Source organism: Tachypleus tridentatus, chromosome 10 (genome assembly GCF_004210375.1).
Source record: "Tachypleus tridentatus isolate NWPU-2018 chromosome 10, ASM421037v1, whole genome shotgun sequence".
Classification (NCBI taxonomy): Eukaryota; Metazoa; Arthropoda; class Merostomata; order Xiphosura; family Limulidae; genus Tachypleus; species Tachypleus tridentatus.
Genome location: NC_134834.1, coordinates 148479996 through 148534730, shown reverse-complemented (window position 1 = coordinate 148534730; position 54735 = coordinate 148479996). Strand labels below are relative to the sequence as shown.

At 36.1% G+C, this 54735-nt stretch overlaps 1 protein-coding gene across 1 annotated transcript; it reads right to left on the bottom strand.

Moving 5' to 3' along the window:
• Nucleotides 1-1900: 1900 nt before the first annotated feature.
• LOC143228537 (paired box protein Pax-7-like) lies at nt 1901-32577 on the bottom strand. Its single transcript, XM_076459779.1, has 9 exons — nt 32383-32577; nt 29636-29776; nt 29159-29309; nt 10538-10737; nt 9228-9417; nt 8650-8822; nt 7234-7430; nt 6575-6693; nt 1901-5218 (listed from the first exon to the last, which is right to left on the bottom strand). The coding sequence occupies exons 1-9, from the start codon at nt 32575-32577 to the stop codon at nt 5115-5117; spliced, it is 1470 nt and encodes a 489-aa protein (XP_076315894.1). The 3' UTR covers nt 1901-5114.
• Between the last annotated feature and the right edge of the window lie 22158 nt (nt 32578-54735).

Sequence of the window (54735 nt, the reverse complement as noted above, 5' to 3'; positions counted from 1 at the left end):
ATATTCAGCAAAGCTAGTCAGTATGATTTCTGTAAAAGCAAATTAGAAAGTGAACAAAGAAGTAGACCATATGTTATACTGAAAACAATGTAATATAATATGTAATTTATTAAATTAAAACTCTGGCTTTCTATTGGTCATAAATAATATACTACAAAATATATGAGAAAACTGCTGGCAATTTGTAAAAGAGAGAATATTACAGGGGGTGTGGTAAGTGAGTCTGATTTTCTCGTTCGTGGTTCATTAAACAAATAAAATTTAATGGTTTGTTTCTGTTTCCTTATAGCAAAGCCACATTGTGCTATCTGCTGAGCCCACAAAGGGGAATCAAACCCCTGATTGTAGTGTTGTAAATCCGTAAACTTACCGCTGTACTAGTGGGAGCAGTCATTATTTTGAAATTATGTTAACTGTGTATTAATTTGAACGTTGTATATTTATTTTAACTTATTTTGGATTTCCTGTTGTAAATGTGCGGTGTGTGTATGTATATATATACTTTTTTCAAGTATTTATATAGATTTTTGCCACAGATTCTCAAATAAATTCGAAAAAAATTTATTATATTTATATTGTAAATTTCCTAATTATTTCCATCTATTTTAGTTAAGACTTTAAAAGGAGATGTAGATACATAAATAATATTTTTCTTCACACCCAGAAAAGAACATAGCGCGCCACCTCTTGTCCATTAGCAACAATATTTGAGATATATATTTTTGTGTAACACAATAAACTCTGAGTGGGAGGGAAACGTACCTTAATCTTAAAAGAGTTCCGTCTGGACTAAAATCCAATGCATCTTCATATTTCAGATTACACGTGTTTATTTTGTGAACGCTTTTTTTGCAGTAATTTATAAGTTAAAATCCGGATTATATCTTCTTGGCTGAACAAACTTATTAAAATCAAAAACTTATCCAAACGTCTAGTTTACATGAAAAAAAAAGGCCTTAAGTTGTGAGGTGAGATCGCTTTGCTGCTGTTAGTTCGGCTGGTGGAATTTAATAAAAGCTCAACATATAACAATGGCGGCCGCTTGCGCAAGCCAAAATTCACGTGGCTTCCACTCTAGTGTTATTCATATGTATGGGTAGAACTTTCTTCAAACAGGAGAGGCGTATGTTTCAGAACCCTCAAATATTGGGTATTTTAATATGTATACTTTTATCCGACATTTTCTTTATAACATTATAAACTTGGTTGTTTTGAAAATATGGTATTAATACAATATCAGTTTGTCGTAACTCGAGTGTAAAATGAAAGTCATTATTTTTTATTCAATAATATGCTTTAGGTAAAATTCACAAATTTGTTTCGAGACTTATTTTAAAGTAACATTTACTCTTTCTATATGAATGCTATTTTTAATATTAAGAGTTCAGCGATATTTTTAATGCTCAGAAACTTATAATTAAAAAAAATTCCAACTCATTTTCTGACTTACGTTAAGTCATATCTTTAGATGTAAAATATTATCTACGCTACCTCTGTTTTGATGGTTTTTATTTATAGCCGTTAAATTTTACTAACGATACTAGCCATGCAACACATAAATAGGGAGCGCTGTAATTAGTGACAGAGTACCGGTAGTAGTAGTTTTATGGCATGGCTAGCTACACAGTGGACTAAATATCTATCTATCTATCGCCGAGAATCAAACCCTGCATTTTAGCATTAAAAGTCTGGAAACTTAGTGATCTTAATATAATTGTGAAAGGTAGGTAATTCAGTAAGTAACTGATAGGTTCAAATATTCCAAAAATCCCATAAATGTTCATTTTAGGGCAGTGTGATTTTAAAGTATTTAACGATTATTTTCGTGTTTTCATCATGTGCATGGCATAATATTTTGATAATAATAACAACAAAATCATTTTCTGTTTATTACGACTTTTATTCATAAAATGTAAGAACTTACTACAAACTACTTGCATACATAAAAAACATCTCAGAATTCTAAAAACAAAGCAGTATAAAAATACGAAAGAATACTACAAAATCGTTTAATTTTGCCACAAAAGTTTACAGAAGTATTAGACGCTTATGATAAAAATTGTTTAAACTTGTAAAGCGTCTAAAATATCAAATCGTTTTAGAACTACTATCCCCGAATAAACCTAAATGGGCTGCATTGTTTATTTTGTTGTTAAACACAAAGTAACACAATGGGGTAGTTATGTTGTTCCCGCTACTGGTATCGAAACCCAAATTTTACCATTATAAGCCTTATAGCCTCAAACATCACCGCTGAGCCAACTGTGGGCTGTTAAAATGTATATGACGTCGTTTCTTCTTGTATTCATAGATTAAATGGCATTAAAAGATCTCTCACTATATACATCCAATTCATTAAACTTCTGAGGAAGGGGTCATTGTCTACGTAGAAACAGTGACACGTCAAAATACATATATACACTACAATTTAGTTGTTGAACGCATTTAGATATGTTTATGTATTAAAATAAACGGCATGGTATATTCAGTAAAAGTGCACAAAGATGTGAAAATATCATAGATAACTGGAATAAACAAAATATTTTATTATATATTGTTGTACAAGATAATTATAATCACCTGTTGGCACTGAAAAACAAATCTGACATATAAAAAGTCAATTTTCGTGATATATTTTGTGTCTTTAAAAAAAACTCGAAAATGTCTTGCAAAAATTAAAAACTAAATTGAAAATTATTAAAGTTTTTCAATCGAAAGTCGGAGGTGTATGAACAGTAGTTGAGTTTACCGTGCAAGGTTTAAAAACATAGATTAATACACATACTAACCATAAATGTAAAACAAACACAATCATAAAAAAAAAAAATTTCACGTTCGGAGTTTGAAGTATTAAAGCGAAAGTTAGTGATGTCGAGAAAACCCACTTGTAGAGAAATATATATGTAAAAACGGCTCGTTTGGGTTGATAAAATATTTGTTCGCTCCTCTACGTTAAATATTTTCTCAACCCAAACGAGCCGTTTCCACATATATATTACAACGAAATTATTTAGAGCTACCTAGTTCAACTTTTATACAACAGATGGCAGGTAGCTCAGATTTTAGTTAATATGAATGAACAAGTTCCTCTTTGAACAGGTATATTACATACTAGTTGATTTATAATAATTAATCATCGTTCTTCTTTATGTATGGTGTTTTGAAATGTCTTTTACTCACACTTTGATTCTGTATTTACATAAGAATCTCTAGAATATGATATGTTGATGCTACTAGTTTATTGTTGTACATTATTTAGCCGACAGGTAATTTAAAATAGTCAAAAATAAACATGAATCCCAATTTATCATTCGATGGGTTTACTGCTAATAAAATACTTTTAATATCAAATGCATATCATACACTCCACTACCATATATAGCCTCATCCCATTCTTTCGATTAAGGATGAGAGATGGAATCCCCTGAAATAGTTATAATTCACTGAAAAGTTGTGAATCTAATGACAGGCTGAGTTTCACGAATAGTCTTTAATGCTTCAGTTAAACTCAAAAGAAAATGAGTTATGAAAATCAAAAAACGTTTACTGTAAAAATATGTAATATCTACTCTATAATAACAATGAACAACATTGTAAGAACATCAGTACGAGGTTTTTTATTTCCATAGCTGCTACTGTGGTAATGTGTGTTTGTGTGTGTTTTTCTTATAGCAAAGCCACATCGGGCTATCTGCTCAGCCCACCGAGGGGAATCGAACCCCTGATTTTAGCGTTGAAAGTGCGGAGACATACCGCTGTACTAGCGGGGGGTACTGTGGTAATTAAGTATCACGTCAAGGTCAACAGTGCAAAGGTTATCTCCAAAGTTCAAAACTACCATTGTGGTAATTACGTGTCACTTGACTGAACGACTATATTCAGCTCCTAATACCACTTCTGTTCGTTATTTTACTGGTTGCTTTAAATAACACTTGGCAGCAACCATTTTTTTATTGTTTGTTATCAAGCGCAAAGCTACACAATACGGTTTCCATACAGCATGTATCGAAACCCGAATTTTAGCTTTATGAACCTTCAGACTTACCGCTGAGCCATCGGAGAGAGGGGCTTTTTTTTTTCCTCAAAATATTGCTCTAGTTTTTCATAATGTTTCGAATAAGAAATCAAAAAAATACTGTTGTTGCATGGATACAAAAATAAGGCTTATCTTCTGTTCAGCTGTACGAACCTTTCACGCAGTTACTGTGCAAGATTCCACACCAATAAGTAAACCTTTACAACAATAGCAATGTTAGCCTGTACGAGATAACACGTTTTAATATTTACAACAAATTTTTTGATGGTTTTGCAAACCTTTTTTTTTTTAATGTGTGTTTGTTTATTTTTGTTTTCCATTTCATGTTAGATTGGATTGAAGCACGTAGAGGATGCTTATAGGTGTAAATATAAATATTTATTTAAAAGTATATATTTTGATTAATAAAAATAGCTCATGTCATACTTTCTCTCCGTGTTAGGCCACAACGTCAACATTTGGATTTAAAAAACGTAAATATATTAACAATACTCTTAAACCTTCTGTTTTTTATCATTAAACATTTTTATAATTTTTTTCTGATGTATTTCCAAAATATTTCAAGATGGAAACAAATCGAAAAGCGATATATTCGATATTTTGGCACAATCAAAATATTACTTGGCCTAAAAGTTTGATAAATCGAATAATACCGAAGCAGGTTGTTTGGGTGTATATCACGTGACTATCGTTAGGGCTTTAGTATACGTGTACAAAATAAAATAGTTTATTATAAGAGCACAATCGAATTTCTTATAAACGTTGAGTAATATACCTAACATGAGAAAAATAGTTACATTTAATTTTACGTTTTTATATTTGCCCTAACTTAAAAAACAAAAACAAAACATCTCGAAAGCAGACAACCACTGGAAAAATAACTTATTCAGTAGTTGGTTTAACTTATTTCTTCTCACAGTTAATATCATTCCAAAGAAGAAAAATAAAACATTTCACTTATTTGACCATGGCATTGGAGAGTCGCAGGCCAGATACACAAAATAAAATATTTTTCAGTCACTATGTTTTTGAGGGTACTAATCCTTTCCCAATTGAAAGGGGCGGCAAGTTTCTGAATTTAGAAAAATCCAAGGGACGCAGCATGTTCTCTTGATTTCTGTCTGAGGTTCACCAGAGCGTTGCAGGACACTTCAAAATCTTTGCACATCTGAGGAGTATTTGCTGCAACAGAGACGGCGGAAATTAAGACTACAAAAAACAAACTTATAATTAAACGTGTAAGTTAATAAGTAATGTTTTCTGCACGTTATTCAAAAATTAAATAATTTTCAGACAAATTAGTAAAAGTAAAATAATGATAAATTTTTAACGTAAACATTTAATTGTAATTTGGTCTTTTGCGGGAAGAAAAAAAAACTCATGCACATGTTTTTCCTTACTTTCAACGCTAAAATACGGGGTTAACTTCCTCGCAGTGGACACAACAAATAACCCAATATGGCTTTGCTCTAAAACAAATACTCGACAATCGTACACGTTTTATCATAATACATCGAATTACTGGATAATTATACGTTAAAAATTAATTTAAACGATACATTTTCATAACATCGTTAATCAGTACATAACAAAATTAATATTAGGCCTAAAACCGCTGATAAAAGCTACATTATTTGCACTCCCCCCGCATACCTCTTTTTCATCACACATTCAGAGGCATCTAAAAGTAGATTATAAATCTACAAATTGTCCCCCAAAAACTTTTCGTTCAATTTTCGAACTCTCTATTACGTTGTATGATCACGAGTGCAAAAGTGTAACTGTTGAATCTTAGTGAAGCATTTAAAATAAATAGGCCTAAAATATTTGATAAAAATCTCGTTAATTCCAATTGTTCCCACCCTTTTTTCACATTCCTCTTAGTTTGTTGATTGCGGATTCAAAATCATTGATGTGTAAAATTAGAATTTCAGATATTTCTTTTGTCATGGCAGAGCTTGTCGTTTGGCTTCGACGATAACAGACAGACAATTTCTTGAAATTGAATAGACAAATTAAGGGAATTATGGGAAAGAAACGTGCAGCTAACGTAATTTCGTCCTAGATTTTAGGTCTTTTGGTACCTTTTGCACTACCAGTTTTTAGTATACAAATAATAAAGTTAATAACAATTAACACGAGCCTGTCTATTCTCCCATATTTCACGGAGAACTCCCTCTATCCGTGGTCTCTATTAAACTACAGAATGTGTTTATAAATTAACCAACAGCCTACAGCTGTTTACTGTTAATCTGAGTTATAATTTTATTTACCAGAAAGAAAAAAACGTTATAATTTACTTTCAAATTTAAAAAAGAATGTGACAGATATGTGTTACCTGATAATCAGTCCCTGAAAGTTATATATTTTTTAAGTTTCCTTAAAGAATAGAGAAACAAAGATAAAAGACAACTTTAAATTCTAGAAGCCTAGATTTTAAGTTGTTGATGCGCATAATATATTTATAATGGTAACTAGGCCTCAAACAATTAAGGCGAAAATAAAATCAGATAAATTTAGCTTTAAGGTTATAATTACCTGGTGGAAACTGTCCAGTGTACGGAAATGATCCTTTCACATCCATGGCCATTGAAGAATGAGTGGTAGTCAGGTTGTTAAATGGGTTGGCGATGAAGGATTCAGTTCCGGGCAACATCCTAATATTAAATGAAGGTTATCCCTTAAATATTAAAGAAAAGCCAAACATCTGTAATTTGAAAAAGGTTATTGGAATTTGAAAGTACTATGAAGTAGTGCCGTCTTCTGGGTGATATACAATTTAAGTACATTTCTTCGTTAACTATGTCTACTCTTTTACGATTGTGCTTGCCATTTCAGCTGTAGGGACGTTATAACATGATTGTTAATCCCACTACTCGTTGATAAAAAAATAGCCCAAGAGTTGACAGTGGATGTATTGACTAGCTGTCTTCCCTTTTGTCTATCACTGCTAAATTAGAGACGGTTGGCGCAGGTATATAAACATCTACGTTTAAAGTTAGTTTTGGATAAACTAGGAAATCTGATAATAACAATTTTTTTAAGTCATTATAAGATTTAAAATCATATTGATCTGGTATGATTCATCTGTAAAATATAAAATGACATTCAAAATTTAAAACCTACAATTTGTAAATGTTTTAAATTTATGTAACGTCATGTGGAGCCTCATTTACAACCAAAGTAAACATAATTACCCGTAGTTATCGCACGAAGTTGTGGGAAATGATGGCCATGGTGCGACAGAAGAGGACGCGTCGTTTCTTCCAGCAATAGGGGGCGCTGCCCAAACGTCGTTCCCGGTACTGATAGGTGGAATGTGAGGATGGAACTCTGGAACCGTTGATGCAATGTTTGAAACAGAATTTCCTGGGCCCCCAAGAAAGTTTAACATCTGTAGAAAAATAACAAATGCTTTCACTTTTGAAGCAAATTATACTCTGATGTTATTTGCATTACATACTTGTATCATTACATTAAAAACTAGTACACATGAAGAAACAAGAAAATGCGCAAAAATTGAGAGAGAAAAAAATAAAAATAAAAGAATATGGCGGAAGAAAAAGAATTTTGCGTTTTAAAGATTTAAAAGCAAACAACCAAGAAACAAATAAAAATACGAAAAGTAGAAGCTTGAAAAGTTTGAAAATGAGCCTCCTTTAGTTATCATTACCATTCCTGTACCACTGGACGAGATATTAAAGTATTTATTGGTTTGGTCCGGCATGGCCAAGCGCGTAAGGCGTGCGACTCGTAATCCGAGGGTCGCGGGTTTGCGCCCGCGTCGCGCCAAACATGCTCGCCCTCCAAGCCGTGGGGGCGTTATAATGTGGCGATCAATCCCACTATTCGTTGGTAAAAGAGTAGCCCAAGAGTTGGCGGTAGGTGGTGATGACTAGCTGCCTTCCCTTTAGTCTTACACTGCAAAATTAGGGACGGCGAGCACAGATGGCCCTCGAGTAGCTTTGTGCGAAATTCAAAAACAAACAAACAAACATTTATTGGTTTATTAAGAATGAAGTTGGTGTTGTCCTCCCGACTGATTCACTTTTATGGACAACAAAAATAACTCAACAGACAAGGCAAACTGACCAGTGAACTTATTAAAAGTACCCGATATAAGTGTTTGTCAGGTAACTAAAACTTAAGTAGTGGAGTTTATTTCTTTGAGAATAAAGAACCTTCTCACTGTAGTTCTGTCTGAGGTAATACTTCCATAATCAATGGGGAAGTTCCAACCATAAATTATTCAAAACTGGTACAGGTGATTCGCTTTTATATATAATTAATCAATGAGACCCAGTGGCACAACAGTGTGTCTGCGGGCTAACAACACTGAAAGCTCGGTCTCTGTACTCGAGGTAGGCAGAGCACAAGTGCCCTCTAGTGGCATAACGGGATGTTTGCGGACTAAAAACACTAGAAGCTGGGTTTCGATACCCATAGCACAGATGCCCCTTAGTGGCACAACGGTATGTCTTTGGACTAACAGTACTAGAAGCTAGGTCTCGATACCGGTAGTGGACAGAGCACAAGATGCCCTTCGTGTAGCTTTATGCTGAATTTCAAGCAAACAAACTGTTGTGGTATTAATTTACTTTAGAGACACTTACTTGCTGTGACAATGGAGCTCCGTTGATACAGGTTTCTGCGTTAAAAGACGGATAAGAAGAATGTGACGCTAGGGGATTCTGGGCCAGGTTAGTTTGTGGATGGAGTCCTGATGACGCTGCAGAAACTCCTGAATTGGTCAAGGTTTGAGAGGGGCGTATCCAGTTAGTATTATCTGGAAAAATAGTGCAATTTATTCCCTTATTTGAATTAAAGCAATTATAACTATTACGATGCTAAACCTTTTAGCGTGAAGACTAAGACATAAAAAAATCAGTCAGTAATATATCTCGGAAGTAAATATTACAGTCGATCAAGTATTCTAAGCTATGAATTGCAAAATGAGTCAAAATATTTGTCATGAAGACTATGAAATGCAAAATCACTCAAATATATATCTCGAAATAAATACTACAGTCGGTCAGGTATTCAAATCTCGAACATCTTTTTAACCGACATGAAGCAGAACACCTAAGGTTGTTTTTAATTAATGTGGATTATTCTATAAATTTTAAGAAACGACGCTTTATTATTATTATAAACAATAATGTATGTTTTTCTGTTCCATATACTGGCTTACCGTGATGTTGCAGACTATTTCCAGCACCACTGGAGTCTCCGATTGGTTGGTAATGCGTAGTTGCAGTTGCTGTTGGCTGGGGATAACCCATGGGCAAAGACAAGACCGCAGCGCTCGGACTGAAGGTCGCCATCTGGTGGTGGCTTCCCATCTGCTTTCTCCAGCGTGCTCTTCTATTACTGAACCAAACCTGAAAAACATAGCTCTTTACGATCAACGATTTTAGGCCTATACTGAATTACATAACAATAGCTTATAAAACAAAGTAATATTTCAGAAGAATTATAATCTAAGCCCAATCCTCAGCATACTTGGAGAGAAGGAAATAAATATGTTGTAACGAAAACTCGCAATTTCGTTCAAACAACAAAGTACCTATAGTTGTAAAAAGAAAATTAGGACGTATTCGTTTGAAGCGATTAGAAGCATTTTACTAAAGTACACTTTATTTATAAGAACCTAAAACAGAAATCAATACCAACTGATGACTATGCTGTACGTCTATTGGCTTATACCTCTTAATCTCGGGTTTTGTACCCTCTATGAGAAAGCACAGATAGCCCATTGTGTAGATTTGAGTTAACAACAAACAAGCGTGACTCAATCCAAAGTAACCTAACACTGAATGGAAAACAAAAATACTCAAGCACACACACTAAAACTATTAAAAATTTATTGTAAAGTCTCAAACAGAAAGGACTACAAAGTTATTGTGGTAAAGGTTTACCTACTTATTGAGCGAAAGGTTTACATTGTTATTGATATAAATGTATATCTACTTACTGGTAACTGAGTGAAAGGTTCACATTGTTATTGATGTAAAGATTTACCTACTTACTGGCTTAGAGCCTTTGCAAGAAAGCATTTCACATTTATGAGCAATGGGCTGCCTTTCCTCTAAACTCTCAGATGAACTAATTATAGATGGCTCTGTGTAGCTTTGCGAGGAAACAAAGAAATGAAAACGTTTCGTATCTAAACCTACAATTCATTGTGTTTTCAACAACTTGTAGGAATACAGTTGTTTCACAAATAAAGAAAAGATGTCAGGTATTTCCCTACCCAAGGTTGTCAGTTTAGAGTACAACGATGGGAAACCCGTTAAATAGCAACGTATGTAATTACCGTGTAATATATTATGGAAACAACCCCAAAACTAAGAAAGAATCTTTATTCGGGTGAAATCGCCCGTGAAATATCAATATTATTAATAAAGTCAAAAAATAGAGACAAAAATTAATTTTGAGCTTTCATAACAGTTCATTAAAATAAAGTAATTGCTATCCGAAGGACAAACAAACTACACGAACCTGTACACGAGCTTCTGTCAGCTTGGTTCGCTGAGCCAGCTCTTCCCTTGTGTACACATCCGGGTACTGGGTTCTCTCGAAAGCACGTTCTAGCTCTTCTAGTTGTTCTGCCGTAAAAGTTGTCCTGGACCGTCTTTGTTTTCTCTTCAGGGGGATACCAGGCTCTGAATCGCAGTCGGAGTCGTCGTTACTGGTTCGACCTATCGAAAGACGTACATGGTTCACATGCACATAGTGTAGAATGCTTGCGTCCAATGATCAGGTTTTAAATAAGCTATTTTAGTATCATTACTTACTGGAATATAACAGACAGTACTGTTATATTACTACCATTACTATTCTTCTTGGACGTGGGTGTTTGTTTGTTTTTGAATTTCAAGTAAGAGGTACACGAGGGCTATCAGTGCTAGCCGTCCATAATTTAGCAGTGTAAGACTAGAAGGAAGGCAACTAGTCATCACCAACTACCACCAACTCTTGGGCTACTCTTTTACCAACGAATAGTAGGATTGACTGTCACATTATAATGCCCCCCACGACTGAAAGGGCGAACATGTTTGGTGTGACGGGGACTCGAACCTGTGATCCTCGGATTACAAGTTGAGCGGCTTATCCATTAGGCCGTGCCCAGCCGAAAGTGGGTTGGTTCTGTAGTAACGCCCTGGATTAGGGATCCGGGTTGGAATCTGTAAAATTTCGCTAAATATTCCCAACACTAAAACTTTACAGCCATAAATACAGATCATAATTTCTATCGCATACCAGGTGTCTCTCACAGGAACGGGGAACACAAGCACTTAAGGTGGGATTCTGTAGAATTTAATTTTTTTTGAAACAGTAATAGTAGTAATATGTGTAAGTAGTAGAAGAATATATAAAACTACTGTTAGAAATTAATTCTTTCATAGTGTACTAGGCCTAACTTGGACCTACTGATTACAGGTACTTGACTCGCAATCCGAGGGTCGCGGGTTCAATCCCATCATCAAACATGTTTGCCATTTCAGCCGTTGGGACGTGATAATATGACGATCACCTCCACTATTCGTTGGTAAAAAAGTAGCTAAAGAGTTAGCGGGAGGGACGGTGTTGACTGTCTTCCCTATAGTCTATCACATATAAATTAGGACCAAGCTCAAGTAGCCTTGCACGAAATTCAAAACAAACAAACCACACCGCGCAGCGGCCTGGCATGGCCCAGCGCGTTAAGGCGTGCGCTTCGTAATCTGAGGGTCGCGGGTTCGCGCCCGAGTCGCGCCAAACATGCACACCCTTCCAGCCGTGGGGGCGTTATAATGTGACGGTCAATCCCACTATTCGTTGGTAAAAGAGTAGCCCAAGAGTTGGCGGTGGGTGGTGATGACTACCTGCCTTCCCTCTAGTCTTACACTGCTAAATTAGGGACGGCTAGCACAGATAGCCCTCGAGTAGCTTTGTGCGAAATTCCAAACAAACAAACACACCGCGCAATACTTTTTTGCGATTCGTTTTGTCCAAATCCACAGAGTTGACGTTACAGACAACATGTTAGGTTAACGATGTTAGTTACTAGTAAAAATCATTTAAATGTTTAACAAATAGCAAAACAGATGTTCTATTATTCAGAATAAGTAAGAGTTTAGATAGTTAATTTGTTTGTTTTTAATTTCACGCAAAGCTACACGAGGGCTGTCTGTGCTAGCCGTCCCTAATTTAGGAGTATAAGATTAGAGAAAAGTCAACTAGTCACCACCACCCACAGCCAACTCTTGGGCTATTCTTTTACCAATGAACAGTGAGATTGACCGTCAAATTATAACACCCTCACGGCTGAAAAGGCGAGCATGTTTGATATGGCAGGGATACAAACCCGTGACCCACAGATTGTGAGTCGATCGCCATAATTACTTGGTCGTGCCGAGTTTTAATTTGTTTGTGTCAAAGATTCTAATGATATTAATCATAGCTTCTAATTTTCATGAGGAAGGCAATAGATCAACAGTACTCTACCACCTACGATGATGGATTGACTGTCACTCCTATAATACATCCAATTACGAGCTACTCCTTACCAAAGAAAAGTAGGATTAGCCGTAACTTTATAACCCCCTCGGCTAAGACCCAAGGATGTTCGTCTCTCGGTTTCGATTCCGCAACTCACAAATTGTGATTTAAACAACCTAACTACTAAATTATGCATCTTGAGGGTTAGTTGATTCTTTCAGGTCCTACAAAATTGATCATAATTCTAAGTTAGAGTCTTCTTGTATTGTAAACAATTTTCGGCAAATAGAATCGAACATTTTAAGCCTAAGCGTATTTTCTAAAGTACATCTGATAGCATTGAGCAGCTATGAAACTTTTTAGTCCAGAGGGAACAACACGTCACTATTCTATTTCTCTGTTAGGGTTAACAAGGTTGAAGAAAAACCACTTAATTTTCGCATTCAACGCCCTCTAAATACAGGTTGTTGCGCTGTATAACTATGATAAATTAAATCAATTCATCAACGTCTAAGTATTTATCGAAGAGGGGGGGAGAACATGTGAGGTACGCTAGTCTTAAAACGATCATCACGTTTTCATGGCGCGACACAGTAGGTAACCATTTAATCAGCGAGGTGTCTGAACAGCAAGGGAGGGGAAAGAAACAAAAACAAATACAGCTGGCTGTATGAAATAACTCTATGTTTAAGTAATTATTCCACATAACGCAATAATTGTTGAACGTGCCCTCTAGTATTAAACTCCATCAACAGATGGCGACTCTATCCAAAGTTTGATAGATGACCTGTTATTGTTACTTTTTTTTTTTTATTCATTACATGCATAAATTGTTTGTTTGTTTGTTTTTGGAATTTCGCACAAAGCTACTCGAGGGCTATCTGTGCTAGCCGTCCCTAATTTAGCAGTGTAAGACTAGAGGGAAGGCAGCTAGTCATCACCACCCACCGCCAACTCTTGGGCTACTCTTTTACCAACGAATAGTGGGATTGACCGTCACATTATACGCCCCCACGGCTGGGAGGGCGTGCATGTTTAGCGCGACGCGGGCGCGAACCCGCGACCCTCGGATTACGAGTCACACGCCTTACGCGCTTGGCCATGCCAGGCCCGGTACATGCATAGAAACCACAAAAACTATAAATAACGTATTTCGTTATTATTTATCAAAATTCATGGATTATGAGCTATTAGAAGTGTAGCGAATCAGAAACGTATAACTTTAACACAAAAATTTCAGGACCAGTGATTATCTTAAGCATGAAGTAATTTTAAATTTCATAATCCAATATAGTGAAAAATTTGGAGAAATGTGGAGCAGATGTCCCAATGCACAATATAAAGGGGAATTCCTCTGCTTCCATAGAATGTAAAAATGTCATCTATTATATGGCTTAAGAGATAGATGCTTGCAAGAAAACCATAGGTTTATCCTTCCCTTCTGCTTAGTGTTGCCTCTCACGTAAGTTTAGAAAGCGAAATTTTGATTTGAATGTCAACCGTGACGAAAATGGCGTAAAAAGACCGCGCGAATCATCTCGTTCGAATGAAATAGGTTTAGCCTGGAGGGGTGTTAGAGAAGGTGTAATGTAAACTGTATAGTTGTAATCTTAAACTTTAGTGGTCACAGTAATTTCTTTTTGTTATATTTGTATTGAATATTGAAACACATAACACATAAATAAAAAGATATAGCTTTAACGGCTCCAAGTTTTGAAGGAGGAAATTTTTGGAATCCTCTTTAATCATAGTGACACCTGGTGGGTGTTTACTGAGGTCTCCATGCAAACAATGGAACGACACAAGACTAGAGATAACTGTAAAGTGATCTTGTAAAAACTTAATCCACACTGTTTACTACTATAAAATCAATAACAAATACAACTCGACCAATCACATTCAACGATCGTTTACTGTTTTGTTATAAACGACCAATGAGATAACGTTTTACAGTAGCAAATTCATTTAAAATTTAAACCATACACAAACTAAAAAGATAATAGTCAATAATGTGTTAACATCGAACCAAACGATTTGAATGAATTGTACCAGTTTTAAGTCGTTGTTGCTTTACGAAACTTCACGAGGACTCTAGGCATAAAATAAAATAAGAACAACAACAGTACTTTCTTAGATATATAGTTTTTCTGTACAATTCTTACTACTACTGTGTTTATGTGTTTTTCTTTTACACATACATAATTATACACAAGTTTCACCACCCATCCACGTATTCATCCGATATATATCGTAACTGATAATTCTAACGTCCAAATAAATTATACTAACCTTCTCAACATTAATATTAGAATTCTGGCCACAGTTCGTACATCCTGTCCAAAATTCTAATCAGTAGTATTAATATCTTGACTAATAATAACACATATACATATATTTTTTCTTGATATGGATGTGGGACGTTGTGGGCTGGAGCACCCGTATCTCGTTCTCCTAATATCTATTATTTCTATTGCTATTCTTTTATTTTTCTTTATGTGAGACTGGTGAATGAAAGTTAAGACTGATAGACGGTGTATCCCCACCGTAATATGGGTCCTACTTCTTCAGTTACCTCCAAAACCTAAGGTGTATTTTATATCCCACATTATAGCTTGAACCCTGGGATCCTTTCAGGTAGTGGAACGTTTTTTTATTTATTTTTTGTTTGGTTTGAGTTTTGCGCAAAGCTAAATGAAGGCTATCTGCGCTAGCTGTTCCTAATTTAGCAGTTTAAGACTAGAGGAAAGGTAGCTAGACGTCACCACCCACCGCCAGCTCTTGGGCTACTCTTTTACCAACGAATAGTAGGATTGACCGTCATGTTATAACGTCCCCACGGCTGAAAGGGCGAGAATGTTTGGTATGACTGGGATTCGAAATCGCGACCCTCAGATTACGTATCGAGTGCATTAACCACCTGGCCATGCCGGGCATTATTTTTTGTTTATACATATATAGATAGACAATACATTCTGGACTCGCTTGTGAAGTATATTTATAATCGAAATATGAGGCCAACCGATTATTGTTTATAAATCCGTGGTCGATGAATATAATCACATAAACTACAATATACGATTCATACCATCGTATAAAGTATCAACATAAAAACCGGCCCACCCACAAAGTGACTTCATGGCGGTCTTCCTATGCTCTGTGGATTACAAAAACTTGAACCATTTTGGTGCTATTTTCATATAGAAAGGTGTTGAACAGTATGAGTGATGGCTGAAGCACGGCGAGGCATTTCTCGCTCCCGCCCTACCTCCACTTCTTACCGCTAGCTCTGCCGGTGGTCGGGCAAGATCAAGAGTCCTGTCGGGCAACCTGACACCCCTCACACCTCATATTTTCCCATTCATCGAACATTTCTCTAGAAACTGGTGAATGCGTGGATCTTTACATCTGAGACACCGCCGACATGGCTTCGTGCAGGGCCGGACAATAGCTACACAAGTAGCCACTGCTGCGAAAGGCCGATTAAGATTGGGAAAAAGAGTAGACGAAACCCCGGCCTTAGTTTGGCCTGGAACGTGCTATGTGCACGTGTTTAGATGAATGATGGACGTCCGCGTGCATGGAATCTAGAACCGAGGTCTCGCGCACCTGAATGTTACAGTCACATGAATGGCTAAGTTGTCCAAAGACTGCCACTCGTACAGCTTATTAACCATATTTAGTTGTTTAATTCTAATGAATTACACTCGAATAATAAGAAATCAGTTAATAAGATAACACTTAAATCATTACCTTGTAACTGGCGTTCAGTGCTTATTGATATTTGACTGACGTGATCAACAGCTTTACCCACACACTCCCCCACTTCCAGCTCCATTCCAAATGGTAAACCTGAGTAATACGGAATTTGTTATTTTCTACAACTTAAAATGTCCCACCCAATCCCCCTCGTCAATAAGTATTCGACTTTTTTCCCTCCTACAGGAAATTAAGAAGGTCCAATATTACGACTTAATTGTTAAAACGGGATAAATAGCTGCATTTCTTTCTCGCTTGTTTGTTTGAAATCATCGGTTTACTTGAACGTTAAAAAAAGTTAGGTTTAACAATGTTAGTTTTTGTCCGTCTGAAACAGGTTAGCTTTTCAAAATTTAACAGATTAACAGAAGTAATACATCATATAAGCCACTATTAAATATTATAGGAGAGAACAAATATATTATTTTTCAAGATGGTGGCCGCATTCAGGCTGGTGGTGGCCGAAAAGTGGAGCAGAATGACTGTTTTCCGAGCGATACATAACTGTGGCTCAAAATGTGTATTACCTTCACTGGTTAAATAGTGCGAGACATATGAGTAATCCAATTAAAGGGCCGATAAATAAAAAAACTTATGTTCTGATTGGTAGAATTAGCTATAAAAAAACAGCGTAAGTTAGCACGTTTGTTCTCGTGGAAATACAACAATGAACTTGTCATATTTTTTGTACGCTATAATTTCAGTCGTGCAGCTGTTGAAATTTTTTTAAGAAATGTGTTTTTGTACAGCAGAGATAACAAAGTTTCGGGTCCTGTCTGGAACAGCGGTAAGTATACGGATTTACAACGCTAAAATCAGGGATTCGATACCCCTCGGTGGACTCAGCAGATAGCCAAATGTGTCTTTGCAATAAGAAAACACACACGCACAAAGTTTCGGCTCACGGTCACACATTTTACTTGTTTATTTGTTTCTTCCGCAAAGCTACATAATATGTTAGTAGGTCCGCGAACTTACCGCATGACCTTCCTTAGGGTACACTCGTATTTCTTCTCAAAACTTTAATAGAAACGATTAATAAAGTCAAAAAGAAACAAATAATATACGCACACATTTTAACAATGTCTTCTACAAAAATATTACCTAACGCCCCATCATCCAAGTAAAATAGTCCAGCAATTAAAAACTGACTTTAATTGCATCTTTTCCTGAATAGTAAGGAACCAAGACTCAAATTTTAAAAAAAAAGTTGTCTTTAATATCTGAGACAATTACAGCCATATCTTGGAATTACGTTTGTTAAAACCCAGTAGACTGTGGTGAGTTGAACAGATTCACTTATACGTTATTTTGTGTGAACGTAAAGAATTATTGACACAACATTTTAGTTCGTGTTGTTTGTGTCAGTAACAAAACTGTAAAAGTTGCACGTTTACTGTAACTCAAACCGAGAAATCTTTCCTTGAGTTACTGTTGTATCAATAACAAAACAGTAAAAGTTGCACGTTTACTGTAACTCAAACCGAGAAATCTTTCCTTGAGTTACTGTTGTATCAATAACAAAACAGTAAAAGTTGCACGTTTACTGTAACTCAAACCGAGAAATCTTTCCTTGAGTTACTGTTGTATCAATAACAAAACAGTAAAAGTTGCACGTTTACTGTAACTCAAACCGAGAAATCTTTTCTTGAGTTACTGTTGTATCAGTGACAATTTAAAATCAGACGTAATTTCAAAAGTGAATCAAAAATCAGTTTTACTCAAGCACATTTTAATTGTTATAACAACACTGGAAGTTTATACAACTTTCAAACACGCCTTGTTTTGTGAATCAATACTTTTGAGTCAGAATTCAATATTTTTAATTTCAAGTTAAACATTTTGTTTGTTTTTGAGCAAAGCCACATTGGACAGTATGCTGTGTCCACCGCGTGGAATCGAACCTCGGATTTTAGCGTTGTTAGTTTGAAAACCAACCATTGGTGGACCGAAATAAACATCCCTTCACTTTTGTTTTGTTTTCAGAATTGTTATATAACTTAAGTTATATTATTATTGATAACCGCAACAACATATTTACTTCCTGGTTTTCGTGTTATGAATTTCTATGAAATGGCTAACCTGGAAATGTTTTGAATCATTTTGTTTTGTTTCCACTGAGCGTCGAAGTTTGATAACTTTGGAAACAACAAAGATCCCTTTTCCATTCAGGTAGTAGTACCATCAGCCTAAGAAGGAACATTGTGGAATGCGTGGAATATCAAATCATCGCCCGAAAAACGTGTTTCAATAGTCGTTGGGGCACAGCACAGATAGCCCACCGTGTAGCTTTGCGCTTAATACCAAAGGTATAACTTTCAAGGTATCGCTACATTGGCCGCCCCTCAGTAGTATAGCAGTATGTCTTTGGACTTACAACTCTAGAAACTGGGTTTCGATACCCGTAGTGGCCAGAGCACCGATGGCGCACTATATAGATTTGTGATTAATTACAAACAAACTACTAGAGCCTGAGAGTAATTTCAATACAATCAAAACCGAAAGTTAAAAAAAATCTCTTAACATAATTTCTAGGTACCCTGTATTACAGAACGAACCTCAAAGTAGTATTTACGATTACAAAAAAATCATATATCTTCACTTTACAAGGATGACCTATTATACTCTTGTAAATCGTTCGCTTTATCATTGAAGAAATTTCAGAAAATGGTACGGCTTTACAAATCTCGGGTTTCAAAAACAGAAGGTCTTAAAACGCCTTCGTAAGAATGAGATGCAAGGTTTCGAAAATGATGTTTCTTTAAGAAAGGTCAAGTACCAAGGTCTTTCACGTCAGTGTCCACAAAATCATACTGACCCTAGATACTTTTTAAAACGAACCTTGTAGGAGGAGAAGGGGGAGAGAATAAGGAAACTGCCATCTGTGAAAGGGTCAAGTGATATTTGGGGTTGAAGGGTGTTGATTGTCATGCATATTTCAAAAACCTTTAGGCCTAATTTCCGTGAATTTGTTCCAAGGGGTCTCTCCGTTAGATTGTTATAATATCACATATAAAAGCAGCAAAGACCACTACTCCCACATTTTATATCCATAAACTGACCAACGAATGTCATTGTGTCAAATATCAAAACACGTGTTGTTTATGTTCCGCCATGATCTCAAAACGACAGCTACACCAGTTGTCCAGCTCAAAAACTATCAGTTGTGGCAATGAATTCAAAGCACGGGTGGCTATTTGTTGGTAAATTGAAAGGAAAAAACAAGGCTCAAAATACCTGTACAAACAAATGAGTTGAACCTTGTGCTGACCTAACATCTACTTTTCCATAATAAGTTCAAATAAAATTAAACTAAAATGTTAACAAGGTATTGTTAGTTTTTCCAAGGAACGAATGTGAAATCTGAAACGTAACTGAATATCGCTCAATAACTAGAAAATTGTGACCTGTGGATTTACTTTCATTCTAAATAATTCAATGTAGGTCCGTCGATATCATACTTTCTTATTGCTGATAAAGTTCATTTATCGGTTTTATAGCGTAACGAGAGCTTCAGGTGCAACCCTTGGTTAAGAAAATATTCCAAACTCTTCGAAGACGGTTGTATAAATATAGAATCCTCATATATTATCAGCACTATTATACATACGGGTACTTAGATAATCAATCAGGTGTTTGTACAAATTAACTAAAATAAATAACCTGAAAAATAAATGAGAAAGAACCGCTTAGTGTCCAAGACAAACATGCGTGAATAGCATAACCAACCAGACAAACACACGAGGATATCCTCATCAACCATGTGGATACAAACGAAAAGGTTATTTATTTGTAACTAAGCACACTGCTTTGTGTGCTCTTCCCACCACTGGTATTAAAACACTGTTGCTAGCGTTGTAATTTCGCATACCTACCACTGTACCATGAAAAAAAAAAAAAAAGCCAACCAGACAAATACCGAAGAGTAAAATAACGAACCACGAAAGTAAATATGGTGTCCAAACAGATAGCCAATGACCATACGAGTGAAGAGAAGTGTGTGGCTTAAAAAGAGAGAATCGGCCTGGCTTGGCCAGGTGGTCAAGGCACTCGACTCGTAATCTGAGGGTCGCGGGTTCGAATCTCTGTCACACCAAATATACTCACCCTTTCAGTCATGGGAACGTTATAACGTGACGGCCTATCCCACTATTCGTTAGTGAAAGAGCAGTTCAAGAGTTGGCGGTGGGTGGTGATGACTAGATGCCTTCCCTCTAGTCTTACACTACAAAATTAGGGACCGCTAGTACAGAAAGCCCTCGTGTAGCTTTGCGCGAAATTCAAAAAACAGTTGTAAATCGATAAAAAATTTTCGAATTCATTTGTTTTTTGTACTGCACAATAAAATACGGGTTTTTATGGATTTTTAAAATACTTACAGCCCCTGCGGTTGAAATGTTTACTCAAATATCGATTAGTGTTTATATAAAAGTACAAACCAATAAGTAAACTTTCAACATTCTGCCAACACTTCGAACTTAATAATCAATACGGAAACTTAAAGTAATTAATTAATTACGTATTAATAACAATTCAGCATTATTGTTAAAATAAAGTATCACCTAGACAACTGTTCAATTATCTGAAATATATTTTCCATGAGTAGAAATACGGGTTCGAATCTGGGTAGGTTGCTTCTTTCATAAAAGTTATATACATGTGGTACAGAGAACTGACACCCAAAACTTTAATAAATTTTCGCTATTTTCATTTTAAGTGTAGCAGTTACTATCTATTTCCTGTCACTATATTCATGCGCAGTTTGACGGAACGGAACTGTACATGGGATGTTTGTTATTTAGACTTACGTATGTGTGTGTGTGTGTGTTTTCTCATGGCAAAGTCACATCGGGTTAGCTGCTGATCTCACCGAGAGGAATCGAACCCCTGATTTTAGCGTTGTAAATCTGTGGACTTACCTCTGTACTAGCGGGTGCCTAGACTTAAGTAAAACGCACGACACTAAAGAAGGTTTGGTTTGTTTGGAATTTCGCGCAAAGCTACATAATGGCTATCTGCGCTAGCCGTCCCTAATTTAGCGGTGTAAGACTAGAAGGAAGGCAGCTAGTCATCACCAACCACCGCCAACTGTTGGGCTACTCAGTTATCAAAGAATAGTGAGATTGGCCGTCACGCTATAACGTCCCCATGGCTGAAAAGGCGCGCATGTTTGGTGCGACGGGGATTCGAACCCGCGACCATCAATTACGAGTCGAAGGCCTTAATCCACGTGGCCATGCCGAGCCCACTAAAAAGGACAATACAGTGATTGAAACAATGCCCCTCGTGATTATGTCAGAAATAATCTGATATTTTATAGGCCCGGTGAGGTGGCTGACGTCATCGATTGATAAGGGAGTAGCAAAAAGTATGTCTAATAATATTCAATATCTCGTCTCGCGTATGTTACACTAATTGTTAGTATACAGTCTCAAAACTATAGCGGGCCCGGCATGGCTAAATAGTTCGGGGTGCTGGACTCGTAATCTGAGGATCGCGGGTTCGAATCCCTATCACCCCAAACATACTCACCCTTTCAGCCATGGGGTTGTTATAATGTAATGGTCAATCCAACAAATAGTGGATTAAGCTATTCTTTTACAAGAGTTGGTGGCGAAGACTAGCTGTCTTCCTTCTAGTCTTAAACTACTAAATTAGGGACGACTATCGCAGATAGCTCTCGTGTGGCTTTGCGCGGAATTTGAAAACAAACAAACGAAAACTATAGAAGGATTAAAGAATTAAAATAAAGATAAGGAACAAAAGTAGGCCCAGTTGTCGTTGTTGTTTTCTGTTCTTTTTTTGTCTTATTAAATATTTGTAATGAAAAGGTGTTAATTTTCGAGAGAACAAAACAATCAGACTCCAACAAGAAATAAGATACGTGTTGTTATTGGTCCTGCATCGTGAGGTCGTCAAAACGTAGCGGTTTTTTTTTAATTAGCGCACACTTCTGAAACTTTGAAAACATAACTGTTCGAAAGCTAAGAATAAGCCAATGGGAACGTTGTGGCTAATCACATGCATATCGGCCCAGAATGTTTCTTTGTCGTCAATAAAACTTTAGTGGAGTCAGCCAATCGCGAGGGACAACAACTAAACAGTTGCTGAAAGAACTTGGCGTTTCCTGTCTTCCCCAGTTACACACACACACACAGGTGATTATAAAATAGCGTATGAATGTTATTCAAATTCTGAAAAACCAAGTGATCCCTCACCCGGGCAGGACATCACCCCATACACTGGAAATAAATGATGGCCCCTTTAGTGTCTAAACTGTTAAGTTGATAGGATGACTGTAAGGGGGCAGTCGTAACCGGGCTTAGCTACTACAGCCGAAGTCTTGAATCTCTGAGTTGTCGCAGTGAACGCACTTTATCGCTGGTAATTTAGCGTTCTATTTTCACAGCAAATGAGTTGAAAAGATAATATATAACGTCTGCGATTGGCGTGGGGTTCGTGCGTTACCACCCAGTACTGACCCTATCCATCCGCCGCTGTCGACCTCTAGCGTTGGCAAGAAGAAAAGACGGAAATCGGCGTAACGTTTTATTCAACATGGCCGACGAAGTTTCTGTATAGTCTAATTCGTTATAGTCGATTGCTAACCAGTGGCTTTGATATTACAGCCAACGAATCACTGCTAACGATGGAACTACAACAAAAAGTTACCTTCCCCCCTTTCCCCTTCCAGAACCTATCGAAAGAACCGGCGATTCATGAAGATCCTCTATGCTAAATTTCCATGGCAAAGAGCAGATGTAAAAGCGTAGTTTTACCAATAGTATCCATGGGTTTTGGTATTGATATTGTTAAACCTAATCAGTGAAAAGAAACGATGTGACATCTGGCGGAAAGACAGAACATCAAGTACCTCAATGTGCGTGAACGTCACACCTTGTCTATTCCCACACGAATGGAAAATTCAGAACGTTTTTCGCTCCTGATGCAGCTATTCATTTAATATTTGCAGCTCGTGCTCGGAACATGCATACAAACCCAACAAATGCACATGAAATCAAAGTGAAGCCTCTATGTCTAACAACTTTCGCTTCAGTAGCATTTGCTATGCCTGTAAACAACGATCACAGGTCCACCTTATGTTTGAATAACTTCAATGCAAGCAAATGGGTTTCATGGGCTTTTTAACCAATCATTACTAGATATATAAGGTTACAGAGTAACGCTGTAAAAGCCACGAAATTCATTAGATCGCTAAATATTCTACATAATAAACTCGGTCTCTGAGGCGAACGTCGTGCGAGTATTAAAATTATTAAGTCAGCCATAAATTCGATTGTTAAAAATTATATCTTGGTGCTTGAGTGCTAAAATTAAGATTAAAACATAAAAGTACCCTGAGATTTGACTTCGTTTAAAAACATATTATATTAGATCCGAAACTATTTTATTAGTGGTGACTGTCCTTTAGATGTAAACACTGTTAGACCCCGAGCCAATCATACTAACATAATTTATCTGTTTAGAGTAAATGTTGTTAAACCTCAGGATGAACCTAGTAAGATAGATTCTCATTTAAGCATTGCTAAACCCATAGACAATCCTTCTTTGTTAATAACTTCTAGTTCCTATGTCGTGTTTTGCTTACTTTTAAGTTCAATCTTAGACCCTTCTGTTTTTTTTCAATACATTTTTCTAAACTATGTATACACCAGATTTTTTATTGGTCTCTAACAACAAAGTAGACACACACACACAAAATAAACAATTAATTCCATTACCTTATTAATGGGTTCCCCTTTAAACAAAGTGTTGTAGGAGATAATACTGGTAACTGATGATACAATCTGTGAATCGCACTGATCGGGTTTTTAAAACGTTGGTAATTTAAAGGTTAAGAGCAAACGAACGGGTTTGAGAAACGTCCATATTTTAAACCATTGGGTACCAAAATGTTTTATAGGCTTTTATACCATTGTAGATATTATTATTAATTTCGATGAAAGAATAGTTGACAAATGTATCCGAGTGTTTTTAACTGAACGTCCTTTAACATCTAATTTATTGATACCCTACTAATGAGCCGTGGCGATTTGAGTGCACACTGTTTTACATAATACACATGAACGTTTTTTAAGATAACACAAAAAATCTGTATATCATCGGATAACAAACACCATGATAGTATGTGTCAGTGTTAATTAAAGTGGGGGTTTTAGCCGCCATGGGTCCCATGAATCATTTTCTAAAGGAATCTTCAAAACCGGGCCAAAAACGAAGATTCTTAATTAATATTAATTATAAATAAAAACAAGCGGGTAAGAATTATATTGAATTAATAAAACGATACAGAATCTCGAAAGGGCATGTTATGTTAAAGTTATAGGTTGGGGGCCTCAAACCTTTTTATTCACATCGAGGGAGCTTCAAACTAAAAGAGTTTGATACACGATTTCACCGTTTCAGGTAATCAAAGATATCGTCTTTACATGAGGCGTAAGTAATAAAAAGTATTATTGCTACTTCTTTGCGATAATGGAAAGTAATATTGTTACATACATTGCCACGGTAACGAAAATTAATATTGCTAGTTGTTCCACTACGGTAATGAAAAGTAATATTTTTGCGTACATTATTATGGTAACGAAAATATTTTCTTAGTTACACCGCCACAACAACGAAAGGTTATATTGTTACCCACATCACTACGAGAACAAACGGCCCGGCATGGCCAAGCGTGTTAAGGCGTGCGACTCGTAATCTGACGGTCGCGGGTTCGCATCCCGGTCGCGCCAAACATGCTTGCCCTTTCAGCCGTGGGGGCGTTATAATGTGACGATCAATCCCACTATTCGTTGGTGGTAGCCCAAGAGTTGGCGGTGGGTGGTGATGACTAAAAAGAGTAGCCCAAGAGTTGGCGGTGGGTGGTGATGACTAACTGCCTTCCCTCTAGTCTTACACTGCTACATTAGGGACGGCTAGCACAGATAACCCTCGAGTAGCTTTGTGCGAAATTCCAAAACAAACAAACGAGAACAACCAGTAGCAGTTACTTACACCGTAAAAGAAAAAATGCCTGTATTGCTATTTTTAACTCTGTTTTTTGTTTACTGGTAAAAACCCTAATAAAAAACGGGATGTCTGTGTGTGATCATGATTGTTCGGTGAACAATGTGCTTATTGTTTATTGTTTACTAGCATATTCGTTCTTTCCTTTTGTATCCAGGTGGAACTCGCGTGCTTGAAATGTGACATACGAAAACACAAAGGCTTTACTTACCAGTCCAGAATGGATTATTTGGCAAGAAATGTAACGGGTACGTGTTGGTAAAAATTCACGCGTAGCTGGTAATTGTCTAACGTTACACACAATAAACTCTATTACAAGTGTATATATACTATACAACATTACTTAATTGTTCAGTATTAAAAGTATTCCCGCTATAAACAGCTGTTTGTTTACATCTAAAGTGCAATTACAAATCATACAGATAGATAGGTAGAAATGAAAGAAAAAAGTTAAAATCGCAGTCACAGTAAATGGATCACATGGTCAATATTTTAACCTTCACCGGGTTTCACTTTATATAGCAATTGTAATCGTTTTATTGTATTTTTACGCTTTGGACGCATTTATCTACCTTTCTTGTTAGTAAACAAATAGCCTGTTTCTTATTTAGTTGTTTTTTTCTTTCTTTCTTCATTGTCGTTTTTCGGTAAGATATCGTAATCGTGTTTGTTCGTGTTTCTAACACTAGAGGGCATTAGTCCTTCAGCAAACAATATCCGAATTCTCCAGTACCTCGATAATCCCCAGTATACAAAAGTTCGTTTGAGTCTCATGTTTGCTTAAATTGCCAATCGTGTTACTATGGTTGTTGAGGTTCCAGTCGTTACTACATTATTGATACTGAAGACAGAGTATTAGTTCTGGTCCATACAACTAGAGGGCAAACTGACTTCTTACTTGCTTGTTTTGGGAGGGTTCCAATTTAGTAAGGACGATACACACAAAGCATTCACTTGCAAAATTTACAAGGAGAAGGAGTCATTCTCGATTCGGTTGTCTATTAGTGGAAAGAACAATACAGTTTGGCTAATTTGAAAAATTGAAACGAACTCCGTCACGTGTTTCTCAAAAAATATCCTTCCGATTTCACACACACACACAAATATTAAGAAATAAATGAAAATGGTAAAACAACTTGGCAGTTCTACGCTTCTTTTAAGAGCTTTATTTACGCACTCTGTGCTCTAAAAATTTAAATCTACTCGAGGATTTCACTTTTAAATTTACGCCAAAAGTTTCCACAACAAATAGAAAAGGCCCGGCATGGCTGGGTTGTTAAGGCACTCGACTCGAAATTCGAGTGTCGCAGGTTTGAATCCCCGTCATACCAAACATGCCACGCCCTTTCAGCGTGGGGATGTTATAATGTTCCGATGAATCTCATTATTCGTTGGTAAAAGAGTAGCCCAAAAATTAGCGGTGGGTGGTGATGACTAGCTGCCTTCCCTCTAGTCTTACACTGCTAAATTAGAGATAGCTAGCGCAGATAGCCCTCGTGTAGCTTTGCGCGAAATTCAAAACAAACCAAAAACATTTTTAAAAAAGTTTAAATAGCTTAATTTGTAAAATTTACAAATAATTTACTCGAACATTAAACAAAAAATAATAACAATTCGAAAGTTATTGTTTTTATATTTTGGTTCGTTTGTTTTCACTACGGCCATCATTACCCTATACATGCAATTACTCCTTGTACGTCTTTATACCGTGTCTCTTACATCTGATGTTTGGATTATTCGAAATACAAACTTGGTTTTTAACTACGTCAACACGTCATTTATACAGTTTGTTTGATTATAAATTAATTACGAGATTTCAGGTTCAAAGATATTGATACTCTCGAAAAGCTATTACAAACCCGAAAATGTTTAAACTTTCAACCTCAGTGACTAGATCGGAAACTCTTAATGTTGAGGTATAGAAGACTACATTGCTGCTGTCAAGATAGATACAAGATCTTTGCTGCATGCTTTGAACAATTTCAGTAAGTTCCTTGTCGGCCGTGACCGAGTGGCTTGCGTGATGGAATACAAATACTAGAGTCCGCGATGGTTCACGCCTCTTTTCCACAAATTCGCGATCCGCATATTGGAGCCATGGGTATGTTTTTAGACGTACTAAAATCTCACTATTTGATCAAATAGCCCAAAGGTTGAAAGTGGTAACTGTTGACCTTCCGTCTTGCTTAACATCTAATGATTATGAGCGGCGAGCTCAGAAAGTTCTTAAACAGTATTTTCACGCTTCGATTATGTATATCTGCATGTTATTCTCTTCGTTACTAGGCGCAGAATATTTGCGAAAACATTCACATTCGATATTTTATCGAATTATTTACAGCAATCAAGAGGAAAAGGTTGAAAATCTGAAACAATGTGAAAGTCAAATAAAACGACAGTAAGCTTATGGACTTAAACGCTAGAATCCGGGATGGACATAGCAGATAGTTCAGTATGGCTTTGCTCTAAAGCAAACAAACCAAATCTCATCACCGGGCAACATTTAATAACTACTTGTAGATAATTATATTAATTTAAAAGGAAACCCCACTAAGTAAAATATTTCAAGTAAACAATACCATAGAAATACCAGTAAGTAAATGGTTTCAACGAAACAGTGCCAAAGAAATACCAGTAAGTAAATTGTTTCAACTAAACAGTGCCATAGAAATACCAGTAAGTAAATGGTTTCAACTGAACAGTGCCATAGAAATACCAGTAAGTAAATGGTTTCAACTGAACAGTGCCATAGAAATACCAGTAAGTAAATGGTTTCAACTGAACAGTGCCATAGAAATACCAGTAAGTAAATGGTTTCAACGAAACAGTGCCAAAGAAATACCAGTAAGTAAATGGTTTCAACTAAACAGTGCCATAGAAATACCAGTAAGTAAATGGTTTCAACTAAACAATACCATAGAAATACCAGTAAGTAAATGGTTTCACTAAACACTGCCATAGAAATACCAGTAAGTAAATTGTTTCAACTAAACAGTGCCATAGAAATACCAGTAAGTAAATGGTTTCAACTAAACAGTGCCATAGAAATACCAGTAAGTAAATGGTTTCAACTGAACAGTGCCATAGAATATTTACCAGTAAGTAAATGATTTCAACTAAACAGTGCCATAGAAATACCAGTAAGTAAATGGTTTCAACTGAACAGTGCCATAGAAATACCAGTAAGTAAATGGTTTCAACTGAACAGTGCCATAGAAATACCAGTAAGTAAATGGTTTCAACTGAACAGTGCCATAGAAATACCAGTAAGTAAATGGTTTCAACTGAACAGTGTCATAGAAATACCAGTAAGTAAATGGTTTCAACTAAACAGTGCCATAGAAATACCAGTAAGTAAATTGTTTCAACTAAACAGTGCCATAAAAATACCAGTAAGTAAATGGTTTCAACTAAATAGTGCCATAGAAATACCAGTAAGTAAATGGTTTCAACTAAACAGTGCCATAGAAATACCAGTAAGTAAATTGTTTCAACTAAACAGTGCCATAGAAATACCAGTAAGTAAATTGTTTCAACTAAACAGTGCCATAAAAATACCAGTAAGTAAATTGTTTCAACTAAACAGTGCCATAGAAATACCAGTAAGTAAATTGTTTCAACTAAACAGTGCCATAAAAATACCAGTAAGTAAATGGTTTCAACTAAATAGTGCCATAGAAATACCAGTAAGTAAATGGTTTCAACTAAACAGTGCCATAGAAATACCAGTAAGTAAATTGTTTCAACTAAACAGTGCCATAGAAATACCAGTAAGTAAATGGTTTCAACTAAACAGTACCATAGACATATGCAAAAAATATACGTGAATAAAAACCAAAGTTCGTGACTCACCCCCCAGAATTCCATTAATACTGTGGTCGGCCTTTTTGCTTCCTTCTCCTTCTCTGTAACACTCTTCTGACTTGTTAGGTTGTCTTCCTCCGCGGAGAACCCTGCTGATGGAGCTTACACTGGGAGCTGAATTCTTGTCACAAATTTCGTCCTAATAAATGAATAATTTAACTGTGTTTTTAAGTCATCGATGTACTTAAGACAAACGATAATCTTTATAAACTCTCGATGATGTAAAGGAAGAAAAAGAAACGTCTCTTGAATATTGTCTATGGATTTACAACGCTAAAATTCTAGGTTCGATTTCCCACGGTGGACACAGCAGATCACCCAATATGACATTGATAAAAAAAGCTAAACGTAGTTTAATTGTATTTATTGCTTTGTACATAAACATATCTGGTGGTTAAAGAATCGAGAAAGTTCTAAAACAACAAATGGTTATTAGAAAGTGTGAGCCGATTTATAAATGTATACCTTTATCAATCGATCCCGAATCTCCCAGCTAAAAATTCCTGGATTCTCCTTCTTATAATCTTCAATTTTCTTTTCCACATCAGGAGTAGCTACTCGAGGTTTGCTCCCTCCAATGACCCCTGGTCGAATGCTGCCCGTCTCCTAGATTTTTAAAAATAATAATATCATTAATATATTTCTTTACAATATCATATATCTTTGTTTATATGGTGAATTTCCAGCAAAAATATTTCAAAGCTACCTGTCCTAGCCGTCCCTAAGATTGAAGTGATAAAATAGAAGAAAAGCAGCTAGTTGACACTACCCACCGACAACTCTTGGGTCACTCTTTACCGAGCAATAGTGGGATTGACCTTCACGTTATAGCACTCCTGTGGCTGAAAGGACGAGAATATTTGGTAACGGAATTCGAACGAACGCACGACCCAAAGATTGCCAGTCGAATACCCTAACCACCAGATCATGTTAGGCCGTCACTTGAGTGAAAGTAAAGTAATATACTTTCATTTCTTACGAATAGAAACTTAGAGACTGTTATGGTTAAAATATTAAAACTTGGCAAGCCTTAAAATATTGAGTATTTTTTCCGTCAGACACATCGTTACATGTTGAATATTTTCTTAACCAGCACGTGGTTAAATACTGGGTATTTTCTGCCCAGATTTGTTTTTTTTTGTTTTGAATTTCGTGCAAAGCTGCACAAGGGCTATCTGCGCTAGCCGTCCCTAATTTAACAGCGTAAGACTAAAGGGAAAGCAGCTAGTCATCACCACCCACCGCCAACTCTTGGGCTACTCTTTTAACAACGAATAGCGGGATTGACCGTCTCATTGTAGCGCCTCCACGGCTGAAAGGGCGAGCATGTTTGGTGCGACCGAGATTCGAACCTGCGATCCTCAAATTACGAGTCGGACGCCTTAACCACCTGGCCATGCCGGGCCTCTCTGACCCAAAACGTAGTTAAATACGTGGTAGTTTCTTACCAAACACATAGTTAAATATTGAATATTGTCTGAGCCAGCATGTGGTTAAATACTGGGTATTTTCTGACCCGACACGTGGTTAAACACTTGGTATTTTCTTACCGAACCCGTGGTTAAATACTGGTATTTTTTGACCCAACATACGGTTAAATACTGTGTGTTTTCCTATCCAACACATGAGCACTGTGGTATCCAGTTCGCGGCTAAATTTTGTATATTGTTTCTTATCGAACACGTTCAATGCTCGATTTAGGTGACGAAAGTGTTAAGTAATAGAAACAAATATATGTGTATATTTCTTCTAGTGGTGAAATACAATTTCTATAACTCATTTATATACTACAACCTAATCAGTGTATGACAGCTACCAGATTTCTACGATTCATTTATGATATTCCTAACTGAAAATATATTTATAAATTAATATCCTTAACGGTCCAGCGATTACAGTTCTTGACTTGCAATCTGTGGATCGCGAATTCGAATCCCGTCACCAAACACTTTCGCCCTTTTAGCAATGAAGCATTGTAATATTACGGTCAATCCCACTTCTCGTGTTAAAAGAGTAGTCCAGGAGTTGGCGGTGGTGATGTTGAAAAACTGCTTTCTCTCTAGTCTTTCACTGCTGAACTGGGTCGGCTACCTGGAGAGGACATACATGGGCACCACCGAGTAAACTTGCCCGACAATCACCGATGCATATCAAGTGGCCCCATGATCAGAAAACTGTCTGGGGACTCAAAAAAAAAACGCAGATATCCCCGATTAGCATTGGGCGAAATTCCAAAAACAAACAAACAAAAGCAATTAACTTCATCAAATACTACGTAACAGAAGTGAAGTAAGTTGTGGTTTAATAAGATTAAAACTTCGTTGAAGAATATTAAGAGGTTTCATTCATTTATTTTCTTTATATTGTAAAAATGTGAAAAAAAATAGATAACTCGTTCAATATGGTCGCATAGCAACAGTGTACGCAAATTATCAATTATGGACAGAAACATAACTCTATACATTTCTAAATACTTCCATATTTATTTCTCAGTTAATTACGACTTATTGTATCGTTATCCTTGTTAATTCAACCAACCTTTCATAAAATAAATGATACTTTATTAGAAACCCCTCTATGTGTTAAAAGTTCTGTTTAAGATTTCAGAAAACGAATAAATAAAACAGACCACATCACTTACAACGGACAAGTCTAAATCTTCTTTTAGTCACATTGGGCCATCTACTGTGTTCATCGTGGGGAATCGAACCCCCGTGGTTTGGTGTTCTAAGTCCATAGACAAACCTCTGCCCCACGGGAGAACCGTACTCAACAACTTTGAAGAGAATTTTGGACAAATTAATTAGTTTCTAATTATATCTTTGAGACTAAAAGTGACACTTTTATTAACATAGGCGGTGGGATTCGTTGGGCTTCATTATTTTCGGAATTCATTTGAAAGCGATCAATTGTCCAATCCCAATTTCCCACTTTTCAGAACTGCTAAGCTAGATATGGATTAAAAAGTCATCTTACCATCTCACTATTATGGAAGTTTCTTTTCTCTCTGTGAAACATCAACGATAGGGTATTATTAGAACTGATTACTTTGAATACCCATAAAACTTGTAGTAGTGGTGTATCTTTTATGTTGATGTGCAACCACGTTTTTACTCATTATTCAGTGCTAATCGGTGATCGAATAAACCGTCGGAACTATAAAACCAAGACTTTTTATTCGTGCAAACAGCACCTAACTAATGGCCACCTACCTGATATCTGTTGAGGATCTTGGACACACAACCATGGGACACTCGTAACTGTCGACTTATCACACATGGTCTGATTCCAGCAGCAGCCATTTCTACAATCTTCAAACGAATGTGATTAGGCAGTGGTCGGCCATTGATGAAGACTCCACCTAGCTGGTTGACCCGACCTTGACCTAAGGTCAGATTTTCTGGCATACGTTAATTAACCCAAACAAATAAACTCCTTTTTATAATAATAGCTAATGTAAATAATAATTGTCTATGAGGTAACAAAATAATGTAATTGGGTTTATGTAATTCGAAATGTTGTCTAGACTCCAGCTCACTAGGTAAACAGAGAAGTGTTGTCTAGACTCCAATTCTCTAGGCAAGTTCAGAAACACTGTCTAAACGTCAGTTCACTAGATTAAATGACAACGTCAGTGACAACTTTCAACTGTTGTTCACCTGATTAAGCAACTCTATTTAAATGTCTTGATGTGTTTTACTACATTTAACCATATATATATATTGAAATGCATCAACTGTCACTACAATAATTTGTAATAGTTTATCAAACAACAACTACACTGATGTATTAGTACCAGTTGGTTATTAAACCCTATTTTGTATATAAGTATCAGATGGTTATTAAACCCCGTTTTTATTACTTCTTGGTTTTAATTACCTTGAAATATAACTGAATTTAAAGTTGATGAAATTGGGGTGTTAAACAGTTAAGTACCACATGGTATTTGTACCAAAATTGAATATGTAACATATATTACTTGCACTTTTAAGGTAAGAGTAGCTGCTTCGAGTGACAACTTACTTTTAAGTCTGATATTTAAAATTATGGATGGCTCTGCCAGAGGGACTACTTTGTTACCAAAGCTATTTTTACAAATTCCTAACAACAGCGACTTATAAAACAAAACCACAACACGTTTTCAAAGCACTATCAAATACAACTTGTTAAATAAATCATAGTGCGAACGTGACGTCATTAAAATGCAATAAAATAATCACGTTTCATCAGTTGAGTGTTTGAGTTATTATATATGAGATAAATTGAATTTCTAGATAATTATATATGGTGTAAAAGCTTACCGTTATCACTGTCTCCGGCATACATCTTTAAACCCGGTGGCATTTAACTAGTCTTTCATTACTACTACTTCAATACGGATTAACTTGTTAACACATCACGAGATAACACTTGGCATATTGATGAGTTATATCTAGAAGACCCAAACGTAATTTGTACGAAAAGTCATAAAAAAAAAAGTCCATCAGTTATTTAGGTACATTCGAAGCGGTCCTCCAGGCGTTTCCATTACTGGCAGCCCTGAGCAGCTTCTATGAGCTTTTATATGGAATTTAGGCTTAGTAATTTTCCTTCTCTAATGGTTGTCTTACTTAGAGTCTCTTTGGATTCGCTTCACTGTCCTGATTAGTTCGAGTAAAATGCTGATAATAATTATGAGAGTCGATCTGTAATATCCTTTTTCTTTTAACTCCAAATATATGAAGTTTCAAATGTCAAATCAAATTCTTCCCACCCACCCCTAGGATCTAAACCTAATATACTGATAAGCAGTGCATAAACAACAAAAAATATATTCCTGTAGAAGTATATATATAGTTTTCAGTCTGGATGGCTCAAATAAATAGAACGTTGGAAACTTCGCAGACGATCTTCCATACAGTGTGAAAATACCGAATTTGCACTTCCCGTGTGGCTAAGCATAAACAGTATCCATGGAAGCACGCTGTTACTAAGATAACATGTGTTAGTTACCAAACATCTGCTGGAAACATCCCTGGAAAAGTTTTACTGGAGATGTGACAAGAAGGCTGTAAAGTTTACCCGACAAAACGCCCTCTATCTTTTCAATTACTGAGATAATGCGAGTTTTACACCCCTGTTCCTTCCGCCCACTAAATAACCACCTCACTCTAGGACCGAAAAAAGATACCGTAGTTTTCACTACAAAGGAAGTCTCGAATGTTGATCGTCTGATTTTAAGTAAGTTAGGGTTAGATAGAGATGTGAAATGTTGAATCAAACACAATCTTAAAAAAAAACGTCCGTCAGTTAGGTATATTCTAATGAGTCCTCTAGACGTGTCCATAATTAGTGTATCCTGTGTACGTTTCGTCACTCCTGAAATACGGAACTGGACCTTTGCACATCATACACAGACAGATTAAATGTTACTAATGGACGCTACAAGATACATATATATGATGACCATGTACCAATAAAACAACAATGTCTGAAATAGGCAATGCTAATAATTGTATGAAATTAAAACTTGTAACGGAGTCTTGAAAGAAAGACAGGTCACAACGGAAATGAAGAAATCATTAGACACTGTACAGAACTAAAACAGGAAGGAAAAAACCTGCAATCAAAATACAGAAACCGTTAGATAGAAATTGTACATAAATACAAAAGGAAACGGGAAAAAAACGGTCACAACAGTTACTTACCAAAGTAAAAAACAGATTTGATTTTGTTTGTTTTGAGTTTCAAGCAAAGACGTATAAGGGCTACCTGCGCTGTCCGTCCCTATTTTACCAGTGAATGGAATAAAGGTAAAGCCGCTAAACAACACAACCCACCGCCAACTCTTAGGCTACTCTTTGACCAATGAATAGTGGGACTGACAGTCATGTTATAACGCCCCCATAGGTGAAAGGGCGAGGATGATAAGTGACGGGAATTCGAATCCTCGACCCTCATATTGCGAATCGAGTGCCTTAACCACCGAATCGTGTCAAGTCCCCTTCATTCCAAGCTCAGAAGATTCTCATGTTGAAGGACATCACCAGGGAGTCTAGGAAACTAACCCTCACAGAATAGCAATGTCCATAGCTATATTGTTTTTAGTCCTAATGCATTTGTAGCATCAGATGTCTGCGTTCATTTTCTTCCCCCTTTCTTGAAAACGGAAGTTCTACTGCTTTACACAGGTCTTTCTGATGTCAGAATGTTGTCTTATTTCGAAAGAAATAAAGATTTATGAAAGCGTTTTGATTTCGATATTTCACTTTTATTGTGACAATGTCTCAACTTGAGCAACCGATTTATAATTTTCATTTTTTTTGCCACTTTTGTAGAGCAAACGGCTCGTTAAAACTGTATAAAAAATCACACACATCTATGATTATAGTAATTTATACTAAAATTAGAAATATTGTGTTTCGTTTGCGTGTTGTTAACCGCAAAGCTACACAATGGGCTATCTATGCCATGCCTACCGAGGGAATCTAGATTCGATATTTCACGTTATAAGTCACTGAGTATTAAATATTTAGTTAATGTGTCTTATTTCTTATGTGTCTCATCCCCGATGGGTCATCGGTAAATCTAGGGGCTTACAACACTAAAAATCAATGTTCGATACTTGTTAAGCAGTAGTGAAATGTAGATAAATTCACTTCCTTTATTTGTTACAATTGTGTGTTTGTCCATGTGGTCCTTAAAATAATGTTTTTCTCACCTTTTCTCACCAAATTTAATCATGTTTTTATAAATACAAGGGATACGCGGGATAAAACCTGAAAACAGAAACGAGTTTTTGTGTCTGTTCTGTTTAATAAACAAAAATATCTTTCTATCCGGAGACAAATCGTTGTCAAGGTTACATAAAGACTGTTACAATATGACTGTTTCGTCTTTAAGATTTAAGACGTAAAGTAATTATCGTCAAATAATGAACTTCAGATACTGCTGACTGTGTTAACCTGTGACACTGGTCATTAGTCGAAATATGTGTAAAATATAGGGGGATGTTTATTAAATAAGTTAAAGGCACAACAGAGAAATATAGGTCAATGACCAGACGGCTGGACATAGAATGAACAAAGACAGTTACCATTAACAGATCCATTAGAACAAAAGGGGGACTCAACCACCTGGGGCACCAGTCTTCCTGACAAAAACACGTGTTTGTATTTAGCAGTGTCATCCAAGGGATACCAGACTTCTTTCATTTCGTGGGTGTGGTTCAACATGTGTGCTAAATAACAACTAGACTTTAAAGATACTTCTCCAATCCCACATACTAGTAAGAATGTGGACAGCCGGATTTCCCATATCTAAATCTCGATATTTTCCTAATTAACGAAGATTTCAATACGCTTTTAGCACAGAATAAGTTGGAGTATAATGAAGGCAAAGTAAGTCATAATACGAGGAAAAATGTAACTTGTTGATGTTTGGAAAACATTTATATTAAAAAATCTGTATAACATGAAATATACAAACCCATGTAACTCGAACCCTGAAAAAGTTTGTACCTGTTGAATAAAGGTTCACATTTCGAAGGCATTCTGATTATAGAGTCTACTATATTTGGGGTAAATAAAGATGCCAGACAAACCAAATTTAACCCTCTCTACTGCTTTCAGAGTTTAAAACTTGCTTTTATGCTTAATATTAAAACCATAATCACCATGTTGTAAACATTTTTTATTTGTCTTTAAACACAAAGTTACACAGTGGGTTATCTGTGCTCTTCTCTAAGGTGGTATAAAACTATATTTTTGTCACTATTAGCCCTCAAAAGTTATAGAATGGTTTCGCAACGCTACAATTAGCAGGGAGATAAAAGCATTTGGTAAAGAAACATTGTTGTCTATTGTAAACCGTTGTTTTAAAGATGTGTTCTTAAACTACAACTTTTTCGTTGCTTATTAAAGTTTAAGATTCGTGGTTCCCATCCCGTCACTTCCACAAAAAATAAAAACATGCTCTCCACATTTTAGAGCCGTGTGTGTGTTATAAGGGAGACATTCAAACACCACCATTCAGTGTGACAAGAGTAGCATAAATTTTGGCGGTGGATGATATAGCAGCCTTTCCTATAGACCATCACTTTAAAATCAGGAATGTCTGAGGTAAATAAGCAATTAATTTTATAAAATTACTTATATATTTTTACTACTTATCTTATCAGTATTAATTTCTTATCTCTTGTCACCTCAGGTGGACATAGATAATGTTTTCATCCCTCTATGTGTTTGTCAGCAAGTTTGTATAAATTGCGACGATGACCCAACTTAGGAGTGATCAGTTTTGGAGGGTCATGGTTACAGCAAGGTCACATATTAAAAAAACTATATATTGACATGGAAGCAATTTCTCACAGTTATTGGTGTATAACTCAGTCATAAAGTTGTGGACAAAAATGGTCCGTCCGTGTTCTTTGATAACTGCGAACACATTTTCATATTTTTGAGGACCGTATATGATCGAAGCTGGGTATGTACTTTACCGAGTGTCCCTCTAGTTTTAGCAGTAATTGGCCAAAATATTTCTTATAAGTTTTTACCTTCAGGTTATAAGAACTGGAAAGTAAACTGACTAGCATTATAGCTTGCGTTTGCAAATTAATAGACCAATTTTATTGTTAGTTAGTTAAGCTTTTAAAAAAATGATTTATTTTCAAAACATTTACTTTATACCACACTTTTAAGGATTATTAAAGAAGTCGTATAGAATGTCCACATTCATGTGTTTATGACAGAAAGAAAACGTTTCAACAACTGAAAACCTAACCTACCGAGGTCCTCTTTGGATCAGCCGTAAGTTTTCAGACTTACGAAGCTGAAATCCGAGGTTCATACAGTGAAAGTAGAAACGGTGTTACAAAACGGGGGCTGTCCGTGCTGTGCTCACTGTGGATAACGAAACTCAGAATAATGATGGGGCATTTCTTAGTTGCTTCTCAGTGGCACAGCGGTATCTCTGCGGACTTACAACGCCAGAGGAATCCGAGTTTCGGTACCCGTGGCATACAGAGCACAGATAACCCATTATGTAGCTTTGTGTTTAATTACAAACAAACATTTCTTAGTTATGTAATTTGATATTAAATGTAAAAAATACGAAGATACTTTGTTGTTTAGGTTCAGCGGACGAATCGTTATACGAAAACCGTTTTTTCTTGTTGTTTACATATATTTAATACATATATCAAGCCCAGTAAGCGAATAAAAGTAACGCGTTTACATTTAGCTGTGATAATTAGCTCAGTTGCCGAGCCCTAACACCATGTATCAAGCTATTATCTGTCTATACCTAATGCCTGTTACATAAATACTCGTAATCCTAGGGTCGCGGGTTCGAATCCCCATCACACCAGATATGCTCGCCCTTTCAGCCGTGGGGGCGTTATAACGTGACGGTCAATCCCACTATTCGTTGGTAAAAGAGTAGCCCAAGAGTTGGCAGTGGGTGGTGATGACTGGCTGCCTTCCCTCTAGTCTTACACTGCTAAATTAGGGACGGCTAGCGTAGATAGCCCTCGAGTAGCTTTGTGCGAAATTCAAAAACAAAAATCAAACAAACACTTAAATTAGGAATAACTAGCGCATATAGCCCTCGTGTAGCTTTGCGCGAAATTCAAACCAAACATAAATACGAGCAATTTGGGATCACAACCAAATAAAATTCTGTGAGACCTGCTTTAATCATACTACAACCAACTAAAGTCCACTAAGCCCTGTTTTACTCACTCTGCTACAAAGTAAAGTCCACTAAGCCCTGTTTTACTCACTCTGCAACAAAGTAAAGTCCACTAAGCCCTCTTTCACTCACTCTGCGACAAAGTAAAGTCCACTAAGCCCTCTTTTACTCACTCTGCGACAAAGTAAAGTCCACTTAGCCCTGTTTTACTCACTCTGCGACAAAGTAAAGTCCACTAAGCCCTGTTTCACTCACTCTGCAACAAAGTAAAGTCCACTAAGCCCTCTTTTACTCACTCTGCGACAAAGTAAAGTCCGTGAAAAACTATTTTAATCCTACTACGACAAAATGAATTCCAGCAAGGCCTATTTTACTCACACTACTACTAAGTAAGGTCCTGTAAGACCTTCATTCACACTACAACCAGTAAAGTCCAGTAGGTTGTGAGAGCTGATATTATTTTACTCGCAGTTTAGTGAAGTAGATGAGTTATAAGAGTGGCGCTAAAATTTCACTATTTGGCCTTACAAGAGCAACCGAAGAATAACCGACTATACCATACACTTCAAAATTACGAACGGATAGTGCAAAAATCTAACACATGAAACGGTATAACCTTTGGACCAAACTCTATAGCTCCAAAGCAAGATATTGTTTTCACGTAATATTCTGATGACATAGAAACTAAACAGATGTGGCGTCAGTTTTGTTACAGGTGTTTATTATTATTATGTTTGATCACAAGTAAACAAATTAATTAGTTTTGTTGTTGTTGTTTTTGAATTAAGCACAAAGCTACACAATGGACTATCTGTGCTCTGTTCACTACAGGTAACGAAACCCAGTTTTTAGCGTTGTAAGTCTGCAGACACACCTCTGAGCCACTGGGGGGCAATTACTGTTTTATCCTTCAGATTTGTAAATCAAAATGGACATTGAAATAGCAGATTTCTAGACCAGCTTCACTAACAATCAGTTTGAAAGTTTAAAATGTCATTAGATATCATTTCAGCCCACAGAAGCACAGCGGTAATTCTGAAAGCTTTAAACGCTACAAATCCGGCTTCGATATCCGTACTGGGCGCAGTACAGATAGCCCATAGTGTAGCTTCATACTTAATTACAAATAAACAATTACTGGGAGAGATTTTAATAGTTTGGATCGTAAAATAAAGGATATGTTCTCAAATTACGTCCTGTTTTTATATTGTTCATTACAGAGGGGGTCATATTTTACATCATACAAATTAATATTATGTTTTAGGTGTTTACAATACCCGATGTAAATAGAGGTGTAGAAAATCGCTTTTTTGTGGTGTAAAATACATAGTTAGCTCCAACAGTAAAGAATTAGAGTGACTGCAACACTTATGATACTTTGTGCTTTACTGTTTCGACGTTCTGACCTTTAATCCAAAGTTGATCTATGAAAATGATCGTTATTTTATAGGTGATCCCTAACCACAGTTTAAAATATATATATAGAGAGAGCTAATTGTACTAAATAGTAGTAAAATAGATACATTTTAATATCTTTCTTTTTACACACAAAAAAAAAAACAGTTAGACAAGTTTACCGTTCTAGAATTATAACGGATAGCAAAAAATAAAACTTGTAGAAGCCTATTCGATGTTATTTTTCTGTAATGTGCCACTAGATGGCAGGAAATTTTTTATTGGGCTTTGTAATGTATTTTAAAATACTTATTCCAGTAAAACAGTAGAGCGTAATTTGTATTTGTACACCTGTATAAATACTCATTGTAAGAAAAGAGTTTTTGAAATGATTCATAATTTGTACAAATGCTTACTGTACTGATAAATAATCAAACTCTGTACTTTCCAGGTTCTCTGGTTAGGCTGATGTGAGACAGTTTATATCGAGAGGCAATAGTTCTCTATCTATTTTCGGTATTGATTTCGTTGTTAGATAAAGCAAAACATTGTATACGTAGTCTGCAGGTAAAGGTTTGAAGAACAGTGAAAGATGGAGCCAGAACTAGCAGGAAACTAAACATCTTGAACTTAAACCACTCAAAGGTTTGAAGAACAGTGAGAGATGGAGCCACGACTAGCCGAAAACTAAACATCTTGAACTTAAACCACTCAAAGGTTTGAAGAACAGTGAAAGATAGAGTTAGAACTAGCTGGAAACTAAATAACTTCAGCTTAAAGCACTCAGAAGTTAAAAGAACAATCAGTGCTAGAAACTGGAAACTAAACTTCTACACAATTAATTCCTAAGATAAATCTATTAAGATATAAGCATAAAGTGTGTGTTTTCCTTATAGCAAAGCCACATCGGGCTATCCTCCGAGTCCATTGAGGGGAACCGAATACCCCTGATAAGCATAAAAAAGTCCAACATAAAATTTAACGTTTTATTTTTAACATTAGAAGCCTTTTTCTAAACACATTAAGTTCTAAATTCTTAAACAATTACAAGAAACATTCGGAATCGACGAATCCATATCCTAAAATAGTTAATTGAAATGAATCGCTTTTTATGGTATTATAAGTACAGACATATATATATATATATATATATATATATATATATATATTGTAATAGTCTGTTTGTTTCCACACGTAAGATGTCTTGAACTTGGAATATTTCAGTTGGAATTATGTTTTGTTTTTATACATGACATAGTAAGAGTCTATCGTCTATATTTAGAACGATTAGGCAACTTTTTTTACGGGTAAACTGAGTTATTCTATTTTATTATTATATCGTGTACAGATTATCCACGACACCCCGTCCTCCCTTCCCGTTATCAACGAACACAGAGGAAGACAATAATTAGGGGAATGCCATTAACGGCTCTCTTTTCCTGTTCTAACTGCTTGCAGCAATTATCGTACTAATATGTAAATGTTAAATACATAAAAGTAATTATCACGTCTTCGAAAATAAGGACTGAAACGTCGTGCTAAACGAACGATTTGATTCACGACTATTGACTGATCCCTGCAATGTCAGAAAATTTTTGGACTCCAAAGACCTGCTGGTGTTGTTGTTCTTTTTTTGTGTGTAATTAACTTTTGACCCTAGTTTTCTGCTAAAAATATCGAAATATCCTCACATACTTTGTGGCCGGATAAATTTCTTGGTCTTATAATTTTTTGCGCAGAGGAGACAAAGGTTATAACACACAAAGCCGTCCCTAATTTTGAACTGATGACTAAACGGAAGAGAGACAGCGTGCTCTAGTATCAACGGATTGTGAGCCGTAAAACTTCATGTCTACAGTCAGTAGATCCTGAACACTAAGCCACGTTTTACTACGATTATACAATAAATAATTTTATATCAGAATTAAAAACTAAAATATTTCAACTGTATTCTTCCTCTGGAAACCTGAATGTGAAACTGATTTCTAAACTAGTGTTAAGATATACTGGTATATCTATATAAATATAATACTACTATCTGTTGTATGTCCATGTAACTAAGTGTCTATATAAATATGACAGTACCGTCTGTTGTATGTCCATATTAATATAACAGTACTGTCTGTTGTATGTCCATATTAATATAACAGTACTGTCTGTTGTATATTCATGTAATTAATTAAATATCTATAAAAATATAATAGTGCTGTCTGTTGTATTTCTATGTAACTAGTTGTCTATATAAATATAACAGTGCTGTCTGTTGTACGTCTATGTAACTAGTTATCTATATAAATATAACAGTATTGTCTGTTGTATGTCCATATAACTAATTGGCTATATAAACATAATAGTGTTGTTCTTTGTATGTCGAGGTAATTAATTAATTGTCTATATAAATATAATAGTGCTGTCTGTTGTATATCCACGTAACTAATTAATTATCTATATAAATATAATAGTACTACCTGTTGTATGTTCATATAACTACTTCGTACGGCGTGGATGGATCTTCATCAATATTTGTATGAAGGTTCATTAGGTCCATACGGGTGGGGATGGGACACGTACAAAGTTTAAATTTTGCTTTTGCGGTTTTTATTGGAGTTTTTGTATTTGTTTACCACCATTTCACCCCTTGTTTGTGGATCTTCACAAAATTTGGCATGAGGGTTTGGAGGGTCCATGCAGAGTAACATACAAATTTGAAGTTTCCCATTTTGTGTTTTACAGTTTTCAATAGACGTTTGTCCTTTGTCTTTGGCTTTCAAATATACTTCATGGTACAGTTTAACTCCTGAAAGAGATACTTCAGTACCATCACCCCCAATAAAAAGAGACATCACTTAATACCTATGCTAGAATTCCAAAACAGTTCTCAAAAGTTTATTATAATAAAAATAAAACAAATGTCACATTTTAGTCAGATGACAATCACTGGATTGTTGTTCTTTGTTGTTCGTTTGTGTTATGTATCCACAATTAAATGTCATTCTTCAATCACAAATAATAATTTAAGATAATATAAAACAGTCTTAAATAATTTAATGAAATAAACGATTGGTTGGTTACCAGCTTTTGTTGAAGAGGTGTTAAATAGAACTTACCTTGAAATGGATACCCGGTGAAGATTGGGCGAATGTTTAATGCACTGGAAACTGCCATCTTCCAATATCTGCGATGACAAAATTACAATGTCTCTAGTATATGTGCCTGCTTACCCGGAACCTTTTCGGAACTGTTTGTGATTATCAGAAACACGTCCGACTTATTAAGATATTAATAATCAAGAGGGTAATTAAGATATATTCACAAAATTCAAGAGTCTAGAGTTGTTTAGATAATCAAGCTTTCAGAAACGTCAATGAACTGAATGTCTATGAAATATGTGATATTCTATAACATGGAAAAGAACGCAATGTTCGCGTAGAAGACCACTGTTCGTGTAGTACCTGTAAAAAACTGGCGGTGGAGTCCGAAACTATTACCCTAGATTGTATAATGAAAGAAAACAAGTTTAAACCTCGAATCCGCAGACAGTAGTTCTGACTTATGACGTCCGCAATTGAGACGGTGACTTTTCAAAGTGGCCACGAGATTATCGTCCCATCATCCTCTGGATAGAACAGTAGCCCCCCCAGGGCTTACTGTCCTGATTTGTCTCAGATAGCACGCTGGAGCCCGCCCATTGGTTCCCAAGGTGCGAGGTGGGCTGGACTATTAGCGTCCCGCCGCCTGACAAGGTATCCTGCCGTTCAAGCCTGTACGATTAATAATGAGTCTTAATGTTCTTTCTTTCTCTTTTTTTTTTTTTTTTGAGCCTGAGGCAGAAAGTTTCCACCACCGCCAAACGAAACGTATTTTCCTTTTGATCTTTGTTTGTTTCGTTATGTCACGTGGACTTGTAATGGTCCATGTCATTTTGTGATAATCGTTTTATCAAAATATTTTCTCGGAATCTCTTGCTGCCACATCTACGCCAGCCCTAATTAGGCCTAGAAAAGCGTAGGATTGTTATTCTTCTGAAGAAATCCGTGAAATGACTGCCCTGAACTGTACTGAATTCTCCAGAAAATGAAGCAAACAAGGAAATAGCAACTATTTACAGTGAAGAGCCATTTTCTTTATTTATTGGTTAAAAATGTGGGGAACCGAGAAGATCTTATCGCTACCCTAACTCGGCTAAGAAAGACGTCAAGGCTGTGTGTTTTAGCCTTTCATGTAACTTATAACCTACTAAGGGAAAGCGGAGGCTGTACCGTTTTACCATACACGATCATAAGTCATGATTTCATAGTAATTACAGGACGGGCAACAATGTTTCTGATGTTGTCCTGTGTGATAATGCAACTCAGTTTGAAAGTTGGTGACCTTAAGGAAGTAACTGTGTATTTGGGAAGAACAAGAAATGAGACACAAGCAATAGCTAATAAAATATGTTTTAAATTTAATGTTTGATAGCAATATATTAACCTATACGATACTGTTATGAACGTGGCATATTACAGTTAGAGTAATATGACGAAATACATTTACACATCTTGTAGCCACCTTTGGCCTACTGGTAATCTTAGTAACGCTGAAAATCGCGTTTCGATACCAACATTGAGCTGTGTAGTTTTGTGCTTGAAAACAATCAAATGAAACAAATTATCCTTATACACAGTAGCTAACAAAACAAGCTGTCTCTATAGGCACAGTAAGTAACAAAACAAGCTGTCCCTATAGACGCAGTAAGTAACAAAACAAACTGTCCCTATAGACACAGTAAGCAACAAAACAAACTGTTCCTATAGACGCAGTAAGTAACAAAACAAACTGTCCCTATAGACACAGTAAGTAACAAAACAAGCTGTCCCTATAGACACAGTAAGTAACAAAACAAGTTGTCCCTATAGACACAGTAAGTAACAAAACAAACTGTTCCTATAGACGCAATAAGTAACAAAACAAACTGTTCCTATAGACGCAGTAAGTAACAAAACAAACTGTCCCTATAGACACACTAAGTAACAAAACAAACTGTTCCTATAGACGCAGTAAGTAACAAAACAAACTGTTCCTATAGACGCAGTAAGTAACAAAACAAACTGTCCATATAGACACAGTAAGTAACAAAACAAGCTGTCCCTATAGACACAGTAAGTAACAAAACAAGTTGCCCCTATAGACACAGTAAGTAACAAAACAAACTGTTCCTATAGACGCAGTAAGTAACAAAACAAGCTGTCCCTATAGACACAGTAAGTAACAAAACAAGTTGTCCCTATAGACACAGTAAGTAACAAAACAAACTGTTCCTATAGACGCAGTAAGTAACAAAACAAGCTGTCCCTATAGACACAGTAAGTAACAAAACAAAGTGTTCCTATAGATCCAGTAGCTAATAAAACAAGTTGTTCTTATAGACACGGTAGCTTATAAAATAAACTATCCTTATAAACAGAGTAGTTAAAAATGTCACCAACTAATTGATAGATCGCTTCATCTCTTTTAAACTGCTTCAAATCTTAAGTTTCAGAAGGTTCTTTGATAACTACTCCTTTTTCTAGTTTGTTTTTAATTTGTGAAATGGTTTCGTTGAACAATTTACCTGGTGCTGTGGGTAGTGGGGATGCATTCAAATTCGACAAAGTGAAAAAAAGATTTTGTACTTCAGGGAGAAATCCACCCGCTTCATAATGTTGAATTTACTGTTATTATACTGCTTAGAAACAATTTATCTGAATTTAAAGCATTTGTTATGATACTCACATTTTATAATACTCATTTCGAAAATTATGTCATTATTTCTCCGATAGGTGGCTGAATGATTAACTTTCGAGTTGTAAGTCTTAAATTTCGCGCAAAGCTACACGAGGGCTATCCGTCCCTAATTTAGCAGTGTAAGACTAAAGGGAAGACCCATAGTCATCACCAGCCACCGCTAACTCTTGGACTATTCTTTAACAAAAGAATAGTGGGATTAACCATCCCTTATAACGCCCCCAAAAATTCGAAGCCGCCACTCCCAGATTATGAACCACTTAGCTAACCAAGTTGTAAGCTGTTGTTGTTGTTGAATTAAGCACAAAGCTACACAATGGGCTATCTGTGCTCTGACCACCACGGGTATCAAAACCCGGTTTTTGGCGTTGTAAGTCCACAGACATACATACCGCTGAGCCACTGGGGAGCCCACGTTGTAAGAGATATTGCTTTATTTTAGGAACATTTAAACATAGGGCGTAGTTCTTTGCCATAAAATAATTATTCAAGGCATTAAAAACTGTCAGAATGCTAAAATTGTTATTTAGTCACGATAAAAAAATCACATTTGACGTAATATTTATTTTCTCTACTACCAGATTAAACTAAACTTTGTCATTGTATTTGTAACAAGTGGGTTTAAATATTTTTGTCAAATGATCAATACGATGTTTAAAAAGAATTCGAATGATTTTTAAAGTACTTCAGTGGTTTTTTAATTTTTTACGCATCTGAATCTCTAATATTTCTCATTAGTTAGTTTGTTTGTTCTAAAGCAAAGCCATGCTAATGTCTTTATACTTTGCCCACCACGAAGAACCGATCCCCGAACTTTAGGGTTGTAAGTCTGCAGTCTTACCGCTGTTACATGAAAAGAGAAAAAACGAAAGATTATAGTCAACTGGAGAAGCTTTACCCAATCATCTGTTAATGAAGGAGATATGTAGTTAAAGTGCTGAGCCGCGTATCGTAAGGTCCAGGGTTCGAATAGTATTAACAGGGTTAACGAAAATGCACCGTGTGCATGACGTAAGCGTTGTACTCTAGTAACTAATCCATCTGTTTGATTAGAAGTAAACGTGCACGTAACAGGTGCTGCTGAGTGGTTGTCTCTGGTCAGCGGGTTTAAATTAAGAAAGGAATGTCTGAACCGCGTAACTCATGTGTGGGCATTAGCTTGAAAATATCAAATATTATCTGGTAGCTGACGTACTAGTTCAACATATGGCAGAGGTATATGGGATATCCGAAGGTTACATAGAGAGGAAGTCATATTCATACGCTGCACCACACTACACCTCCGTCTCACTACCCGGTACCCTCATGATAAGCTCCAGGTCTTATGACAATCGGCCAACTTTTTCGCCACATATGAGCGAACACGCACAGACTTTTGTCAAATAATAGTTTATATTAGATCATATTTTCTACTATTGATTTCATTTCTTACAATCTATATTGATCAACTGATCTCATTCTTTCCATCTGTAAGTCAACGACTCAACAAAATCCACCCCTAAAAGTTTTTTTAGAATTTTCCAACCTACTTTTGCCCATGTTTATGTGTGTACGTGTGTGTGAGTAGACATGGCCCTGTCACTCTACCCAACACAACAAGAACACAGTGGCCACTCACAGAAAAGCACAGAAACTGTTCAGCAGGAACCCTCTAGAGGGCTACCTGAGATCCCTGTTGAACCAACACCATTTTCCACTGGAACGACGTTCAATGAGAGGGTTGTCAGATGGTGATTGACATACGTCACTATTGTAAATTACAAACAGGAGTCTTGCAGCTTATTTAATATGATGCTGGTCACCTGTTCAGAGAAAACCATTAAAAATGTATACAGTAAAACCCATAACTTTCTTAGCTTATGCTCATATAAACTGTTTGTTTTGAATATGTGTAAGCTAATTTTAAAATGTAAGGTTGAAGTGGACACGTCTAGTGAAAGGTATATAACTGCCAACTTTGGGACGACTATAATCGAACAGCGAAATTTTACCATCACTCTTATAACGCACCCACAACTTTAAAGCGCTATTTTATTTCGGTAACGGGATGCGAACCAAGATCCACAGTCCGGTCCAATGTAAACTCAGATCTTAAAAATTAACATACAAATATATATATGTGCGCGTGCGTTGTATAAATAATTTTGAAACAGTTACGATCACATATATATATATATTTCATATCATAAGTACACTTTTCATTTCGTTTTCGTTTGCAACGCAGTACATCTCAGATCTGCTTGCGGTATGACTTGCATGACGAAAGTGTAAGTTTAGCAATAAAACCTTAAAGGTTTATCTGTTTCAGAATAAAGCATATATAACCTCTCAAGATTTGGGTGTTATTGTGCACTTTTAACTAGACAAGTTGACAATTTGTCTGTTACTTGTACAGCTTTTAAAATAAAAACCCTATAATATTTGGTTTTTACTTGTACAGGTTTCAAAACAAAACCCTACAGTATTTGGTTTTTACTTGTACAGTTGTTAAAATAAAACCCTACAGTATTTGATTTTTACTTGTACAGGTTTTAAAAGAAAAACCCTACAGTATTTGGTTTTTACTTGTACATATTTTAAAATAAAACCCTACAGTATTTGGTTTTTACTTGTGGAGGTGTTTAAATAAAACCTTACAGCATTAGTTTTTTTACATGCAGAGGTTTTAAAATAAAACCGTACAGTATTTGTTTTTTATACGCTAAGGTTTGAAAATAAAACCCTACAGTATTTGGTTTTTACTTGTACAGTTGTTAAAATAAAACCCTACAGTATTTGCTTTTTACTTGTACAGGTTTTAAAAGAAAACCCTACAGTATTTGGTTTTTACTTGTGGAGGTGTTTAAATAAAACCTTACAGTATTAGTTTTTTTACATGCAGAGGTTTTAAAAGGAAAACCCTACCCGTATTTGGTTTTTACTTGTACATATTTTAAAATAAAACCCTACATTATTTGGTTTTTACTTGTGGAGGTGTTTAAATAAAACCTTACAGTATTAGTTTTTTTACATGCAGAGGTTTTAAAATAAAACCTTACAGTATTTGGTTTTTACTTGTACAGGTTTTAAAATAAAACCGTACAGTATTTGGTTTTTACTTGTGGAGGTGTTTAAATAAAACCTTACAGTATTTGGTTTTTCTTGTACAGGTTTTAAAATAAAACCGTACAGTATTTGGTTTTTACTTGAGGAGGTGTTATAATAAAACCATACAGTATTTGGTTTTTACTTGAGGAGGTGTTATAATAAAACCATACAGTATTTGGTTTTTACACGCTAAGGTTTGAAAATAAAACCCTACAGTATTTGGGTTTTACTTGTACAGGTTTGAAAATAAAAGTTTCACGAGGTTTAACTACTACCTCTAGAAATAGAACTGTAAAAATCAAAACGCTGCTACCCGTGAAAGTGTGTTACGATAACGCTGTACATCATTTCCTAGCTATCTGTACAAAATGAAGCGTATATACACATATGGTCTCCGTTTAATGAGGTCTGGGTCTTAAGGTTATCTGTGTTATCCTGAGATAAAGAAATGAAGTTTGTTGTACTCGAGTGCTACCTGGACAGACCTTGACGTAACCTAATTAAGGTATAGTAGCGTACGGTTAGGACCTAAGAGCGGAGTTGCCTGTTACACCTCAGTTGGTCAACATGTGATCCTGACACTTACCAGGCTCACCAGACTTTTGTTTTCTCTGCAGCTGTGAAGTGTTTCCGAGAGGGCAGGTCCACATGACCTACGGGCACTCTCCGTAGGAGGACAATGGTTCAGAACGGTACCTCCCCACCTAACCTAAGGCGGACTAGACTAAATTCGAAAAGGTAGACTAAAGAAGCTTGTACAGGTGTTATAGTTTTCGCCCAGAAACGCAGAGAACAAGGACTGTTTTTGAGACCCGTGTCAGAAACTCGATGTGTACTAATGTACGCATGTGTAACAATTTGCGGGCCAGGATTTAACGAATGGAGCCGCAGGTTAAATTAACGCATGTAAGTTAAACGCTTTGTAAGCTGTTGGAATTAATATGAAGAGAAACGGATTAAATAAATTAACGGTAAAAGACAAGAGAAATTCAACAATCTTTAATAAGAAAGATTCGTAATGAGGAGGGTGTGAAATCTTGATAAATGGCAATAAGACCAAATAATTCATTTCATTCTTACACATATAAATATACTTAGTTGCTGGATCGCTTGAGGTCTACAACGCAAAGACCCAAGGTTCGATTTTCCGCGGTGGACAATGCGTTGGCAGCCTACTGTGTAAATTTAACTAGACGGTATCTCTTTAGGTAAATATATAAGTCGTGAAGTTAGCACTGTGGGGAATCCATATTAAAAACAAAGTTAAACTTCTGATCCAACCTCAGCCGTTCAGAAGATTATTTGTGAAATTTCCTACCAAGTTTAGAACTGTCAGACCGAGTAGCAGGTCTCATGGTGGTAGTCCTGCTTGTTGTATTTTTAACCGTCATGCCGAGAAGTAGGTCTCATAGTGGGGATCCTGCTTGTCAGGCCAAGTAGCAGGTCTCATGTTGGAGTTCTGCTTGTCATGTTTTTTAACTGTCAGGTCGAGTAGCAAGTTTCATGTTGGAGTCTTTGGTACAAGAGGCTTGAGCTACGACAGTACCGACACGGAATGCGGTACAACATTCATTATATTCTGATAAAATAAAAACATTAAATGATATTCACTTCTTAGTTGTTGATAAAATATAAATATTGAATGATATTTACTTTTTACATATTAATAAAATATAAATATTGAATGATATTTACTTTTTACATATTGATAAAATATAAATATTGAATGATATTTACTTTTTACATATTGATAAAATATAAATATTGAATGATATTTACTTTTTACATACTGATAAAATATAAATATTGAATGATATTTACTTTTTACATATTGATAAAATATAAATATTGAATGATATTTACTTTTTACATATTGATAAAATATAAATATTGAATGATATTTACTTTTTACATGTTGATAAAATATCAATATTGAATAATATTCACTACTTACATATTGATAAAATATAAATATTGAATGATATTCACTCCTTGCGTGTTGTTAACATATAAATATTGAATGATATTCACTCTTTGCGTGTTGTTAACATATAAATAATGAATGATATTCAATCCTTCCGTCTTGATAAAATATCAATATTGAATGATATTCACTCCTTACATGTTGATAAAATACCAATATTAATTTATATTGAGCCTTTGTACCACTAATGTACGATATCTCAAGAATATCAACCGATTTTGTTCTAATACTTGTTTAATAGAATAATATTTGTAATTTTAGTAAACACTGTTTGTCATTTATTTTTGGTTTTACTTTTAAATCACTTTAACTTCATAGAGACGCTACACAGGACATGAAGCAGTCCTCTCTCTCTTCCGTCTAATGACTTTATAACATCTAGCCCTCGGCGCCAATGGTCAATTAACCTTTAAAGAACGAACTGTAGTATGAGGCATAATTAAGGCACTCACTCTATATGGTGGTATGATAAAGTCGCCTCTCTTCAACTTTGATTTCTGTGAAGTGGACTTTATGACGACAGATCGATTAGAAGTTTTGTTCAAGTCAGCTGCACGACACACCTCGTAAACTCTATGCTTGCACGTGCTCTATGATGTAGAGAAAAGTTGTGGCAATAGGCTGTTTACAGGTTTGGTGTTTGAATATACAAGTAATATTGTCTAACGCATTCCTTCCACACATGTGACGTCACAACAGGTTTATGTGCAGAAAGGGTTCGTGTGATGAGGAAAGGTAGAATTATAGCATTACACCTTTTCAGAAGTTCCTTCTTCTTTGGAATGCTCGTCTCTTTTTCGTTCGGCCTGAGGCACTGACAACGCGGCATTGGCCACCCAAGCAGGTGGGACGCTTGGATTTAGCGGCTGGACCGCAGGGTTGTGTCCGATGGAATAACGAGCAACACTGCAGTGAAAAGCGACGTCGTCCCATTCCGAGCACTGGAAGCTCGGCAGGCTACGGCGACCTAATCCCGAGGGTCATAAAACAATTCTCGGCGAAGTTCCCACACTTTTCCCGCCAGTAGCAACTGGTGACAGGTTTACTGGGAATTGCTCTGCACACGGTCTGATTGATATCTCGTTGCTGAATGAGGCAATAAAACGTCTCATGATCTGAAATAATCCTGGCTCCTGTTGCTTTCTCAACCGAAAACCAGATCTCTGCTTCTAAGTAAGATGGTGTTGATACACTGGTCCGTGATCACCAGTTGTTCCGCTTTCATCAATATGTTACTGTGTGACATAAGAGTTTAAGATACCGTTAACGTACATTTAATATTAATCTTTCGGTAACCACTCATCGAAATTCTTTCTCTTCTTTAGACACCGATTTTCAGTCATTCATCCCTTCTCTTTGACTTTTCAACATATGATATCTAGACTCTCTAATCTATTATTTTTATTATATTCAGAAACTTGTCATAAATATCTAGGTAGGTGGTCTGTTTGTCAATCGTGAAGAAAAAAGGTACTTACAATTATTACCTATCAATGTGAGGAGAAACCCCTAAACAAATAGCAAATATCCATTTAATTTTAATTTGAAATTATACCAATCTTATAAGTGTATTGTTTGAGAAACTGTTTTATTTGTATTACTCAGTGTCAGTAATGAACGGTAGGTTAAATCCGGTATTAAGAGTGTTGTAACATTTGCACTGCACAGTGTAAGTTAACTAAATTACGAAAGATCCCAGTGTCGCTTCAGTGGGGAGAAGGGTACTTGCCCCTACGCGGAAAATGAGAAACATAATTCTGTCTTTATTCATTTGACATATGCGTATTAATTTTTATTAGACTCACAGCTTCAGATTATTTCGCCTTCCCCCAAAGAAAAATTTATTTAGACGCCCATGTATGTTAGAACTGTCTACGGTATCGTAACGTTAAATGATCTTTATACATATATATGTATAGGAAGTTCTAAATTCCGAGTCTAGTGGCTATTAGTTTAAAAATGAGGAAGCTCAACTGATTCGGGGAGGAAGGGCGGAGCTACCATTAATCAACGCCAATGAAAACTTTACTTTTTCTAACCGTGACGAATCACAATGAAGCTTGCTACACCCCTTCCTCATTTTAGCCTTTTAAGGAATTAGTTTTGATTATTGTTTCAGTTAATCCCGAATTCAATAAATTTTGCTCTTAAGGCTTACGGTGATATATTTTGGATGCATCTTACCCCACCTACTGTGAGATTTCACTACTCCATTATTTTATTCTTTATTTTGATAACTAAATAAATATACGTCACCCTTTTCCGATCAAATGTGTTGTTGTTGTTTTTTAAGTTCACAGTTTTCAGTCAGGTGTTAAGCGATTATAGTTTATCATAAAGACCACACACCATTCGGACGAAGAATTTCTGTGTAACGCGTTACTGTAGACGGTTCTGTTGTGAGTAAGGTGTTACAGTTGATGGTTCTGTTCTGTATAAACACGTTACAGTGGATGGTTTTGTTCTGCTTGATGCATTTGTTGCTACCTTTCCAGGTCTTTACGTAGATTGACTTCGGTTATTCAATGGATAACAACATTTTATCAAATAGTAAAGTGTCTATAAATTCATCAACTTACGTTGAGACGAGAGTGTTGGGAAGCTTGTAACACCAGCAAAGTGTTATGGTCACATTAAAGAAGTGACCCTGTCCAAACGGAATAAGAAATCTAGTGACATTCTGAATGTGAGTAAAGAACCATGAAAAGGCCACAAGATGTAGTATAGTGAAAAATTCGAGAATCATAGAAACGGCACAATATGTGGTATGGTGGAGAAATCAAGAACCATAAAAAGGCCACAAGATGTAGTATAGTGAAAAATTCGAGAATCATAGAAACGGCACAATATGTGGTATGGTGGAGAAATCAAGAACCATAAAAAGGTCACAAGATGTAGTATAGCGAAGACGTCAAAAATCATGGAAACGGCACAATATGTGGTATGGTGGAGAAATCAAGAACCATGAAAAGGTCACAAGATGTAGTATAGCGAAGAAGTCAAGAATCATGAAAACGGCACAATATGTGGTATAGCGAAGAAGTCAAGAGTCATGGAAACGGCACAATATGTGGTATGGTGGAGAAATCAAGAACCATGAAAAGGTCACAAGATGTAGTATAGCGAAGAAGTCAAGAATCATGAAAACGGCACAATATGTGGTATAGCGAAGAAGTTAAGAGTCATGGAAACGGCACAACATGTGGTATGGTGGAGAAATCAAGAACCATGAAAAGGTCACAAATGTAGTATAGTGAAGAAGTCAAGAACCATGAAAACGGCACAATATGTGGTCTATTAAAAAATCTGAGAACCACCAGAAATTCACAAAATGTGGCACAGTGGAGAATCCAAGAACAATGAGAATGGTACATCGTCTTCTTAGTGTGGGCACAGTGGAGAATCCAAGAACAATGAGAATGGTACATCGTCTTCTTAGTGTGGGCACAGTGGAGAATCCAAGAACAATGAGAACGGTACATCGTCTTCTTAGTGTGTACAAAGTCATAGCAAGGTCAGTGACTGAATGCAGTTCCATATCAAGCAGAATCATCTTCTGATGTCTTGCCCCACAAAGGTCACTGACCAGTAACTCTACAATACAACATGTTATCATAGTAGACAACCTGATAACCGAAACACCAAAAAAGATATCTAGATAGTT

Coding starts and splice junctions, on each gene's coding strand:
- LOC143228537 (XM_076459779.1), bottom strand. CDS start 32,577: ATGCCAGAAAATCTGACCTTAGGTCAAGGTCGGGTCAACCAGCTAGGT. Junction 29,777..32,382: donor AGATCCTCAACAGATATCAG/GTAGGTGGCCAT, acceptor TTAAAAATCTAG/GAGACGGGCAGCATTCGACC. Junction 29,310..29,635: donor TTCGGGATCGATTGATAAAG/GTATACATTTAT, acceptor TTCATTTATTAG/GACGAAATTTGTGACAAGAA.